The sequence below is a fragment of the Talpa occidentalis genome, unplaced genomic scaffold (assembly GCF_014898055.3).
Source record: "Talpa occidentalis isolate TD23 unplaced genomic scaffold, MPIMG_talOcc4v2.1, whole genome shotgun sequence".
NCBI classification, from domain to species: Eukaryota; Metazoa; Chordata; class Mammalia; order Eulipotyphla; family Talpidae; genus Talpa; species Talpa occidentalis.
Genome location: NW_026555331.1, coordinates 104,466,238 through 104,536,917, shown reverse-complemented (window position 1 = coordinate 104,536,917; position 70,680 = coordinate 104,466,238). Strand labels below are relative to the sequence as shown.

The following is a 70,680-nucleotide window of genomic DNA, read 5'->3' as shown; positions in this document are numbered from 1 at the left end:
CCTTTTGAAAAAGAAACATTAGATCCTCTCTCTGGTAGCTGAGAAATTCAGCACTAGCTATAAAATTGTGTGAGTCACTTGCACAAAAGGAGCACTTCGCTACAGCTCTCCACAGTACAAGTGAGAGGCAGGTGAAAAGCACATAAAAATATTATCTGTGAATACTTCATCTTTGTTTCCCAGGGATTTGGCATGTCGACTTCTGGGCAGCATTTTACTTGTCCACAACCCCAGTGCACTGGAATTGGGAGAGTAGACCTGGCTCACTGCAGGCTTCCGCGCTGGACAGAATCAGACCTCGGGCAGAGAGTAGCAGTGAGGGCTGAACTCGGAAGCATAAGGAGTCATTCATTGTGGCTTCTGAGGTGATAGCAAGCTCAGTTTTTTGACTAGTAGAGGGGTAAAAAGTAAATGAACCAAACTGGTCCAACCACTATGGAGAGCTGTGTGGAGATTTCTTGACCTACTAAACATAGAGCTTCCATATGATCCAGCAATTCCACTCCTAGGTATTTACCCAAAGGACACAGAAACATCAATTCCAAAGAGCACCTGCACGCCTATGTTTATAGCAGCTCTATTTACAATAGCTAAGCTTTGGAAACATCCCAAATGCCCAAAAATAGATGACTGGATCAAGAAGATGTGGTACATATACACCATGGAATATTACTCAGCATTCAAAAAAGATAAACACATGCAATTTGCAGCAACATGGGTGGAGCTGGAAGGGATCATGCTCAGCGAAATAAGCCAGAAAGAAAAAGAAAAATACCGGATGGTCTCACTCATAGCCGGAATCTAGAAAACTTAAATAAGGGACCAGGAAAAAGAATAACTATAAGAAAGAAAATATCAAAATCAACAAATAACTATGAACCAGAGACACTCTATGGGGGTTCGGGGGCGGGGAAAGGAGGGATTGGGGCAAAATAAGGGGGTTGTAATTGTACGGGGAATATAAAAATAAAATTTAAATAAATAAATAAATAAATTGCAAATCAATAAATAAAATAGGGGAAAAAAAAAGAACAAAGAATGACCAATGCAATAATTATGATAAGAAACAGACAGTGGCCAATCATTCCTAAACAGGAGTAAGTCAGTTCTTTACAAATTGAATCTCGTCATAGGTGACAGACTTCTGCTTTTAGTAGGGGCAGCTTAGGGAGTCTAAACTAGCCATCATCCTACAGGATCAAATTAATCCCTGAGGACAATTAGCAAAGCTGTACAAAATAATATTTAAAAATCAGCTTGAGGCATTAGAGAGCTAATAGGGTGGAGGTGGGGTGGGGTGGGGGGGCATCATCAGGTTAAGATTTGGGAGAAGATAGAAGCCAGAGCAATGGAAACCTATGATATCGTATTAGGATCACTTCTGTCAACAACAGAAGAAGTAGTTAAGTGATTGGGGGCTAAGCCGGGCTCTGAAAGTCTTACAGAATATGGGGAGACAAAAATTGGAGTCTAAGGCTTCCTAGGTAAGGAAGCCTGGTAAAGACTTTATAATTGGAATGATAACCCTTGCTATCTATATTCTGGAAGTAAACGTGATCAGAAATAAACCAACTCTTAAAGCGTCTGAAACTTAGTTTCAAATATTCTCATCCCTAAGCTTAAAGAGGAGCCTAGATCACTAATCCCCTATGACCCTGAAGCAAAGATAAATCCCTCCTGAAAGAATATTAGCACCATTCTTAACTTGAAATATTTTCTACTATTTTTGGTAGCAAATATCAGATACTCCATCAAAAATAACTAGGCACATAGGGGAAAAAAACACACCAATAAAATTAAGAGAAACAACAAACCCACAGGGATCCCAGGCAATAGAGATCATAATAAAGACTTAAAGTTTTAAAAATAAAACTGTGTGCTTGATATATTCAAAGATATAAAACAGATTTTTAACAAAAATAAAATGGAAACTAGAATAAAAGTTTCAGTAGCTCAAATTAAGAACTCATTGGGTGAATTTAGTAGACGATTATATAAAGCTGAAAAGAAAATTAATGAACTGAAAGATAGATCATGGAAAAATATTTGGAAAGATATTTTGAATGATAAAAAAGAAAAGAATAAGACATGGAGTTTCTATGAGAAGTTCTAACATATAATATGTAATTGGAATACCAAAAGTAAAGGAGAGAAATTGGAAGCAATATTTGAAGAGATAGTGGCTGGGAATGTTCAAAAATTGATGAAAGACATCAAGCCACAGGTTCAAGAATTAATACAAACTCCAAGAAAGGCTGATATAAGAAAAATCAGGCCTCGCTAAGCATATCAGATTAAAACTATTCAAAACACCTTTAAAGAACTGGCAGAAAATCATCCCCAACTTAGAACCTTATGCTTTGTGAAAATACCTTTCAAGAACGGAGGAGAAATAAATTTGTGTCAGCTAAAAATGGGTGAGTTGTCACCTGAAGATATGTACTAAAGTAAATATTAGAGGGTTCTTTGCACAGAAGGAAAATGGAAATAAGAGACAGAGGAAAGAATAAAGATCAATGAAAAGTATAAATGTGTAGGGAACATAAATATTGATTTTGACAACTCTGGAATTTAAAATTGTATAGAATTAAAATGCATGGCATAATATCATAGGGTCAGAATGGGAAGAGAAGGGGTAAATTAGTGTCCTAATGTTTACCCAGAAAAGGGTAAAAATACCAAATAACATTAGACTTTTAGAAATCCAAGATGCATATTGTAGTCTCTAGGGTAGTGACCATTAGAACAGTAAGTGTATGCACACTCGATGCACACAGGCAGCCCCATGCACAGATGCACACACACACAGAACAAAGAAGGATCCATCCAAATGGCAATTGTGGTTATATGTGGGTGAAGCAATCTGGTTAATTTTTCCTTTCCTTTGCTTATCTATATTTAAATTTTTTTTTTCATCTAACATGTGGAACCAGGACCATTGCCCACCAAGGGAGCTCTGCCTTCTAATTTTATGACTTTTCTATTTCCTCTTTCAGTTCTTCTGAGCTAGAGCTAGATGATTAAAAGTAAAATTTGCCATTAATTTGAAGCCTGTTTTTTTTAACTTAACAATATAACCTGAATTACTTTCCCTGTCATTAAATATTATATATAATATTTTAATGGCTGTAAAATAGTCCATCATTTTGCTGCTTTATAATTTATCCACTTTTCTATTGTTGGACATTGGATTATTTCCAATTTTGGAATTAATAAATACTGCTAATGAGCATTCCTTCATACATATTTTTTTCTCTGAGGGTATATTCCTAGACATATAATTGGTGGGTCAGAGGGCCTATAAAATATTAAGTTTTCTGATTCATGTTAGTGAATTGCTTCCATTAAGACTGTATCTAGTTGCTTTTTAATTGACCAGTATAATAGTTAATTAAATGGGCTCAGTTGTGGAGATATAATAGTTTTTATGGTGTGCACATAGTCTGTGGATGAAAGGCTGAAGTTTACTGTCCATGCCACTGTGGTCCTACCTGGAGAATTATGCCCAGCAGTGCAGAACTATGGAATTCACAGAAATGCACATCCTGTGGGTTTGTGTTAGTCTGGGGAAGCTCCAAGGAAGAGGTGGGGCTAGAGGAAGGCCCTGAAAACAGGTAAATGGTCCAGAGGTCAAGAAAATAGTTGCTGTGCAGCAGAGGCCCTACTGGCTCCAGCAATGAGGGGAAGTGGGTAGAGAGAAGAAAGTGCTACTTTCCTCTTGCCACCAAGAGAAGCAGGAGCAGGCTGGCTGGGGATGAGTCAGGCACCCCTGCTGCCTAAAATGGGTGCCAACATCCAAGATCTGGAGCGAAGCAAAGTCTTGATGAAAGGGACATGTCTGTGTCCTCATTTACCCTCACACTTGATGATTCTTCAAAAATGAAAAGAAATTGGGGCTTTTCTGCTTTTCATTATATTAGAAGGGGGAAAAAAGAACAGCCTTGCCAATTTGCTAGATATTCTGGATGGATAATAAAAATAAAACTTTCTACCTCTCTCAGCAGAATGGAATTAGACTCACCTTGTTACAGATTGTGCAGCTACCAATTAAAAAGAAAGGAAAAACTCTGCTGAAACATTCCCCACTTCCCAGCTGCTGTTATTTAATCCACGTAATTTACATTCCCCAAGGACTTTAAAGTAAATCGACCACCAAATATTGAAAAATAAAAACAAACTGTTAATTAGAGGGATTGCAAAGAATGCCTCTCCTTCTGTTTAGGAAACGGGGAGTGGAGAAGATGTAGGATGAACCGCCTTTAAAGGTGAGGAAGAAAGAAGTTTAGGGCACCTTCCCGTCTCTCCAGGGATTCAAAGCAAAGATTTGTAAAGACTACAGGAAGACGGGGGACAGCACTGGCTCTTGTCAAGCAGGTATGGGCCTCATTAGAGACGGATGGAAGCAGGCGATCTCCCTGCTGGGAGAGGTGAAATGAAGTCTGAGCTTAGCGCACGCCGAGACAGCTCTTGCTCTCGAGGGCAGTCTGGGGCGCACGAACTGGCCGGCTGGAGACGCCCCCCGCGCTGCGCAGCGGGGGTCTGGGAGGTGCCAGGGTCCCCAAGCCACAGCCATCGCCAGGTGACCGCCCCGGGGCAACCCCCTCCTGGAGCAGGCCCAGCTAGCCCCGCGGTTATCCTAACACACACAGTCGCGGGGCTGCCCAGAAGAAGCCACTTCTCACGGGAGAGATCGCTGAGAAGGCGCCTCCTACCCGGAGGAGGAACGAGGAATCGTCCATTGCAATGGACAGCGCGGCCCGCTCCCGCGTGGCTGGCGGATTTTGACCCCCTAATCGCCTCCTCCTTGCTCTGCATGGGCCGCGGGTCTTTGTGTGTCACTGAATTAAAAAATGAGGCATTGGGCGTCAAGACATGGAACTTCGATTTGTAACTTGTGGTTTTTGTTTTTGAACACTAAAAGAGCATGAGGTGCGTCGGGTGGTAGAGGCACACTGCCCAGGTGACTTTAGGTGACTTGAATTCCCTCTCCAAGCCTGTCTCCTCCCTGTAAAAAAAAGGGAAAAATGATAATGCACATCTCAGCAGATGTTTGAGGATTAGGTAAAATGATGGCCTTGAGGTCTAAGCAGACACCTGGTTACACAGAGGTGCAGACAAGTTAGGTCTCTTGCCCACTCCCAGTCCTGGGAAAATGCCAGTTGGATCAGGACCTCTGCTTTAGTCCCAGGGTCAAGTGAAAATGAAAGGTTTCACTTTGAAAGAAAAAGTCTTCCTTAAAAATTTTTTTTAAATAATTAAAAATAATAATATTAAAAGTAGTCACAAAAAAAAAAATCTTCATACAGGACTGATAAGTTCCTTCTGGGCAAATATGTCCTATTGGAATCCAAGTATGAAGTGCAACTCTGAGGTCGAAGAGGCCCAGTCATTTTAGGACCGCCAGGCCAGGTGAGTAGTAGCCAGATGAAACCAGGGAAGTCAGAGGAGCCGGATTTTATCATCTACTTAGTGCCCTGCTGCTTTGGTCAGGTTTTTGTGTTGCTAATTTTCTCTGGCTCAATTGTGTGTGTGTTTGTGGTAATCCTGGCCCATCGCTGTGTTGTCGGTTTTTTTTTGTTGTTGTTGTTGTTGTTTTTTTTTGGAGTCTGTGAGTTTAGAGTGCAGGGTCCTTGGTTTCACTCTGGGAAAGGTTTCACCAGAGCTCCTCTTTCAGTGGCACGCGGTGAGTTTCCCAGGCGCGTTTCTCCATGAGACAGAGACGTTAGTTATATTTAAAGAGAAGGTTTATTAACAAAAGGGATGGAAGAGTAAAAGACCCTTGCATAGACATAAGCCGGCAGGAAGAGCTGCCCTGAGAGGGACAGGTTTGCTGAGAGAGGCCTGCATGGTTGCAGGTGGGTGGCCTTAAGGAGGGATGCTTCCGCTGAGGGAGGTCAGTGAAGAGAAGTCCGGGCAGGTACAGGTCATAGGCAGGCAGGAAGCTGCTGCCCTGCAGAGGGAGAGAGTTGGTGAGAAGAACCACCTGCATAGTCACAGGTGGGCAGATGCAGTGCTGCCCCCAGCCAGTGCACAGCCTGCACTGATAATAGTCTTCTTTTGTTTGGGAGGGCCTCACTCCTTGTGAGCCTTCAGGTTAGTTGCTGATTTTGGATAACTATGCAGAATTTGAAAGGGACCAGAGATTCCACAATGGGCTCAATCTCCATATCTTTACATTTGGATGCACCCTCAGATATCTGCTTGGATGTTATGCTTTGTAATCTAGGCCTCCACACCTAAAGGATCTTAGTTACCACAACAGTATAGTCTGTGCCTAAGGATCCTAGTTTCCATAATTGTGTAGATGGTTATGCTAATCTCTTCTACCCTCACCTCCTTGTGTGAGCCAGGTTTCTGGTCTTGTGGCCTCCTTTCCAGTTTTTTCTATTCCTGTCCCCCATCAGCTGGAACCTGCCAACAATTATGTAGGCACTGAGAGGGAATACAGTTGAGCCCTTGAGCAACACAGGTTTGAATGCATGTGGATTTCCCCCCCACTAAATGTACTGGAAAATTTTTTTTTTTTTTGCGATTTGAGACAATTTGAGAAACTGGCAGATGAACTGTGTAACCTAGAAATACCAAAAAAAAAAAAAAAAATTAAGAAAAAGTTACGTGTCATGAATGCATAAAAATAGTCTATTTTATTATTTACTACCACAAAATAAACACTACTCTGTTATAAAAGATTAAAATGTATTAAAACATACACACAAACACAGATTAAACATGATGTCATTCACAGTGGAGAGAAAAAGAAACAATGTCTCTGTAAGTTTTCCAGTCGACAGCAGGCTATTAGGAGTGAAGTTGATGTTAGAATCAAAAGTTATTCTCGGATTTTCATCTGCTGCACACCTAACCCCAGCATTGTTCAAGGGTCAGCTATCCATTTGTCCACAGGATTTAAGTCCAGTCTCCACAGTGGGCTTAGAGACCTGTGCTTTAACTGCCTGATTCTGGGTCTAATCAGGACCCCCTGCCTGACCAGCCTCCAGCACAGGCTTTTCCATAGGGATGCTGACTCAGTCCATCGGAGTGGGTAGAAGTAAAAGCGGGTCACCAGAGCTCTGATCACTTGCAGGTGGGCTGTCACTAAGGATGCAGTGTGGGTTTGGCAGCCATGGAGACTCACAGGTAGGCTGGAGGTGGCCATCTTTGGCTGACCAAGCTTAAACTGCACTGGGCAGCAAGGGGGTGGTAGTGTAACAGGGTGGTCCCCAGGAAAGGGGGAGGTTCCCTGCCCCACCCAAGGGAGGGTGGAGCTGAGCAGGAAGAAGAGAAGCTGCAGAAGAGACTGAGGAAGGAAGCAGGATGGAGCCAGGAGACCTGGAGGAGGCGCATGGAGCCTAGAGACACGTGAAGAAACTGTGCTTGTCTTTTGGTCGTGGACTGGGTGACACAGATGTGGGTGAGACCTGTGGGGAGGTGACAATGGCGGCTTTTATCTTGATGTTGATTTTGCTTTTTTCCTTCCGGGCTTGTCTGGTTGTTTCTGGCCCTTTTCTGTGGGTCCCCACTGGAAGATGCTTTAGACTTGTGGCAGGCTTTGGGGCCTTGCTCTGGGCCAGTCCCATTTGGATGGACTTTTACCCACGAGGGGATGGGTAACTTTGGGGTCTTGATTTAGAAACTAGACTCTTTGCCTTACCTGTATTGTTTCCTAGTTTTATTAAAGTTCCTTCTCATTAAAGTCTCCTATGTTTTGTGTTGATGCGGCGGATGGCAGAACCCATTTAGAATAGGCAGGTTTGTGGGGTTTTGGGCTGCCCCTCTCCCTGTCCTATAACAGTAGGATGCAAAACCCCCCTGCAGTGCAGGGTTTGCCTCCCCACGGACAGCCTTTCCCTTTAGAGACAGAGAGTGTTGTTTATTGTTTTTAGGTTGGGGGGCGGGTTATGCACTTACGGGTCATTCACTTCCAAGCATTTGCCAGGCTTCCGCATTCTCCTTGTGTCCTTAAGATAGTCCTATTCTAAAAATATGATGCGAGGATGTGGAGAAAAGGGCACTCTCCTTCACTGCTGGTGGGAATGAAAGCTGCCCAACTAGGATGGAAAGCTGTGTGGAGAGTCCTCAAAATGCTATAAATGAATCTGTTATAGGGCAGCCCCGATATTGAACGGGTTGCCTGGCTGTGGGTCCTCACCCGCGTGCTTAAAAGGGACTTATTAATACTCCACTACAGGCACACACAAAAGGTTAATAAAAGGTTTATTTACAAGGGAAAAGGAAATAAGGAAAATGTACAACTCAGGGAGAAAATAGGGAAATAAAGTCTTTAATGCGTCCTACCCGATCCGCTGACCTGGAACCCCAAAATCACTCTCAGAGCTGGCCGGACGCTGCTAGCTGGCGGAGAGTCAAAATGGGGGACCCCTCCAAAGCCCTTGTGTCTGGCTTTATACCAACCTGGCTGCTTAACCCCACCCTCAGGTCCCAGCCACCTCCCCTTTGGTGGTGATGGGATTTGGAGTTCCCAATGTCTTTGGCTTTGGCCTGGGGTGGGGGTGGAGTCCACAAAGCCTGTATGGAATTAGCTGTATGGAATTTAGGACATCCTTTTCCCCCTAACAAATCTACCATATGATCCAGCGATTCGACTGCTAGGAATCTACCCAAAGAACACAAAAACACTAAATTGAAAGGAAACCAGCACTCTTATGTTTATTGCAACACTATTTACAATAGCCAAGATATAGAAACAAACTGAATGTTCCAGAACAGATGACTAGATCAAGAAGATGTGGTACATATACACCATGGAATACTACTCAGTGATTAAAAAAAAAAAGATAAACTCATGCCATTTGGGGCAACATGGATGGAGCTGGAAGGGATTATGCTAAATGAAAAAAAAAAGTCAGAAGGAAAAAGAAACATTGGATGGTTTCACATATATTGGAATATAAAGAAACTGAACAAAAGGTCAAAATAAAAAAGTGGGGTATAGAGAAACACAGCAAAGGCTCAGTCAAAATCAAACTAGAAATAAACTCTTAACATCTGACTGCAAAACTGAGGCAACCAGAGGGGGAGGATGGTGTGGTGGGAGTGGGGGGGAAGGGGTCTAGGGGAATATAATGGAGGATTGCTTGCTGGGGTGCTGGGGACAGGCAGGGTGTGATAGCACCCATTTGTAGAGGTTTGAACCTATAATACCCAAAGCAAATATAGTGTGGTAAACCTGCTTTCCCTCAATAAACATAATGTGGAAAAGGAGTAAAAAAGAGAAAATAAACCACATGGATAACTGACATAACCGACATTCCAGAAGATGAAAAATAGGACAAGTCATAGTTTGAGGCATGCGTTTTAAAATTCATAGGCAGTGTGTCCCATGACAGGAGAATGACCTTTGATGTGGGTGGTTGGCCCAAGTCCCCAGAGAGAGGCCCCCCCCCATCCTCGAAGACCTCACTGTGGAGCCACCCTTAGCCACTTCCAGGTGGATCTTCCCACCCTGTTTCTTCCACATTCCCAGACATCTTAGCTATACACTCATTAGAAACATGATTTGTAAATTTAAAATTTTGATAATGTGCTCACATCATTCCTGCAGTCCCCAAATGTGTCCTTAGATAATATATAATCCATATCCTTTGATGTGTATTTATTTGATGTGTATTGGGAGTTTTATTAATTCTAAATTAAAAACTAAAAATGTCCATAAGGACACGTATTATTTCTAGACTTCTGAAATCATAAACAAACTGCAGAGGATATCCTTGTGCACCCTTGTTTGGGTACAACACATATTACTGGGGTGAGAATCCTGGTATCAGGTTGCTGGTCAGAGAACGTATGCATTTTAAATTGTGATTGGTAATGTTCTATGTTTTTGTCCATCTGCAGTGTATCAGGAGGTGAAATGTATCAGACTAAGAAATATATTATTAAAATAACACTTAAAAGACCTTTAAACAACTTTACACTGCACTGAAGAAGTATAAAACTTACTGCATATAAACTACCCTCAGAAAGCTGCTGTTGCAAAAAACTATAATAACCTTCATCAATTCCTTCATGCCAGGTATTGTGCTTTACGACATGATCTTATTTTGTCCTTAGAAACTCATGAGGTGGGATCCTCATCCCTAATTTCTGAACAAGAGAACTAAAGCAGAGAAGTTAAGTAACTTACCTAAGGCTACACAGCTAATATGTGACAAAATCAGGATTTGAACTCAGACTTTGTGATTCCTGAGTCTCGATCTTAACCACCATGTTACCCTGTCCTGTAATAACTAACATGGGGCACATTTTTCAGAAAGTTACTGCAGTGCTATCATGAACAGCAATGAGCCTCAGTAATAAGAGAGGCACACTGCTCACCTCAGTTTGGCACATCCTGGCTGACAGAATCTTGAACGTAATAGGTTGGGCCTACCTGGTCCAGGTGTCTGTAGACTCAGGATTACAGACTCTGAACATGGTCTTTAACTTGGGGCATATGCTCCAGATTCACCACCTCCCTTCCCAGGCTGTTCTGTGCCCCTAGGGGACACATGGGCCAGGCTTCCTGTCTGCTGGCCTCTGGTTTGATGTGGCCAAATGGGAGTCCCTGGCAGGAGATGGAAGGGCAAGAGTTGAGAAAGGTCAGAGTATTCCACTGGTTCCTTCCTTCTAGACTGTAGATGTCTTAAGTTTTGACATCTGCTTCTGCTTCCGGTCCCTAAATCTCAAATATTGTTTGTGCCATTTGCTCTAGAGAACAGTCTTTCAAACTGAGCCTCTGGTTTCTTTGGAAGACTGATTCCCCCTAAACTTTGCAAAATTCTGACTCTGCCGACAGAAGGCCTCTGTCTCCCTAAACTGAGTGTGACGTCTCCATCTTCTCAGGAAGAACCAGTACTGCAGCAAGAGAAGGTTGTTTCTGGAAAACTCCTTCTGGGGCAATAGGCAGATACCTCTGCCTTCACTTGGTACAGACACTACCATGCTGTGCTAAGCTGTTACCTCACTCCTGAAAGTTTGTCTGGATGTTCCTTTCTAATCACCTCACAGTGGATTTTACTGTCAAAGCTGAAGTGCAATAAAACCTTCCTTCCCCACACTCTTCTGCCATGTGAAGACCTGGGCTCTTCTGAGTGAGAGGTAGGGTTTTTGTCCTCCCCTCTCCCTGCTTTGACCTGGGTGAGCTCCTGTTGCTTCAACCAATACAGGTGGCAGAAAGGATGCATCGGGACTTTGAAACAGCATCGGAAAATGCCCTACAGTTTTGGCACAGTTTTCTTGGAATGAATTCTCGCTTTCCAAAGGCCCCCTCTTGGGACCCTTCCTCTGAGAACCTAGCACCAGGCTGTGAGAAGCCCAAACCATGTGGGGCAGTACAGTTTCTGTCCCAGAGGAGCTGGCCTTCCACTGATGCCAGCCTTGGCTCCAGACAAGTGAGTGGAGAACCCCCCCCCACCTCGGCCCCCCTCCTCTGCCTGGAAGAGGATCCTGCAATCCCAGCTATTCTTGCCCCTAGCAGCCAAATCTCAGCCAAGACCTCAGACATTTCAGAGCAGAGAACCCTCCCCATGTGCCCTTTGCAGTACTTAATCCCTGGAGCCACGAGCAGAGTAGACGGTGGTTGTTTTAACAACTAAATTCCAGGTGGCTTGTTTTGCAGTCACAGTAACTGGAACATGAACAGGCGTCATCACAGCATCATGTGGTTACGTGGTGAGGGGACTGGCTGAGTCACCAAAAAATGCACAATCCCCAAACCCAAACATTTTTAAGCAACAACTGTGCTCCCCACCTCTATTTTATAAGGGGGGGGGTAATGGAAGTTTGGATTTTTCTCCAAACATTGATTGAGCTATGTGAGAACAAGCATGGTCTTTAAAAATCAAAAGGATATTATAAACATTAAATATACTGTTCAAATTCCAATGCTGCTTTTATAACAGGGGAGTGCAAACTTTGTCCCTTTGCAGCAGTTGCCTGTAATCTGGCAGCCACCTGTCCCTGCTCTGGTGAAAACTGAGCACCTCATGCCTGCTTTCCCAGGTCCCTGCTCAGACTCCATGCGTTTGGTTGAACCATATGAAATTGCCATTTTATAGATCATAAATGGTTAAATATCAGCAATTTCATGTGGTTCAAACTAATGCAAGCCTCCAACTCCTCAAATATATGTGTGTGTGTGTGTGTGTGTGTGTGTGTGTATATATATATATATATATATATATATATATATACACACGATTGAATTGTATTCTTAGGTCTCAGCCTAAGCGACACTTGCTCTCTGCTTTCCTTTCCTGCCCCAATCCACCTAAACTGGATGGTTCTGCATCATAGTATCTGTCTTTTCCTCCATAGCACTTATCACCATTTGTAATTACATATGTGTTTATTATTTAATGTCTAATACCCTAACTAGACTTATATAAATCCCATGAGAGCTGCACATCACTGTATCTCAGCCCAGTGCGGGTCCAAGCCCATCGTAGACACCCAATAAATGTCAGCTGAATTAGTGTATATACAATGTGGCTCTCTTCATGCGCAGACAGTGTTTTTATTCTGTTGCCAGAGTGTCTTGTACATACTGAGGTTCTCGTCATTATATCTGGATCCGAATCTAAGCTTCTAGAGCAATGAATGGTTCCCAATCGTGACTGTCCATTGGACACACACAAGAAGAATTTAGAAAACACTTGGGGGCAGGGGGTGTCCTGTCCTTAAATGAATCAAATACTCTCTCCAAGAAATGGAGCTCAGGAATGGCTGAGAAACACTGGTCTGGAAAGCAGAGACCCCCTTCTACAGAGGTTCTATGTCCAGTGCTATGAAATCATAATGCCTTTCTGCTGTCACCTGGTGGCACCCAGTGACTCCAATTAGGTCATTTTGTTTTCAGGTCCAGTTGCCTTCTGTGAGCACATCTGACATGGCCACCAGCCAGTAAGCTTTAGAGATGCAGTCAGACTTATTTTTCAAGTAACTTTTCCAGTGGCTATATTAAGGAGTGGTTTTAACCTTTCTGTAACCTTGAATGGTCTCCTAAATCTACTCCCAAAAAACATTAAGTTTAAATTAAAGGTGTGTGTGCTTCAAAGCAGACTCTCCAAACTGTCTTTCCAATAGTAGTACTTCTATGTCTAGACTCTCACAAAGAGATCTCAAGCTAACACTTACTCCTTTCCTACCTTTCCCCACTTAAGTCACAATTTGAGGGGAATCCTCACATGCACCCATTTAGCCTTCTTTCTATTCATCCACTTACCCATTGGAACACTGAGCACCCACTATGCAGCCTTTCCAGGTGCCCAGGACCATGTCTAACCCATTAGAGTGCACATAAATGGACCAAGGCTTGGCCCCATACCCAGTGAGCTCATGTAACCAGAAAATGAAACAAGGTGGTAAGTAGTATTTTAACATCTTGTAAGAAGCATCATTGGGGGGCCTCCCTGGTGGCACTAAGGGTTAAGTCTCAGCACTATGAAGCAATCTGTAGCCACTGCAGCATGAGTTCGATCCCCCACCAGGGAGCTGACCCATTTGGCTCAGCAGACCTCTCCTGTCTCGCCTGCTGCTCCCCTCAACAGTGTATTTCAGTAGATCTGTTCTGCTCCCCACCCTGTCTCTGGTGAATCCTCTCCCCCTCCTGCACCTCAATCCTCCACCCCAGTTCTTGTATGCATAAATAAAATAAGTCTTAAAAAACAAGGAAGTATCATTGGAACATGGGGGGGGGAATGATTATTTATTTGTAGGAGAAATAAAGGAAGGCTTCATAGAAGTGGTGTTAACTGGACCTTGATAAGTAGGAGTGCACTGGGTTAGAGACAAATGGGCAAATGACAAATGAATAGACAAAAACAGAGCCAGAAAAAACTAGAATAAATGCAACAGTCTGGATGTAACCAAAACAAATCAGGCAGTAGGTAGGTATTTGTTAATTCTGAATGTGGTCTCAGACCACAGAAGGCCCTTTCCTTTTTTCCTAAATACAGAACTTGTTGTATATTTGTTACCCACATTCATGGACAACAAATTCCATGTTCATAAACTTTATTGACTCCACTGTGCTCTTTACAGCCACTGATTTTACATACTCTTCTCATCAAACTGCAAGTTGATTATTTTGCTTTGTACACCCTGTAGTGATTAGATTGCTTATATTAATGGCACAATAGTTTTTATACACTTTGTCAGTGACACTGCTGACATAGCACAGTTTATCTCACTTTATTGCATTGTCTTATTAATTCCTCTACAGCCAACTAAACTATTTCTCTTGAGAATTGCCTGGGAGGCAGAAAGTCTTATATCTGTCCCACTTTGTTATTCCTAGGGATGAACAAAGTTTGGAATTAGTCTCCCTTTCCAGTAAACACAACCTGTTTTGATCGAATCAGGGCTTGTTTTGGTTATTTATTTCTGCATAACAAACCACTCAAAACTTAGTGGCTTAAAATAACAGCAACCTTTTATTGTATTTCACAATTCTGTGGGCTGATGGGCTCAGTTGGATGGTTCTTCTGCTCCATGTGGTGTTGGATGGGGCTGAATCATGTGGGACTTCACTGGCGTGGAACTGCTAAGCTGGCTCACTGACATGCTGGCAGTTGTTGACTGGAAGCTCAGGGGGATCTATTGACCAAAGTGCCTTAGTTCCTCATGTAGCCTTTCCACCTGGCTTGAGCTTCTCAAAGCATGGCATCTGGGTGCCAACAGATAATATTTCTAACACCCGGAGGCAGAAACTGCAGATCTCTCAAGACTCAGTTTTAGAAATTACTGTCTAATATCTGTTGCATCCTGTGAACCAAGAAAGATATAGGGTTAACCCAGTCTTCATGTGAAAGACTATAGATCCCATCTGTTGATGAGAGGAAACCAAAGAATTTGTAGCCATCTTTCATTCACTACAGGCATTTCCCCCTATTCAAACCAATTTACTTGCTGAGGACATAGGGTGCCATAATATAATATTTGATATTGCCTAGTTGTTTAACAAATGCACCAATCTATAAAATCAACTCAAAGGCTAGCACCACCTCCTTTTGTCTTCAAATAAATCTTATTACTATGGTGGATAATTAGGTTTAGGAACTATGCTTCTGTTCGCACTGCTATTGCTGACCATTGATGAATAAAAACTGCTTTCCTTTTTCAAATTTATGTTGTCATTATTGCATTTTTCGTTAAACAATTCATCAACTGATGAATGGATAAATAAAACATGGTATAATCATACAGTACAATGTTATTTGATCATAAAAAGGAAGTACAGATACATGCTACAATATGGCTAAATCTTGAAAGCAGTGTGCTATATGAGAGAAGTTAGACACAAAGGACCACATATTATATGATTTTGTTTATTTGACATACTCAGAAAAGGCAAATGCAGAGAAACAACATAGAATAGAGGTTGCCTAATTGTGTGGTGGGACAGAGAGAGGCATTATGGGGAAGGAGAGGGTGACCACTAAGGGGTTTGTTTTTTGGGGTGTGGGGTGGTGAAAGTGTTTTAAAATTGATTGATGGTTATAAAACTCTGTAAATAAACTGAAAACCATTGAATTGTACACTTTAAGTGGAAGGTATGTGAATTATGTCTCAATAAAACTGTTTTTAAAACAAGAAACTGGCAGAGAGATCTCTAAGTATTCAACTCTTGTTAGTGTTCATCTGTCTCCTAGTACTGATCATCCCTTCATGATGAGTTCCTCAGCTCCAAGAGCCCAAGTTGTGACAAATGTGATTTGCATTGGACTCTTCACTTTCCCTTTTTTCCCCACAGTCCTTTGAGGGCCATTTCCTGCAGCATTAGCCCCGCCCCCAGACTCTGCAAATCACATGCTGTATTCTGCTCTCTCTCTCTCTTTATTCTCAAATACTTTGTATAAAGGATGAGGCAGGACAGAAAAATAACTAGTATTGTACCGATTTGACTCATCTTGTGGTTGGGGGGATACATATTTGTAAAGTTCTAGCAAATGTGAGAAGTCACAGAAAATTGCCTCTCACCCAAATGGGGAAGCTAGATTTTTTATTTTGTTTTATTGATCAGTGAGGTAGGTACAATGATATTTTACTTTGTAGTTTTCCTGCAGGAGCCACATCCAGCCAGCCTGTAGCAATTGCTGGGCCAACTAAATGAGCCAGCAGTTCAAGAGTGTGTGGGAGGCAGCCTTAGAAAAGGCAGGGTATCTGGATTCATGGGGCCAGTCAGCTACAATTCCCCAAACTGCAAATGCAACTTGAAGTATATAACTTGCTAAGGGCCACTTTATTACTGGCAAGTTGGAAGAGTCTGTTTGACAGTTGAAGTCAGACGGGTTTGATTTTTACATAAAGATAGTTAAACATTGTCTTGACAGGTTTATTCTAATTTGGTAAAGGCAATAATTTTATGGGATGGTAACTGTTTCCTTTCAGTCATGATTCCTGCTGTTACTCTTGCATTTTCTTCTAATTGGCATATTGATGGGCTCCCAAGAATTTGTTCAAAAACCATTTGCAGAAGAAGAAAGACACATCAGAGAAGCTTGCTTTCTCTCCTAAAAGACTATTTCTAATAGCGTGGGTGAGGAGGCTAGTTTTATACACAATTTACAAATTATTTCTGACATATTAATGGACTTTTTGCCTATTTAATTTGTATGAAAGCACTAATGTGCTTAGTTTAAAAGTCAAATACTAGTATGAGTCTTATAAAGAAAAGTAACCATCCTTTTCTTAACCATTCCCTCCCCCAATTCCTGCTTCCATGAAATTCCAGGAAATCCTTTCATCTTTTCAGCTTTTCCTTCTGTTTTTTTTACCCTCATACAGCTAAATAACAACCTTATACTATTATCTTTTTATTTTTAAGTTATAGATTCCTGTAATGGAAAATTAGGATTTAGTTTTCTCATACCCCTTCATACCATATTATCCTTAGAATTTCTTTTCCTTCTTTCCTATGTAGGATGCTTTGGTTCTTGTTTATTGTTATTGCTGTTATTAATTTCATGTCTTATTCTTAACTGCCTTGTCTTGGTGGAGCAGATTTTCTAGTAATTTTTTGAAAAGTGACACATGGAAGATATATTGTGAGTTCTTGTGTTTCTTTCCCATTATATTTCACTGAAAGCTTAACTAGGCATAAGATTTTAGTTTGGAAATTGTTTTTCCTTAAGAAAATGGAATCTCAAATCTCCATTTGAAAAACAAATCTCCATTGTCTTCTAACTTATAATATTGCTATTGAGAAGTCTGATACTAATCTGATGCAGCACGTGGCCTGTTTTCTCTTTCTCTCCTTCGCTCTCTTTCTCATTCAGCTACTATTCTTTATGTCCAGAACTCTACTCTGTCATGATGATATGTTTTGTTGTGGGTCATTTTCATTCATCGTGTTGGGTCTTTGTTGAGTCTATCTGATCTGAAAATATATCCTTCAGGAAAATCTTTTTGTATAACTTCTTTCCTAATCCCTTAGTCCATTTTATTTTTCATATCCCAAATTAGACCTCCTGAACCAGTTCTCCAGTGTTCTTTACTCCAACCTGGTGCCTATCAGAATTCCCCTTAGTGTCTGCAGAGACCACCTCACATTTCAATTTCTCCCTCTGTTGAGTCCTGTTGTCTTCTCCTGTTTTCCTCGGCTGTTGACCCCGACAGCACCCCTGCCCCAATAAACTTTCTGCATGTAAATTTGCACCTCAGAGTCTGCTTTCTAAAGAACTAGTTCTGTATATGAGACATTTTGGAAATCTAGATTGAGGCACTGTAGATTCACACAGAGGTGATAGATGAAGCTGAGAATAAGAAAAACCTTAGAGATTGGTTTTCTTTTTAAGTTTACATAAAGAAGATCCATCAAATGATGGTTCCTTTACTAAAGAAGAGAGAAGAGGAGGCACTGAAGGGAGAGTGAAGAGGTCAAATGTATTAGGAAGAAACTCAGTATGATGCAGTGTCTCCAGAAACAAAAAGAACAAACTTTCAACAGTGACTTCCTTCTATTAATGTGACTCAAGCCACTCTCGAGCTGTGCACGGGATTACATTGTCAGATGATACACACATTTGCAGGGGTTTAAACCTATAAGTCCTAGAGCAGATACAAAGATGTAAACCTGGGGCCTCCCTGGTGGCACAGTGGTTTAAGACGCAACCTATGAAGCTGTCCTCAGCTTCTGCAGCACAAGTTCGATTTCCCGGCAAGCCAGGGAGCAACCCACATGGCGCAGCAGACCTCTCCTGGCTTGCCGGCTGCTCCCCTTGGCAGTGTGTTTCAGTCAAATTGCCTGTTCTGTTCCCCACTCTGTCTCTGGTGAATCCTCTCACCCCCCCCACAACTCTGGCCTGTACTCCAGCTCTTGGATGCATAAATAAATAAATCTTTTTTTAAAAAAAGATGTAAACCTACTTTACCTCAATAAACATTATTTGGAAAAAAAGCCAAATTAAAAAAAGACAATATAAATGAGTATTAAAGAGTAAACAGATTTGTTGAAGCACTTATTTTGCAGCATATATCTCTGTTCAGGTACTGCCCAAAAGTCTCTGCAATCTGATTTTTAAATTATCCAAAACTATTAAAATTACTAGTCACGGGCTTCCCCGGTGGCGCAGCGGTTGAGCGCTGGGTTGCGAAGCTGCCCGCAGCCTCTGCAGCGCCTGTTCCATCCCCGGCTGCTCCCCGGCCACCAGAGGAGGGTCCCACATGGCGCGCAGACCTCTCCTGCCGCCCGCTGCTCCCCTCAGCAGTGTACTTCGGTCCTTCTGCCTGCTCTGCTCCCCGCTCTGGCTCTGGTGAATTCTCTCACCCTCCCGCGCTTCTGACTGTACCCAGTGATTGTGTAAATAAATAAATAAATCTAAAAAAATAAAATAAAATATTAAAATAATAATAAAAAAATTACTAGTCACACGGGGGGTAGGGGAGGAGGGTTGGGGAGAGGAAGGACCAGGGTCAAAATGAGGGGGGTGGTGCAAATGTATGGGGAATATAACCAGAATGAAAATGCATACATTGTGCAAAAATGAAAAATGATGTAAGAATTATATAAAATAAAATATTAAAAAAAATTCTAGTCACCTAGAAAACACTACACGCAGTGAATTGTTTTCAGTTAATATTCTCTTGGTCTTTTTTGCAGCGTGTGTTTTTTTTCCTTTTCTGAGTTTATAAAAATGTGAAAATATAGGCATAGAAAAAATACTGGAAGGAAGTTCATCAAAATGGCAACATAAATCTAAGAGGTGTGAACCTATTCCCCTAGGTGGTACACAGTGTTATAGACCAATGTTACTTCAATAAAAATGTTAACAATGCTTATAATCCCTAAGTTTTGGGTTTATGTGTAATTCATTCTTCTTGAAAGTTTTCCCATATTGTCCAAATTTCTACATTAAGTCTGAGTGACTCAGGAGGGAAAAGTACTTTTAAAACACAGTGCGAAGGTCTTGCGACAGAGCTTTGAATAAAGAAAACTTGGAGTAGTGGGTGAGGAAGCATTTTCTGGAAGAATATCCCTTATGCCAAGCATTAAAGGTGAGTCCAAACTGGGTAAAGAAGGGAGAGGTGTGCACAGAGTAGGCACTTGAAGGGCATTTCAAGCAGAAAGAATGAAAGGTGCCAAGGCCCCAGGGGGGAAAGAATTAAGGTGAGAGAACAAGTTCAGAAAGGGATAGGGAGACAGGGAGAGAGAAAAGGAGACTTGAGTCCTAAGTGACGAGGCTAGAGGAACAAAAAGGGGCAAACCACGAGGGCCAGATGGATGTGGACTTCATCTGCAAACCTAAAAAGGATCCTTGGTAGAATAGGATGTTGATTAATGGGTGCTGTTTTGTGAAACTCACATAGAAGCCAACACTGATTTAGAATGGAAAGGAAAGTTTCATGTTGACAGGGAATTTCCTGGCCTTTCCTAGGTGAGCTGGCTCAGGCAGGAAAGTAGTCTGAAGGCAATTTGGACTTGACTATACACATGTACACACACACACATACACGCACACTCCAGAATCTATATTTTAAAGAGATGAAACAAAGAGCCAGTCCAGACTCACTTTGCATACTTTACAAGTCATAACCAAGATTTGCAGGCATCTCCGCAGGTCATCAACAGTGTTAACTGTTAGCAGCCTGGGAATCCATTACAAACACATGTTCTGGCCTTCGCTCTCTAATGCTGCAGAAGTGCATTTTTGCTGAGCACTTAACTCACCTCTGCAGAGCTCAGCACCTCTCCACCAGTGTGTCACCTGGGGGAGTCTGTAAATTTGCAGGGCCCCCTGTGCATCTCCAGCAGCACTGCCTCTTGGACTTACCCCTCGCTCAGATGATTGCCCCTCGCTCAGATGATTGCACGTTGCAATTTGTTTCTAGCCACCGTCCTGCTCCTGCACATATTCTCCTACCTCCATCTGACAATCTCTGAAACAAATTCAAGGGAGTTACTTACCTGGTCAAAACGTATAAGACTCCCTATGATCTCTGGCAGAATCCAAACTTCCCCATCTTTTAAAAAAACATCCCACACTCGAGGCTTCCACAATGTGTCATCAGTTGACCTCTGGGGACTTTTCTCCCACCACCTTCTAGCCTCAGCAGCACCCTGGGAAACTTGTCATCAGAGACACAGATAATGCAGGTTCACCCCTTAGCCCTGGTAATACTGTGACATTTTTGCCTTCTGTGACCCTTTGTTTCGTATCTCTATATTCCACATATAAGTGACACCACCTGGTATTTATCTTTCTACTTCTGGTTTATTTCACTGAGCATAATCCTTTCCAACACCATCCATGTTTCTGCAAATGGCGTGAGTTTTCATTTTTGATGGGTGTGGGTGTGTGTGTGAGGGGGGTCGTGTGTGTATATACCACATCTTCTTGATCTACTCATCTGTATTTGGGACTTAGGTGTCTCTATAGCTTGGCTTTTATAAATAATGTTGCAATAAACATGGGAGTGCAGTTTCCTTTTGAATTAGTGTTTTTATTGTAGGAGTGAAATTGCTGGGTCATATGGCAGATCATTTTTGACCTTTTGAGACACATCCACACTACTTTCCAAAGAAAATGGACCAGCCTAGATTCTTACCAACAGTATAAAAGAGTTCCTTTTCTCCACATTCTTACCAGCACTTGTTCTCTCTTGACCTGGGTTTTAATCCTGTAGTAAGCATACTGCATATGCAATCTTGCATAAGATATTTTAACTCCCTAAAGGTCCCTATCTGTAATGCAGGGAGATCACTATATGCCTCCAAGGACTGTTGTGGGGATAATGTGTGTGCCCCTAAATGTGGGAGGGAACTTATCCTCTTGTCTCAGATTTCAACTGACCCTCCAAAGTGGAGTGATTAGGTGATAGGAAGCCCACACTCTAAAGAGTGGAACAAGACACATTCCTCAGGTCTTACAAAGAGAGCCCTCAGGGATCCAGCCATCTTGGCCGTAATACACTGTGTAGGAGGAGGCAAGAGTTTCACTAGCCTTTTCTAGGTCTTGCATGTTAAGTGGGCCGGGAAGCCCTGCCTCACTGGCGGTGAGAGGGCAAACCCTCTTTCATTCAAGAGGATGAGTTTTCCCTCCAGAAAATGCCCTCCTTGAAAAATCAACTTTCTCCCTCTCTTGGTGAGTAGTGGAAACTTCGGCTTTAACTTCCTTTTACATAAAAAGATGTGAGTTTTAAAACATCCCAACCCCACAGTGCATGAGAAGAAGAAGGCAGAGCAGGCGCTCAATTACTGCTGGAGCAGCAGGTAGCAGCCAGCACGGAGAGTGACGTAGCCAAAGTGTCTTGCTTCTGAAAAGCTCTACTGAGAATTTATTGTCCATCTTCTTCTAGACAGGGAAAACTTCTAGACAGGGAAAACTTCTTCTAGACAGGGAAAGTTGGTTGTAAGGTTGGCAGCCTGCTCAAATGAAAAGAGGATGCTAGTGAATAATCACAGCAGCAGCTCCTGAAATCAACTGGTCTTCATGGAGATGTAGTTGGGAGCCAGAAGCCATGAAGGATCAGGACTGATATAAACCTGATATGAGTCTGAAGTTTTGTCTTAGTCTGGACTGGATTTAGTCATACCTGAAATTGGGACTGTTTCGATAACTGAAAGTAACCAGGAGAGATGAATATCTGATATTATCCAACTTCTGACAGACTGTATCTGAAGACAATAAAGATGTTTCTAGAAGAAAGCCTACTTCATAGGACCCAATCAGTCAACAATTATGTTCAGTATATAAAAAGATGCAGCACTGTAATAGCATATAATAGCTCATTAAATATCAACTATCTTAATAATGGTTATTATGAGTGTAGCATTATTACCTAGTGCTATTATGAGTTATTCATATGCATTGTTCTCCCCCAGCTAGGCCAACACTCTATTTGTTGAATTGTGGTCGGTGTGGAAAGGGCAAAGGTGTGATCATGGATTCCTTGAACTTAACAACTGAGCAACATGAGGCATGCGGAAATAGTGGAGGCTGGGAAAGCTGGAGGTTCAATGGTAGGGCATGAAATTCACTGGCTCTGCCCTACTGTAGATATGTTGGAGTTAGGGATTCTCTTCAGATATGACTTCTGACAGGAAGCAGGAGCCACAAAATATAAGTGAACAAGGACATTTCTAGGTGACCTACTATGTTCCAGGTATCGCGCTGTGTCTTTCACATTTATTATGTCACTTAATGAGATGAAATAATGAACAAATGTAAAATCGTGGTGTGCATTATTCCAATAACACATGGTACATTTTCAAATTTGAAATGCTTGTATAGGGAGTTGTGGGTCTTTTTTCTTCCGTTGTAATTTTTATGTAAACATGAAGAGACAAGAGTTTAAAGATGGAGCCTCCCTGGACATAGCATAAGAGTTCCTAATATAATCAAAATTCTTCTATTTATTTTCTTGCCTAAATGACTACTCCTAGGAGGACAGCAGTTGAATTTACTTTATTCTGTGCAGCCATGGTTGCAAATTAATGTTCTCTGCCATCAAAACAACTACACACACCTCTGCCAAATGTAGTTATCTCATCCAATAGCAGGTACAGCCTATAGACAATGGAGTTTAAGCCCCAGATCTCAAAAATTCTGGGCAATTAGCCACTCACAGAAAAGAGTGAGCAAGGACAAGGCTGCAGCTAAACAAAACCTCATTGTGACAGTTGTGCTCCAAATCACATCTCTTTCATATTTCTGAATACTTTTCTCAATCTATAGGTTAGAGTTAGTGAGCTGAGATGATCGGAGAAGCAAAGGTGAAGAATAGGAAGGTGATGGATAATTAGCAAGTTCTTTGCTTGGAGTTGGTGTAGGGTATTGCAGGAGAATGTCTTTACTTTCTAATTTGAATCCAAGAACATAATGTCTAGGAAAAAGTTGTAGAAATGTAGCTTTAGAGAGAATTTTAGAATCAAGATAAATTTGAAGCACATTAAATGAATGATGGCCTACAAGATGACAGCCCTATTTACATACAAATCTGTGGAATTAAGCTACACCAATTTGAAAATTTGTTGAATCTTAAAAAATAGAGGTTTTCTATATGATGTTTATTAGTCACTATCATATCTTTCAATTTAGAATTGCTTGTCTGAGAAACTACTGGATCTAGAATAACCATCTAGATTTAAATGGTTCTTTCTTGTATCTAGAAAGAATTTGCTTCCAGAAACCTAACTTTATTTTATTTTATTTATTTTCATTTTTTATTTTTTAAAGATTTATTTATTTATTTATACAAGCACTGGGTACAGTCAGAAACACGGGAGGGTGAGAGAATTCACCAGAGCCAGAGCGGAGAGCAGAGCAGGCAGAAGGACCGAAGTACACTGCTGAGGGGAGCAGCGGGGGGCAGGAGAGGTCTGCATGCCATGTGGGACCCTCCTCCGGTGGCTGGGGAGCAGCTGGGGATCGAACCAGCGCTGCAGAGGCTGCGGGCAGCTTCGCAACCCAGCGCTCAACCGCTGTGCCACGGGGGAGGCCCCAGAAACCTAACTTTAAAAAGTCTTCTGGAGATAGGAGGTGAATTCAGTTATAAATGCATGCACATGATGGGGTTCAGTAAAAACTCCACATGTCCTGTTAAAAGAATATTACCTTATTTTTCATTACTTCTGTTAACAATTCTATAACATAGCATCCTATTGACTTAGTTTCAGGTTTACATGGAAAAGTGGGCATGAGTCCAGGGTAGCTCAAATCTCCTGGGACACAGGATTTGGGGCCCTCAGTTAGGGTCACAGTTTTGCCCCAATTGGCTCTGTAACATCTCCCCAGCAGATACAGTCAGTTGCCTGCCAGACATTCACTTTCTCCTTGACCCTCACTTAAAAAACACCTTTTCTCTCATAGCAGAAATGTGTCCAACTTAAAATACTCACTTCTCCAGACTCCCTTGCAGCCGGAGGCTGACATTTCATTTGTAACTTGTTAAATATATTCTCTTCTCCCACCCCTCCTAGTTTTACTGAGATTTGTAAGGTTGTGTAAGTTTAAGGCATACAGCATAATGGCTGGACTTACATATAGTGTGAATGATTACTGCAATAAGTTTAGCTAGCATCCATCATTTTATATATAGATACAATAAAAAGTAAAAAAAAGAAAATCAATGTCTTTCCTTGTGATGAAAACTCTTAAAGTCCACTCTCTTAATAGTTTCTTTGTGTGCCATACAGCAGTGTTAATTAGAACCATCATGTGTACATTATATCCCTAGCACTTATTTACCTTGTAACTAGAAGTCTATATGTTTTGGCCACCTCCTCCAGATCCCCTCCCTCCCACCCCTGCATTGGTAGCCACAGTCTCATGTCTTTTTCTTATTTGAATTTACATACTTTTTTTTAGATTTATTTTTATTTATACAAGAACTGGGGTACAGATCAGAGGCATGGGAGGGTGAGAGAATTCACCAGAGACAGGGTGGGGAGCAGAACAGGCAGATGGACCGAAGACACTGCTGAGGGGAGCAGCAGGCGTGACAGTGTTATAGGACAGGGAGAGGGGCAGCCCAAACCCTGCAAACCTGCCTATTCTAAATGGGTTCTGCCATCCACCGCATCAACACAAAACATATGAGACTTTAATGGGAAGGAAGTTTAATACAATTAGGAAACAATACAGGAAAGGCAAAGAATCTAGTTTCTAAATCAAGCACCCAAAGTTACCCGTCCCCTCGTGGGTAAAAGTCCATCCATATGGGATCGGCCCAGAACAAGGCCCCAAAGCCTGCCACAAGTCTAAAGCATCTTCCAGTGGGGACCCACAGAAAAGGGTCACAAACAACCAGACAAGCCCGGAAGGAAAAGAGCAAAATCAACATCAAGATAAAAGCTGCCGTTGTCACCTCCCCACGGGTCTCACCCACATCTGTGTCACCCAGTCCATGACCAAAAGACAAACGCAGTTTTTTTCACATGTCTCTAAGCTCCATGCGTCTCCTCCAGGTCTCCTTCTGGCTCCATCCTGCTTCCTTCCTCAGTCTCTTCTGCAGCTTCTCCTCTCCCTGCTCAGCTCCACCCTCCCTTGTGTGGGGAAGGGAACCTCCCCCTTTCCTGGGGACCACCCTGTTACAACAGGAGAGGTCTGCCATGCCATGTGGGATTCTCCCTGGCTGCCCGGGAATCGAACTGGCGCTGCAGAGGCTGCCAACAGCTTCACAGTGCAGCACTCAACCCACTGCGTCACCAGGGAGGCCCTACATACTTATTTTTTAAAGTGAATAGACTATTTAATATTCAGACTTCATTGAAGCATATGCAAGATGGCAATTTTACTGGGCATTTAACCTTACCTAGGATATGGTTACTGGGGTTTAGCAACAGGCGACAATTCACACTTACCACTAATTAAATACTTTATTGAATAAATACAACATCAAACAAACTACATTCAAATACTTTATTTAAAAAAATCAATTTTAGGGCCTCCCCGGTGGCGCAGCGGTTGAGCGCTGGGTTGCGAAGCTGTCCGCAGCCTCTGCAGCGCCGGTTCGATCCCCGGCTGCTCCCCAGCCACTGGAGGAGGGTCCCACATGGCGCGCAGACCTCTCCTGCCGCCCGCTGCTCCCCTCAGCAGTGTACTTCGGTCCTTCTGCCTGCTCTGCTCCCCGCTCTGGCTCTGGTGAATTCTCTCGCCCTCCCGCGCTTCTGACTGTACCCAGTGCATGTATAAACAAAACAAACAAACAAATAAAAAAATAAAATAAAATAAAAACATGCCTCTATTAAAAAAAAAAAAATCAATTTTAGGGCCTCCCTGGTGGTGCAGGCGGTTGAGCGCAGCGCTGTGATGATGTCCGCAGCCTCTGCAGTGCCAGTTTGACCCCCGCAGGCCGCAGAGATGCCCCCATGGTGAGCAGACCTCTCCTGTCTCGCCCGCTGCTCCCCTCAGCAGTGTATTTTTTCAGTCTGCCTGTTCTGTTCCCCACTCTGTCTCTGTTGAATCCTCTCACCCTTCTGCAATTCTGGCCTGTACCCCGGTTCTTGTATAAATAAATAAATCTTTAAAAAAAAAATCAATTTTAAAGGCCTTTCTAGTCAGGCTAATGACAAACACAATAAAGGCAGATATCCTAATTTAACATAATTGGCTGATGGTATACAGTACTTGCATCTTTTAGACCACAGTACATTGTTAAATGATAGAAAACATCTAATACAACCATTTCTACAAACAGGAAATAAATTCATAATACAAAAAGATTCTGCAGACCCCATCTTTTATACTCAACCTCAAAAGTCTGATTCTAAAGAGGATAAAACCAACGACTTTCTCCAATTGTTGCAGGATGGAAATGGCAAATGTAGCTGTCCTAGTGTAATAGGGTAGTAAGGGGGAGGTTTCAGGTTTCCTACCCTACCCAAAAAGAAGGGTGGAGCTGGGAGAGAGAAGCTGCAGAGGAGACTGAGGAAGGGAGGAAGCAGGATGGAGAGCCAGAAGGGGCCCTGGAGGAGGCACATGGAGCTGAGAGACTCGTGAAGAAACTGTGCTTGCCTTTTGGTAGTGGACTGGGTGACACAGATGTGGGTGAGAGACCCATGGGGAGGTGACAATGGATTTTGATTTTGCTCTTTTCCTTTCAGACTTGTCTGGTTGTTTCTGACCCTTTTCTGCAGGTCCCCACTGGAAGATGCATTAGACTTGTGACGGGCTTTGGGGCCTTGCTCTGGGCCAATCCTGCTTGGGTGGACTTTCACCCACGAGGGGACTGGTGACTTTAGGTGCTTGATTTAGAAACTATATTCTTTGCCTTTCCTGTATTGTTTCCTAATTGTGTTAAGGTTCCTTCCCATTAAAGTCTCTTATGTTATGTGTTGATTCTGTGGATGGCAGAACCTATTTAGAGCAGGCAGGTTTGCGGGGTCTGGGGTGCCCCTCTCCTTGCCCTGTGACATTAGCAGTACCCAACTGAGCTTGAGCAATCACATCGTATCCTTTAAAAAAAGGAATAATAGCTCTCTGTTGAATAGTTGAAGGTTTCTCAAAACTGTTAGCATCAATGTCCTGAAGAAAAGACTACTTTAAATTCATATTGGCAAAGTTATCAACAATCTCATCCCACTTGCTTGTGATGACACAATCGGCCCATTCCCTCTGGGCCGCCATGTTCTCTGCTGTTACAATCTGCAGTTATCAGAAAAGATCCAAAAAGCCACTCAGTGCCTGACTGAAACGGTGATCTCTTTTTCTATGAGTATGTGTTTTGTTTGTTGAGATTCTACATATAAATGAGAGATTTTATGTTTCTCTGACTCATTTCACTTAGCATAATGCCCTCAAGGTTCATCCATTTTGTTGCAAATGGCAGGATTTCCTCATTGTTTAATGATTAAATAAGTTCCTTTGTACTTATACACCACAACTTCTTTATCCATTCATCCACTGAGGGATACTTAGGTTGTTTCCATGTCCTTGTTAGTATAAATAATACTACTATGAGCATGGGTATGCAGATATTTTTTGAATGTTTTTATTTCCTTTGGATATATTCCCAGAAGCGGAATTGATGAATCATAGGGTGCTCTAATTTTAATTTTTTGAAGAATCTCCATACTACACCGATTTACAACCCCACTAACAGTGCACAACTGTTCTTTTTTTCTCCATGTCCTCACCAGCATTTGTTATCTCCTAGCATCTCTTTTTGGTGCTAGACATTCTAACAGGTATGAAGTGATTTCTCATTGTGGGCTTTGATTTGCATTGCCCTAATGATGAGTGATAGTGACCATCTTTTCATGGCCTTTTGGCTGTCTGTATATCGTCTCTGTAAAAATGTCTCTTCAGGTCTTTTTTAATGGATTATGATGATGATGATAATGATGATGATCATTTTACTATTGAATTGTGTGAGTTCTTTATATATTTTCGATATTAACCCCTTACATACCATATACATAATTTGCAAATATTTTTCCCCATTCCATAGGTTGTCTTTTCACTTTATTGTTTCTTTTGTTTTGCAAAAGCATTTTATAATAAACTGTAGTCCCAGTTTATTTTTTATTTTATTGCTTTTATTTTAGATGTCATATCAAAAACAAACAAGCAAGTATACATTGCCAAGATCCATCTCAAGGAGCTTTTCTGTTTTCTTCTAAAGTTTCAAGCTTTCAAGATTTAAATTTAAGTCTTTAATCCATTTCAAATTAATTTTTCAGTAAGGTAAGAATGTAAGGTAAGGGTCTAGTTTCATTCTTTCACAGGTGTATATCCACTTTACCATTTATTGAAGAGACTGTTCGTTTCATTGGGTTTTTGGCTCCCCTGTCAAATACTAGCTGTCTGCATATATTTAGATTTATTTCTGGTCTCTTAATCCTTTCCCATTGATCTATTTGTCTGTTTTTATGCTAATATCATATTTTGATTGCTATAATTTATAGTATATATAGTTTGAAATCAAGTGGTTTGATGCCTCCATCTTCTTTCTTAAGACTGTTTTGGCGGAATATATTCTCTTAGTAATTTTTAGTGTTCCTGTTGTTACAGGGCAGGGAGATGGGCAGCCCAAATCCCGCAAACCTAATTATTCTATATAGGGTTCTGCCATCCGCCTCATTAACACAAAACATGAGATTTTAATGGGAAGGAACTTCAATACAATTAGGAAACAATACAGGAAAGGCAAAGAATCTAGTTTCTAAATTGAGCACCCAAAGTTACCCGTCCCCTCATGGGTAAAACTCCATCCAAATGGGATTGGCCTAGAGCAAGGCCCCAAAGCCTGCCACAAGTCTAAAGCACCTTCCAGTGGGGACCCACAAAAAAAGGTCAGAAACAAGACAAGCCCAGAAGGAAAAGAGCAAAATCAAAATCAAGATACAAGCTGCCATTGTCTGGGCTTCCTCGGTGGTGCAGCGGTTGAGTGCTGGGTTGCAAAGCTGCCTGCAGCCTCTGCAGCGTGCCGGTTCGATCCCTGGCTGCTCCCCAGCCACCGGAGGAGGGTCCCACATGGCATGCAGACCTCTCCTGCCCCCCGCTGCTCCCCTCAGCAGTGTACTTCGGTCCTTCTGCCTGCTCTGCTCCCCGCTCTGGCTCTGGTGAATTCTCTCACCCTCCCGCGCTTCTGACTGTACCCAGTGCATGTATAAATAAATAAATAAATCTTTTAAAAAAAAAAAAGTTGCCATTGTCACCTCCCCACGGATCTCACCCACATCTGTGTCACCCAGTCCACGACCAAAAGGCAAGCACAGTTTCTTCACATGTCTCTCCACTCTATGTGCCTCCTCCAGGTCTCCTCCTGGCTCTCCATCCTGCTTCCTTCCTTCCTCAGTCTCCTCTGCAGCTTCTTCTCTCCCTGCTCAGCTCCACCCTCCCTTGGGTGGGGCAGGGAACCTGGAATCTCCCCCTTTCCTGGGGACCACCCTGTTACACTGTCAATTTTATGCATAATTCTAGTCTTGATTCTATTCACAGAATATTACATTAATAAGCAAAGAGTGGCTTAGCCAATACCCTCAGCGAGATGAACCAGGTTAAATACCTCTCGCCTATATCTTCCTGTCCACTTACCTGAACAGGAGTCATTCTAGAACTAAGCTTCACTGGAAGTGCAATGTCAGGGAATCTTGATGCAACAGCAAGATTCCTGTCAAAAGAATGAATCAGGGTTTTAATTGGAAAATGATTAATTCAGAAAAAAATTTAAGTTTCATAAGATTTCAAATAATGTTCATTGCTGAATGTCTTTCAAGAATAAAACCCCTAGAATTGAAAAATCACAAGTAATACTTTTAAATTTTCTTTTCTTTTTTTTTTTTTAAAGATTTATTTATTTATGCATACAAGAGCTGGGTTACAGGTCAGAGATGGGGTGGGGGAGGGTGGGAGGACCCACCAGAGACAGAGTGGGGAACAGAACAGGAAGACTGACTGAAACACACTGCTGAGGGGAGCAGCAGGCGAGACAGGAGAGGTCTGCTGCGCCATGTGTGTTGCTCCCTGGCCAGCCGGGGATCGAACTCGTGAGGATTGCTGAGGATTGCTTCATAGGCTGAGGATTGCTTCATAGTGCAGTGCTTAACCCCTTGCACCACCAGGGAGGCCCCACTTTTACATTTTCTTTATACTTTTCTGTTTTTTCCAAATTTTCTACAATGAATATCTACTGCTCTATTACCAGAAAAGAGAGATGTTTTTGGAGTATAACAAATGGTTTGGAGGAAAAAAGAATGACCTAATAAATGTAATTTCCTTAGGGGATATCAAACATAATGTAATGTTAATAAAAATAAATTACCAGCTTTAACATTTTCACCAAACATGCTTTTGAGTGTCAGCTGCAGTTTGCTTCTGTCGTGCATTCCAAGTAACTGAAATTTTTCACATCCAAGAATTTAATGATGAATTATGTAAAATTCCCACTGATCTCATAATTTTTCTCTATGGACAGACAAGATAAGCCTATGCTCCAAATGTGGAAATCCTTGCAGAATTGACCTAAATCACAGGACTGGAAGCAAGAAGAATTGAGTAAATCCAAGTAACTCCTGGCTAACACTAGTATGACATTTGGTTAGGGAAGATGTCCCAAGAGAAATGTAAACTATTTAAAAACATCCTGTTACTAAAACTTGGACAGAAAAAAATAACAAATGGACTGGACTCAACAACTTAGTTCTAAGTGTAAATGACTTTGGCTCTTGTGAATGCATTTTTAGCACATATTATTTTTCATGTCCTCTTATATGGCTATTGTCCCTACCATGTGAAGAAAGATCAATTAAGATTTATTACTTGCTGAAGAACAGGTTGGAAGCCATCAACACCCCTCATTCCTGGTGTAGGGTTCAGTGAGTGAGTCACAGAACCCTTGATCCTTGCTGAGTCTCTTGTCCAACTTCCCTCCAAGAGTCATCCCTGGGGACGGATTACAACCATCTGCTTAAGAGCTATTACTCTGACCCCAAAAATTAAAAACTACAAATTGTCAAACAGAAGGAAGACAAGAACAAAAGGGCAAAATGACCAGATCTTAAACCAGGCTTATAACTCATAATACCCAAACAGCTTCACCTGTATCCACTTTAGAGTTCAGGAAGTATGGGTCAAGTGTGGCGACTGTGACAGGCTAAGGTTTTTTTTCCACTGGACAAATCGATATATGGGTCAGGGAGCTCGGAGAGAATGTATAAATGTTATTGCTACATTTTCTGCCCTTAGGGTCAGCTCCATTTGGGAGAATTTGTGGAAAGATTTTTTTGGTCTGGGTAGTTTTGTTATTAGCAGATTTACTCATTCTGTTATAGGACAGGGAGAGGGGCAGCCCAAGCCCCGCAAACCTGCCTATTCTAAATGGGTTCTGCCATCCGCCGCATCAACACAAAACATAGGAGACTTTAATGGGAAGGAACTTTAATAAAACTAGGAAACAATACAGGTAAGGCAAAGAGTCTAGTTTCTAAATGAAGCACCCAAAGTTACCCATCCCCTCGTGGATAAAAGTCCATCCATATGGGATCGGCCCAGAGCAAGGCTTACAATTCAAGATACTTTTTTGAGGCAAAGGAAGTGTAGGAAGAAACCTGAGGCACATTCAGAGTTATCTATGCTCTTGGAAAAAGCAGAATGATTAAGTGAACACTTTGAAGCATGCAATGTGAGATCAATATGTGGAAAGGGAAGATCAAGACGAGGAAATCTTAACTAGGGACAAGAGAAGAGAATTTCAATGTTAACACCATTTAAAAGCCAAGCGTTCCTCTGATAATGAACTCAGCTACAAACCACAAGGGAAAACTGCCTATTGCTTTATTAAAAAATAAAAAGATAAGGATGTCTAGCAAGACAAAAATATTAGTGACCCTATTTTAAGTGTTCTTGTACTAAAAAATAGAAAGCCATAGATAGTTCTTTCTCACTTTCCTGCTTTTTCACAACCAAAATTGAAGGAGAAGAAATTGTCTGGGACTCAGGACCATTGTCACATAAAGAATGCTTCAACACAACCGAAAAGTTTCTTCTCATTTCCTTTATAAGATAGTGAGAGTGTTGAGGGTAAGGTCTGAATTTGATTCTTTTAACAGCCCCTGCCCTACCACAAAGAAGTTTCTCAATACATCTAGGTGAATTGCACTGGGATTTTCTTGATTATACTTTTTAAATCTGCAAGTTGCTATTTAGGTTTGAGTCTTAATACGCTACTTGGTGGGAACCAGAATACCTCTTGGACTTCAGAGACCAGGCCTACTGTACCAGAAGGGACACAGATGAGATTCATGCTTCATTAAGCAAGAGGTGGTGGAGAGAAACCCCTAGAGGCTATGGATTGGATTGGGGAGGCTGTCATAGAAATTATGGCACTATTGCTCAGCCAGTGGCCCAGAGGAGGGGAGGGTTGAACAGTGTGGAAGCACACAGTCCTAACACAGGGGAACCCATGCAGAGGAGCTGACGAATACAACAGGTTGTATCCCCAGTGAAACAAGCATAGTGTGTAGCCCTTACTCCCCTCTCCTACTCTTTGGGACTGGTACTGACTTTGTGAAGTGCACTGCTACCATGGAGACTGCAGATCCTGGGTCTGGAACCCCAGAGAGGAGAGAGATTGGTGATGACCCAGACAGGAGTTAGTTCCTCGTCCCAGCACATTCATAGTTAGCAGCTGTGCCCTTCCAGATCCCTTCCCACCCTCTGACACAGCAACTGCAAATCAGGTCTCTGGAAGCCCACAGAAGCCAGCAAAACCACGTCATTAAAAATCATATAAACTGTGGATCCACCTGGCAGAAAAGTAAAAGTAGTTCAGATCACTAAGTTATTGCTACAGGTACTTAAAAAAGTAGGGAAATCTAAATTAGCAAGATAGGCAGACAAAAATATACACCACATAGCACCTTGACACATTAAAGGAATATGATATCACAAGGTAAGAACGACTCTCCAGAATCCAACCACAAAGACATGGAAAGGAAAATCAAAGAGATGAAAGAAAATGTAGAAAAGCAAATGAAAGTGATACAAGAGAACTCTGAAAAGCTGATCAAAGAGATGTGGCAATATTCAGAAAAACCAATAACCTAAGATATAAAATTAGTGGGCAGAAAATAGAAATTAAATTAAAGTAACTGAGCAATACTGCACATTTTCTAGGGCCAGAAGTTATTGTTTGAAATATCATGGACTCTTTTAAGAGCAACAAGTCAATCTTGTGTGTGAGGGAGAGTGGCTTCCTTTGTCCCCACCCCTTAGCTTGTTGGATCTTTTGTTAGTACCAACCCAGAGAAGACTGATTCATTCCAAGTAGGTATCTCATGTGAATTTGCATTTAGGCTTGGGTTAGGTGGCAGAGACAAGCCAAATAACTAAGTCAATGGGTGCCCAGAGATTTGAAAGAATGTGGCATTATTATTATTATTTTAATTAAATATAATTGCCTTATTAATCCACATTTGCATAATACTTGGTAAAGCACTTAGCTAATACATGGTTATATTTGCAATTTTATTCATCCAGAATATTTCTACTCAGCATTTATATAGCACCTATTGGTTTATGATGCTAATATAGTAGATTCATGTTTCTGTTAAAGCTTAAATGAAAGAAGTTGAAAGCCAAGTCCATTATGTTACCTTCTTTATATAGAACCCTTCATCATGAAGGATTCCAAATTGCTTTACAAAGTACAGTGAAACCATTTTGCAATGAATTCCTAAGGGGGTAGCTACAGCAGTGTTACCTACAGCATTCCATTGCATGAGCATTATATTCAGCATTATGGGATTGATAGGGAAGGGTAGATCTTAAAGCTTTTGGGAACTCAGATTATGTTATTTGCTAAGGTGTCTACAGCCCAATGCAAAGGAAAAATTAAACTCTGCTATTGACCTACCGATAGATCAAAATTTTAGTTTTACAATATAAAAAAAGTATGCACAAGAAAAATATTTAATGTCAAAGCAGAAAAGCAATGCAATAAAGGAGAAATACATCATATGCAGAGTACCTACTAATAATTATCAAGCATTTGATAACTAACTCATCTTCACAAGAAGACAATTTAATAATAGTTTATTCAAGAATAACATTCAGAAAAGTACACAAACTGCAAAGTGATGACTCAATAGACTGTCACAGAGGGGGCTCACCCATGCAAGCCATTTCCTGAGGAGAAATAGAGTGTTACCAGTGCTTCAGAGGTCACCATACGCCTCCTCCCAGTTATGACTCAATATCCTGAAGAGAACCGTTCTCCTGACTTAAAATAGTAGGTTAGTCTTGCCTGGTTTTGAACTCCATGCAAATGGATCACACAGTTTATATCTCTTAAGATGGCTTCATTTGTTTATTATTACACCTGAGTTTATCCACATAATTGTATGTGGCCATAGTTCATTCACTTGATTGCTGTACAGTGATCCATTGTACAAACACACCATAAGGTGGGCCTCCTTGGTGGCGCAAGGGTTTAAGACACAACCTATGAAGCTATCTGCAGCCACTGCAGCACGAGTTCAATCCCCAGCCAGGGAGCTACCCACATGGCACAGAAGACCTCTCCTGTCTTGCCTGGTGCTCCCCCTCAGCAGTTTATTTCAGTCAGTCTGCCTGTTCTGTTCCCCGCTCTGTCTCTGGTGAATCTTCTTACCCCCCACACCTCTGGCCTGTACCCCAGTTCTTGTATGCATAAATAAATAAATCTTAAAAAAAAAGAAACACACCATAACGGGAAAATATATCTTCTTCATCTATCCTTTTATGTTCTTGATAAGGACCCCATAACAAAACAAAAAAATTAACATGAGAAAAGCCTGTCATGGGAACCTTCACTGGGTAATGAAAACATCAAAGAAACAGCAACGTCTAAGTGGTTTATGTTAGGTTTTATGCAGAGTGAAAACTTGTACAAAGACATGATAGGACAAAGAGTATGAAGCAAGTGTAATAGACTGGGGGAAATTTACCAAGGTCTGTTCATTTAGATTCCTCTCTATGTCCCTCCATCTTCAGAGATAAGAATGCCCTTCTCACATGAGAGTTGCATGACCCGCTTCAGGGATGGTCAGAAAGTCCTTCCTTCACAGGTCGTTTTTCAAATTCCTTCAGCTTGACATATTCAGTGTCACAAGAGGTCATATTTTGGGGGTAGCATCCTGATTCCCATCAATACTATAATTTATTTGACAAAGGACACATATATAGAACACATAAAGAACTCAAATCAACCGGGAAAAGACAGGCAATCTTACAGAAAAAGAGACAGTTGAACAGTGACCTTGGCAGAAGTAAAAAAAGTGGGCAACCTCATTAGTTATCAGGGAAATGCAAATTAAATCAGGAGATATATATATATATGTATATATATATATATACATATATATATACCCAGCAGAAGAGCTAAAAGGAAAGACTGACAATATCAAACATTGAGAAGATATGGTGATTCTCATAAATTTCTGGTTGGAGTGTGTGCAACATGGAACAACTACTTAGAAAAATGGTTTGACATTGTCTTATAAAGCTAAACATACACCTACCTTATTCCTATTCCATCTTGAGTTATTTCCCCAAGATACATGAAAATATATGTTCATATGAATATGAGTAAGAGTATTCTAACAGTTTTATACAAAGTAGCCTTAATTTGGAAACAATCCAAATGGCCATCACCATCAATAATAGATTGGATAAGTAAGTTTTTCTCTTTTCAAAACATAAAAAATAGCTTTGTTAGCAACATAAGGGAGGCGGTAATGGGATTAGAGAAGAAACTAACGAGACAGAGTAGAAAATAACAGAGAAGATAAATGAAGTCAAAAGCTGGTTTTTTGAGGGTCTCCCCAGTGGCGCAGCGGTTGAGCGCTGGGTTGCGAAGCTGCCCGCAGCCTCTGCAGCGCCGGTTCAATCCCCAGCTGCTCCCCGGCCACCGGAGGAGGGTCCCACATGGCGCGCAGACCTCTCCTGCCGCCCGCTGCTCCCCTCAGCAGTGTACTTTGGTCCTTCTGCCTGCTCTGCTCCCCGCTCTGGCTCTGGTGAATTCTCTCGCCCTCCCTCACTTCTGACTGTACCCAGTGCTTGTATAAATAAATAAATAAATCTTTAAAAAAAAAAAAAAAAGCTGGTTTTTTGAAAACATCAACAAAACTGATGAATCTTTAGCTAGACTGAACAAGGGAAAAAAAAGAGAGAAAGATCCACACTGCTAAAATCAGACATGAAAGAGGGACATTATTACTGACCTTACATAAAAAAAGAATGCTAAGGCATTACTATAAACAGTTGTATGCTAACAAGTTAGATAACTTGAATGAAACAAACAGGTTCCTGAAAAGAAGCAAACTACCAGATTTACTCAAGAAATAGAAAATCTGAATACAACTAAAATAAGTTACAAAATTGAATTAGTAATCCAAAAGTCTTCCACAAAGAAAAGCCTAGTTCCTGACAGCTTTACTGATGAATGCTGTCAAACAGTTAAGAAATTTCTGGATACAAAAAAAGCATTTGATAAAATTCAATACCCTTTCCTGATAAAAGCACTCAACAAATAGGAATAAAATGGAACTTCCTCAATCAGATAAAAGACATCTATGAAAAACCCACACGCAACCTCAGGCTTCATGATGTAAGAATGAATGTTTTTTTCTTAAGATCAAGAACAAGGGGAGGATGTCCATTCTCACCACCTCCATTCAACATTATACAACTAACCAGGTTAATTAAACAAGAAAATGAAATAAAAAATGTCCAGTTTGGGACACCCAGGATAACTTGGCATGGGAGGTAAAGAAATAGAAGTTTGTCGCCTGGGCGTTTAGGGGGAATTATGAAATTAATAATCTTTGGGAGAGAAAGGCTTAAAAAAAAGAAGTCTAAAGAAGAAGGTGGGGACAGAGACACATCTTTGTATATCTACAATAGTATGCCTAACTATTTCACTGGCTTGGCAAAAGGATAACAGAAGCCACCAATAATCATGTCAAATAGATCTTCCTAGCTTTGCTGCTACTCCTCACAATAACCTTACCATGTTGGATAGTGCAGTAGATTGTATTTTCCAGAGATGGACACATCTATGAGTTTTTCCCATTCTATATGCCGTGTATATAATGTGCCTCGCACTCCTCCACTGAGAGATGGAGGTCTGGATTTCCTCCCCTAGAATCTAGGTGACATCCCCATGGAGTCTGGTGAAAGTGATGCCCTCTGACTTCTGAAACTAGGTCATAATAAGGATAGAGTTTCCACCTAGTTCTTTCTCTCATGACTCTTGCCTTTGGAACCCACCTACCTGGGCTTCTGAGGAAACCCTGGCCACCTGGTGTTGGTGTTCTGACCTTCTGCCCCAGCTAGACCTCAGCTAACAGCATCTACTGCCAGAGCCTATCTAAACTTCAGAGCCTATTAGTGATTCCCACTCTCAGGCTTCAGTTTTAGAAGCCACTGACGCTGAACAACAGAGAAAAGACATCCTTGTTATGTCTAGCTGGATTCCTGATCCATAGAAACTGTGAGATACTAAATAAATATTGCTGGTGTGAAATCACTACCTTTGTGGGTAATTTTGTCACAAACAATAGACAACTAATAAGATAGGGTTTGGTTAAACATTCTTTGTTTCTTTTTACAATCCACCCATTCAAGTAAACCCCATGAAGTAAGTTATTTCAATCTTATGGAAAAATAAATTAAAATGCAGAGAGATGATCTTGGTGGTTTTTGATTATATATGCACATATATTAAGGGTTTCAAACTCTGTTATTTAGTTTTCTTTTCATTACTTTTAACTTGAGATTACTTATCATAAAATTATATATTATTAGAAAGGGAAACTTGGTTTCCCTCAAAAGGACTTAAAAAATAAAAAGCAAGGCAAACGTTGAGGAAATTAGATTATTTTATTTTATTTATTTTTGCATAGAAGAACTGGGGTGTTGACCAGAGGTGAGGAGGTGGGGGAGGGTGAGAGGATTCACCAGAGACAGAGCAGGGGCCAGAACAGACCGATTGAAATACACTGTTGAAGGGAGAGGTAGACGAAACAGGAGAGGTTTGCTGCACCATATGTGGGTCAGCTCTCTGGCTGGGTATCCAACTCAGGCCTTAGCTGTGATAACGCTGAGACTCAACCCCTAGGCCACCAGGGAGGCCCTATTTTTGTTTTCCTTCCTGAATTTGGTGCCATTCATACTTCAGCTTCCAACGCTCAATAATCTAATATTGAATCACTTTTAGAAATATATAACTACTTGAAGCATTTCACCATCTTAAGAAATCTGAATCTAACAGATAGATGATCTGATGTAAAGACATCTCAAGTTGTATCTTAAAACATATAAATTTCTATAGCTCATGAACATAAAAGCTTTTGAATTTCAAAGGATTCCCTAATGAACCTTGCATTTGCTAACTATTCAAAAAACATTTTATTTTTCTTTTGGGGTATTTGCCTTTTGGCATATTAGCTTACCCCTGCCAGGTAATCTATGTTAGGTAAGAAAGGATTTTGGTTATGAAATTATAATATGCATGATTTAAGAATCAATTTAAACCATGGCTTTTATACTCAGCCAGTATCTTGCATTTATTTTTGACAGATACGTTATGTGTTAAATTAGCTTCTAAATCTTTGACAGACAACTTTGATGAAAGACATGACTCACTAGAAAGATATGCAAGAATATCTTCCTTTGGGGAATAATTCTAGGGGGAAAAGAAGTATTATTTTTTACCCTTTTTGTTTGATTTTTATGGTATGCCTGTATTATTTTTTTTGAACGATTTATTTATTTATTTACACAAGAACCGGGGTACAGGCCAGATTTGCTGGAGGGTGAGAGGATTCACCAGGGACAGAGCGGAGAACAGAACAGACTGACGAAATACACTGCTGAGAGGAGCAGTGGGCGAGACAGGAGAAGTCTGCCGCACCATGTGGGACCCTGGCCGGCCGGCTGGGATCGAACCAGCACTGCAGAGGCTGCGGACAGCTTCACAGCGCTGCGCTCAACCGCCTGCGCCACCAGGGGAGGCCCGCGTGTATTATTTTTTTATAACTAACAAAAATAAAAGCAAAATTAAAACAAAAAAATAATTTTTTAAGAAGGACCCTTGCTTCTGCAAGATGTTCATTTATCTTCTCCTGGATGTAATTTCTTCATGTTCTTCACAAAGAAAAGTTCACAGCCTTTGGCATTTGCCATGGAAAAGAAAGAAAGTTCTCTTCCTAAATTCATACCCATATTCCCCAGACAGTTGCAGGTCCCATAAGTGCTAGGAGAAAACCTATTAGTTTGCAAAGACAGTCATACCTTGATCCAAGGCCTTAAAAATTCCTTGTGTAGTTCAAGGTAGAGACTTGAGTTCACTCTGGGGAGTTAAGGTTCTTACTTTGGACAAAACACTTCAAAAGACATTGGCTATTTAAAGATAATACCCAAATCAAGTTCTGAATTAGAGTCTTCATGATAAGTAAGTCTGGACAGTAATATAAGGAATCTATAAATTAAGAGCTGACATGTTCAGTTTGTTGAAAGAGGAAGGAAATATAGTTTTGGATTTCCTTCTGAGAGAATTAAGAAGACCTACAATGTAGGGTTTCGGTGGAGGAAAGGGGAGACATAAGGAAAAAAGTCCAGGGGGTGGCCTCCAGAAAGGGCCATGGCCAATGGACCATTAGAGTTATTCTATGTACTTAACTTTAATAATTACTGGATCAAATAGCTATCATATCTCTCTTTCAATTTTAGCCTTGGTCTTATTTCTCTTATCTAGATGTTTTGTCACATTAGTTTTTTAAATCTATATATACTTTTCAATTATACTGCTCATTCTTTTGTTTTTTTCTTTTTTTTTAAAGATTTATTTTTATACAAGAATTGAGGTACAGGTCAGAGGCATGGGAGGGTGAGAGGATTCACCAGAGACAGAGTAGGGAGCAGAACAGGCAGATGGACCGAAATACACAGCTGAGGGGAGCAGCGGGTGCAACAGGAGAGGTCTGCCACACCATGTGGGAATCTCCCTGGCTTGCTGGGAATCGAACCTGTGCTGCAAAGGCTGCGGACAGTTTGCTGTGCTCAACCCACTGCGCCACCTGGGAGCCTATACTGCTCATTCTTAAAAGTTGCTTCAACTCCTTTGGTAAAAACAGCCCAAATATATGTAAATAAAATAATGAAACAGCTTAATGTAACTAGTTTTATCTGGAGCTAAATGGAATTTAAGAGATGATTTAATGGGTCTCCCTAGTGGTACAAGGGGTAAGACGCAACTTATGAAGCAATCCGCAGCTACTGCAGCATGAGTTTGATTCCTGGCCAGCCAGGGAGCAACCCACAAGGTGCAGCAGACCTCTCCTGTCTCGCCCGCTGCTCCCCTCCCTCAGCAGTGTACTTCAGTCAATCTGCCTGTTCTGTTCCCCACTCTGTTTCTGGTGAATCCTTTCACCCCCCACACCTCTGGCCTGTGCCCCAGCTCTTGTGTGCATCAATAAATAAATCTTTAAAAAGAGAGATGATTTAATACAACTACCTTATTATACAAATCAGTAAAGGGAGATTTAGCAAGGTTAAGGAGAGTCAACAACCATTCAGAGTGGGCAGGGATTGAAGAGTTTCTAGGTATACCCCAGTTCTAGAACTTTGAGTGCTAAAATCAGTATTAATCGGTCATCTTGCTGGGTTGAATGATTTTGCTAAAATTACACAGAAGTCAAAGCAGAATAGCCCCAGTAGTTGAAACCATGGAAAGTGCAACACAGCATTGGTACATTTTACTAGTTTACTAGTTTAATGTTTTCCCTAAGAAAACCTTTGGATCTCATAGCGGTGCAGTAGAAATGGTGGGGGCAAGGCAAGAGGTCCATAATGTAGAAGACAGAGACTGGAAAACACACTTCTGTCATGGAACATGGATGCTCTATCACTGCCTTCCCTACTTTACAGAGTGGAGGGAGAGAGAGAGAGAGAACGAGAGAGAGAGAGAGTGTGTGTGTGTGTGTGTGTGGTATAGAACAGATGACATTGGCAGAACCCTTTGTGGGTGTGCAGTTCTCAACACAGCCTTGCAAACACAGAGTAAAATCTTCAAAGGACTCAAGATTGGCTAAGAACACAGCCTCTACTTTTTGCCGATGCTAGTCACCAAATGCTCTATTGGTGGGCTACCCAGCATGCATTTTTCTGGGCACCCCACAGTGCCCAGTTTATCTGGTAGCCACCTCTTTCTCATGAAGCCCTTGTGCTTCAGAGGATTTTCCTTTCTCACCCAACTTGGAGGATGGACTTGTGGACATAAGCAAATTATACATGGCCCATTCCCCTAACCAGTCACTGGCTTACTGGCCCACTGGATGGGCATGTGATCTGAGCTGGTCCTGTCAGGGAGAATTTCTAGAGCTTGACTTGACTATCTCACACTTACTGATATGAAAAGATACCGGATTCTTGAATATGAAGTTGGGCCTCTGGATAAGGAATCCTGAAGTTGTCCCTCAGTCATCTTGTCAGGGACATGGTCTTTTAATACCACAATGAGTGTGGAACCAGCATCATCTGCATCATCTGAGAGCTCGCTAGAAACGCAGAATCTCAAGACACACCATAGACTTATTGAGTCAGAATCTGCATTTTAATAAGAATCCCAAGTAATTCGAGTATACTTTAAAGTTTAAGAAGTACTTCCCCCCTTCCATTATTCCCTGTCTCCCTCCCAAATCTGAAAGTAGAACATCCTTATTTGGTATGATTTATAGATGAATTTTTGGGTCTTGGAATGCTCATGTATTTTCCATTTAAATTGACGGCAATAGTGTTCTCAGAACACTATTACCTATCGTACCAAATAAGAGCGGTCTACTTTTGGAAATCAGGAGAAACCTACATAGTTTAACCCTGTTGACTTCGGTTTGCAGCTACACTCAGTTGAACAGATCTGAATTATCACAAGCTCCCTCACCTGGTGACTGGAGGTTTCTCTGAGTCTGGGGTCTTAATAGACCCTTTCAGTTTCACTACAACTAACTCCCCTTCCTCCCTCCCCCCTCAACTCCCCTCTCTTTTTTCCTTACCATTGTCCATTTAGACAACCATCTGGTGATGTCTCTTTTTCCCTGCTGACCTCTTAATCTATTTCTTAAACATCCAAAAGATATGTAAGCTGGACCAATTCCAAATGGTTTTTAGAGCAGCGAGAGGGAGTTTTGTACTGACTAGCAGAAGACAACTTTACTATTTGTTTATTACAAGGGTCACAGGGTTAGCTCTTAGCACACCAAACCAACTCTTTGCAAGAGGTTTCTTGCTCAGGCCACCAGAGGTGTAGAGTTTCTGAAATACTTGGGAGAAAAAGATTCATTGGTGAGTTCCATTGTTGTGTCTGAGCTTTAGAGGAAACTTTTCAGGCATAAGGGTATGAAGGGTTTCACTCTCCTCATTTATTTGGGGGGATGGGAACCCCATCAGAAAGCTTACTGATCAGGGCAGCACTTGACAGATGGCACATGCTTAATAAATGTCGGATCATTGGTGTCCTCTTTAATATAGACAAGGCAGTGATGCCCAAATGGCCTGGCCATTTTGACCTGGTCTTTTTGACCATCAGTTAATGCTGTTTCAGAGAAAGAGGCAGTAAATATCATGCAACCTACTGTGTGTCAAATTCAAGGAGTAAGTTGTGATTTTTACATTGGATTTGCATGTAAGACTTTCCTGGGAAGGCTATGGCTGGAGACTCAGTGACTTGCTTCTCTCTTGCTCTCCGATAAACTGACCCTGAGGCTGGGCAGTCACTGCACCTCCTCTGCCTTAGTCCCTTCCACTGTCAAAAAGGGGTCTGCACAGCAAGGCAGCTCAAGTCCTTCCCAACATTCCAGGAACTGATGATTCTGCTCTGCTCTATCAATATTTCTATAGCATTTTTTCTTAATTCCTTCTGTAAAAATAATTCCTTTCCAGAAAACTCCATTAAGTGGAAAGTGGACATGGAAATATAAATAGACTCACCCTCAGTTCTGAGCATGAGAAGTTAGTGTTGAGATCTCCAGGATTTTTGCTGTCCCCAACATCAACTCGGGACTTGGAGCTTGTCCTGTGATTGTATTTGTTTCCAGTGATTCTCTGAGACCAAAAAGAAGTTGTAGAAGAGATCAGTTCATGGCAATCTGTCTGTCCTATTTCACGAAATCTAATTTTTAAATAAAAAGTCTGTAATAGAATGTGGTTTTCTTGGTTTCAGATGATTTTGTTAACTTTAAAGCTAATTCATCTAATTCACCCAAAGGTTTGAGTGAGGAAAGCTGGCTACCTCCCTCCGTCTTAGCCGCTGCCACAATTTTTTTTTTTCAATGCTGTATTTGCGTAATGAAGTCAGTTAGCAGACCAGCCAGTGCGTTTGCTCTGGGGGGCTATTCATCAAGTTTATAGTGGAAGAAAGAGCACCTGGTAGCATCGCAAAAGCAGACTTCATTTCCCTTTGTAATTACAACTGTAAAATAACTTCCAAAAACCCAAATTGCTATTGAGAACCAGATAAGGCAATTCTCATGTCTCCACCTCAGTGAGTGACAGTCTCATTTCTGCCTAATTGAGCAGCAGTCAATTGCTTTTTGTAGCTGAGATGGTAGCGCCGGCCTGTTTGTCAGTAGGGCAAACTGGTTACGAGGTGGGAGCGGCAGTGGCCTCTCCGGCCTGCTGGTACTCATCTGGCAGTTCCACAGTCAGCACGAACAGACTGGGTTGGCAAAGAGTGCTCCTAGTGAGCGTGGCTGCAACTTGTCATTTTTCTAAGGAAAGCAGAAAATAATCACAGAGAGTAACTGCATTACACGGTGTCCGCTCCAACAGCAGCCAATTACAAACAGCAAGAATTCCATAAATGGTCCCTCTTAGGCTGATACAAATAGATTGAATTCTTTTTTCATTTGCTGAAAAACTCAGTGTTAGATTTAATCAATATTAGCATATGACATGGCTAGATTAGACGCTGTTGGCCATCATACAGACTATAAAATGCTGTCAATTACCCTCCCACATTCTCTCTTACATGAAAAACAAAGGCTATTACTACAGAAATAAGTGATTGTAGGCTAAGGGACAGCAGCTGTTTAATTTTTGTCTTAATTTAAAAATTCTGGTCAGACTGCCATTTACAAAATCAAACTCAGAGTCAACCATATGTAGAGGATGATTTAAGTTAGAACAAAACATGCATGTATATGTTTCTCAAATAAAAAACAATGACCTGTTTACTGAATGTTTATTATTAATCTCCTTGAATCCCAGCTGCACCACATTCCAGCTCTACGTCCTTGGCAGGGTCCTTTGCCTAGCACATCTGCACCTTTGCTGGTGAAGTGGCAATAATGGTTCCTACCTCATAGGGTGAACGTGAGAATTAAATGATAGGTAAGTGCTAGCGACAGTCATAGTCACTTAACCATGGGATCTGTCCTGAGGAACGTGTTGTCAGGTGATTTCATTGTGTGGTTATACCAGCCCAGGTTCCTGCACCCCTGGGCTGTGTGGTGCAGCCTCCTGGCACCGCTGTTGTACACGTGGTCCACCGCTGACTGAAATGTTGTCAAGCAGCACATGGCTGGACATAGAGAAAGCACCCAGAATTGTGCCTGGCATTACTGTAGCAGGTGCTCCGTTACAGGTTTGCTATTTTTATTATTGCACATTTTTGTCTCATTAAAAACTCTGAATTACAATAATTAAGTCATGTGATACATGGGATGATAAATATATTTTTCAGTCATCCTGATTTTGATCAGAACATAATGGAAACTTTCAGCTAAAAACTGCTCCCTGGAGGACCTTGGTTGAAGGAACAGGAAGGAAGAGAGGACAGGTAACTAAGATAATTGGGATTGACACCCTTTGCCAGTGGGGGTCTTTTTTTTTTTTCTTTTTTGTGGGACCCTCGCTGGTGGCCGGGAACAAACCGGCGCTACAGAGGCTGCAGGCAGCCTCGCAGCCCAACGCTCAACCGCTGAGCCACCAGGGGAGGCCCTGCCTGTGGAGGTCTTGACCTTGGCAAAGGGCAGGTACCTGTCATCCTCTAAGCTTGGGAGGAGGGAGAAAAGTATTAGAGAAAATAAAAACTGCTCGGGTAAGCAGAAATCTGCTGAAGGAGTTAGTACAGAGGCGTGTTGGTCTGGTAGGAGTGTTCTGAACTCTGGGTACACACTGGAATAACCCAGGCTACCTGATAGCCCATCACATCAAAATTGCTGGGGATGGGGCCTAGGCATTACTATTTTTTAAATTAATTTATTCTTTTAATTGAGGTAACAATAGGATCCTCCGTGTCAGAGTGCACCAGTTGCTGGGACGCAACATGGTGTTAAGAAAGTGGACATGGGGCCTCGGCAGTGGTGCAGTGGGTTGAGCACTGTGAAGCTGTCCACAGCCTCTGCAGGGTGGGTTTGATTCCTGGCTGGCCAGGGAGATTCCCACATGACGAGGCAGACCTCTCCTGTCGTGCCCACTGCTCCCTCAGCAGTGTATTTTGGTCCTTCTGCCTGTTCTTCTCTCCACTCTGTCTCTGGTGAATCCTCTCACCTGCCCGTGCCTCTGACCTGTATCCCAGCTCTTGCATAAAAATAAATAAATCTTCTTTAAAAAAAAAAAAAAAAGAAAGTAGACATGAAAAGTTTTATTATTTTTGAACAAAAATAAGTTTATTTTTAATCTTATTTAAATTTTCAGTCCAGTATTTTGAACATCTTCCACACATACATTTCTCCTCATACACATCTGTCCTCACAGATTTTTCTCCTCTTAGACTTTTCTTCTCACAGAATTTTCTTCAGATACTTCTCCTCACAGACTTTACTAAGGAAAATTTCATTTAAAATTATTCCATTAAGTGACCTTTATCAAAACCAGCCTGTAATTATCACATCTGAACTGGATGGTGCTCCTGACACACCACAGGTGAACTCTGCTGTGGATCTTTTGTTAATCATAAGATTATAGGCTCCTTGAGGGCAAGGATCATCTCAGCTGGTTCTCTATAAGTGTTCTTTTGGTGGTTTTAAATGGAGAGTTTATTTTTCCTCCACCTCCACTCACTGCTCAAGACCCCTTGGCCTGATGTAACAGAAATCCACTAACCAGGAAATTCTTCCCCTCCACTCTCAATGTTCTATTAGTGCTGTTTAACTGTTTCTGCAATGATTTGCTGCCATTGAGACCATGATTTAATTATGCAAAGTGTGACAGATCATTTGAAAGTTGTTAGTTGCTGAGGAAGCACATTTGTGATAGGAAGGAAAAAAACCTTTGCATTTTGCCAAGTTTCATATCATCCAAGAACACTTTTTAGTGGGAAAAGACTTGAATTCTAAATGATTACCCTGCAGATTTATGAAATATGTTGGCTAGATGTGACAATGAGGATGTGCTCAACTGTCTCCAGTGGTGGGAAGGAAAATTATGTTCTCCGAGACCCTGACTCCATTACCGTGCAAGGTATGTAAATTACCTACATAACTTGTGTCCACCACCACATCTCTTCCACACCTTGGCTAAACTGTAAAGTTCTGAGTGCCTTCAAGTCACTTGTCCTGGGAGGTGTGCCCTCTGGAACTCAAACAGCTCTGTGGAGAATAAGACCAGGACTAAGCCTACACATGGTTAGGGAATCAGGCTGTAGTTCATTTTGTTTACAGAGCTATCTTCCCAGGTGCCATGATACAATTAGACGTGCCAGAATGTTTTGTTCCTCAAACTGTGGACCTATAGTCTCAGCACGACCTGAGAGAGTGTTAGAAATGCGGAATGTCGGTCCCTGCTTTAGATTGACTGAAGCCAAATCTGCATTTTAACAAGATACCTAGGGATTCATGTGCACATTACAGTCTGAGATGCACTGGCATAATATACTGATCAATCAAGCGTTCTGTAAGGGCAGATTCTGTGCCATTTGTCTCCCACGCCCATTACCCATTGATGGGCGTTCAGATGTAATTTATTGTATTGAATTGAGTGACCTATATGCAAAGGTACACATTTCTGACATTTATGAAGGTATGAGGCTTCTGAAGAAAGCAGAGTGGCTGGAATATAAAAGAAAAACAAGAAAGTCTCTGTGTTCATTCTTCAACTGGTATTTACTGAGCACCTAACATGTGCTGAGTATTACCCTGGGTGCTCAGGTACATCATGGAGCTTACCTTCCCAGGTACACTATAAACAAGCAGTCAGAATTCTCTTTGAAACAAAACTAAATCAGATTTTTGATATTGGATGCTGCTCTTTGCTAAAATTAAGATAGCCACATTATTTTTCACTTGTTTTTTCTCTCTCTCCACCTATAAGAATGGACAAAGACATGCTTTTTACTATCTTTAATGGAAGTAATGCCGCATTTCAGTTGTTTTAAAAATCTAAAACAGGAGTTTATAATGACTTTTTCACACTTTTAGTGTTTCTCAACTATATGACTCCATTTAAGATTCACAGCCTGCCCCAGTTTTGTGTCTTGTAGAATATAAGCAGATGCCCACTATCAATTGTACCACCTAGGAAATTCCTTCTGTAACAGTTTCATGTCTGACAATCACAAGAAAATTTATTTTAAAATATCCTTTCCTTTCTTCACTTTACTTTCCAAATATTGGAAACTTGAAATATGACACCTGAGTTGAACCAACGTATTTTAAGTGCTGAAAGTATGTCATATTTTTATCATCACTTATCAAATACTTTTGGATTCTCTACTATGCACTAGGTACTATGGATATAATACGCAAGGGATCCATTTTATAAAAACAGGAGTTAATAAAAACTGACTTTGATCCCTTCAGTTTTAGGGGTCTGGCAATGTATCATCATACTATGCAGTGAGGAGGATAATATTATTCTTTTTACTTAAGCAAGTCACTTTGATGGCTGTATGAATAGAATTATCAATTTTTATATCTTCTGTATTTTTCTCTTGCAATATGTTGTGTTAGTTGAAGTAAATATAGAAAATTGGTCTGGTAAGATTTCATCCTACACAGATATTAATAGCCTTTCATGGAACTGTAGGCATTCTTCTTTGATACTACATCCAAACCAGACAAGTTGCACTTCCAATGTAGAACCAGAAACCAATTTTACTCGCAATGTGGAACCAGAAACCAATCCCCTGAGCACCTTGATCTTGGATTTCTAATTTATAGAACTGTGAGAAAATACATTTTGTTTGTTTAGGCCACTTAAACTGTGACATGGTGTTAGGGTCGTCTGAGTTGAAGAAGACAGTTAAATGTGAGACTTTCTGGTCCATCCACACAGTCCCACACTGATGTCCTTTAGCTGAGGTCTCTTCACTAATTGGCTGGTTTGGTGAGATTATGTCATTTAGGATCCTTGTAGTCACAAGTAACAGAAAAGTGTCTTAAACTGAAAGAACAAGAAGTCCAAAACTCCTAGGCTGGTAACTCAGAGACTCAGACATTCAAAAAGTTTTCATCTTTCCACTATACTGTCCTCATTATGTCAGTGATTACCCCACATAGTGGCAAAGTGGGTGTCGAAGTCCCAGGTGTCGTTAAGTCCTAGGGAGACTCTAAGATGTCTATCGATATAAAAAAAGAGGAAAGTTACTAATAAGATGTCTCTTTAATGAGCAAGAAAAAACTCTTCCGGCTTCTTGGCTCACCCAATCCCAACTGCCCTTCAGATTTCATTGGTGGTTTCTAAGCCAATCCTTGGCAAGAGGACCAAAATCACCAAATACCAAATACAAGTTCCCACCCAGGGTCTAGGGTGGACCCAGACTGCCCTATAGATGATGCAAAGGAAAAATAAAGGGACTTTTGTACCATTCTCTGGACTCTTATGAATGCTTGCGACTGTGCTAAAATAAGCTTGTAATTGTGTCGTGATTTGTCTGCATTTCCGGACCTTATCAGATGCTGGCCTGGAGGCTCAATGCCAACTGCAAGTCCAAGTAACCTTACCCTCTTTACAGCTGCTAGAGGGAGGAGGCAGTCTCCTGGCCAGAGGCCACTACACTGCCCCTGAATCTTCTCCCAACTTGCACTTTTGGACAAGAAAGTACAAACATTATGGTACAAACTGTAGCAGAATCTCTGCCTGTCCCGTCGGCTTCCCTTCCATCCCACTGTTTCAGTGTATTCCCATGAACAAGGATGACTTCCTACTGCCCGTGCCTGCATCTTGAAACCCCCAGGGCTCTTTCTGGAACCTTGGAAAGCTCTCTGCCAGGACTCCCTGCCCCAGCAGCCTTCAACCAACTGACTGGAGTCAGTGTCTAAATACCCTAGTTCACCTGCTGTCTGCTAGACTAGGACTAATGTGTGTGTCCTACATCGTTTCCCAGATTCAGCTCCAATTACCCATTTGGCTTAATAACTCACCGTTATTGGCTGCTTTCCCTGTCTTCCCACTGACCTAACAGCATTCCCTGCCCTTCCCAAATAAATGACTTGCATTTGAATTCTTGTCTCTGGGGTTACTTATAGGGTAACCCAAACCAAGACACAATCTATCCAATATTATATAATCAAACAGGACTTGAGAGCCTAAGGGATGTCTGGGGTACATGTTAACTCCATCCTGAACCGTGAGAGAGGTGAAGAGTTTGAACCAAATGGGGACTATGATGTGAACACATCTTATAGATACTGGAGTCAGAATCTGTTTTGAACCTGTTGTTCTTTTTTTTAAAGATTTATTTTTATTTATTTATACAAGAACCGGGGTACAGGCCAGATGTGCAGGAGGGTGAGAGGATTCACCAGAGACAGAGCGGGAACAGAACAGGCAGACTGATGAAATACACTGCTGAGGGGAGCAGCGGGAGAGACAGGAGAGGTCTGCCGTGCCATGTGGGACGCTCACCGGCCGGCCAGGACCAAACCACTGCTGCAGAGGCTGCGGACAGCTTCTCAGCCTGGTGCTCAACAGCCTGCACCACCAGAGGAGGCCCCTTTTGTTCTAATTTTTATATAAGCTTTTTAAAGAGAGTTTATCTTCCCAAGGCATCTTCATTAAGCAAGTCCCCCAGGAAGTCAGGATTCCATACTGTATTTTGGGGTGAAGGGACAAGGATCCCAGAGACAAACAAAATGATCTCATACTTACATAGGCAAATAAATATAGTATAAGCTGAACAGTATGAAAACTGAGAAACAGAAAAGTAATCCAAAATGGGAGTAGCCAACAACTCTGTCCTTAGGAACATGAACTCGGGCTGAAAACTGACCTGTGAAAGAATTTTCGCCTGGCTTTTGACTAGTTAAGTGCAAGAAAAAAAAAAAAATCTAAAGTCAATAGTAAGAGCATTGCAAATGTAAAAGAAGAAAATCTTTAAAACCTCTTTGTATGATTTTGGTCCAATTTTCCATTTCTATTCATTGTTTCTTGTGTCTCAGTGAACTAAGCATACTCATTGTTAGGCATTTTTTTTTTAATAACAGTTCCTCACTCTGAAGTGTGTTGCCATACTTTTTTATCAGTTTTTCCTCAGTGGTAGGTTAGGTCAATATCATTTTGCCTGTTTGAGGAAGAGAATAACAAGGCAAGCGAGGGGGAAGTGTTACTGATTCAGGTCAAACTGGAAGCTACCAAGAAATGCTTCCTGACACCTCTAGGCCCTGGGCAGACAAGTTCAAACACTGCCAGTTACTTCCTTCAGGCAATTAAAAACTACTAAGCTGGAAAACAGAAAGCCTTTAAAAAAGAACAAACTATCACTATACTAATAATGTGGCTATTACTCAGATATATAGGTACCAAAAAGTGTGATGCCAAGTTCAAGGGATCTCCTTGAAGATCCCTACTACCTTAATTTCTTTGTCTAATTTCTCCCCAGAGCAAACTCCACCTCCTTCAGAAAGTTCTCCTAGATTATGACACTTTTTCTCTTCTATGCATTTAATAGCACTTTGTCACCCAAGGACCAGTGTTTTGTTAAGTGCTGTTTACTTACTCCCACACATGATCTTTGGCAATTCAATATGTTACTGAACAGATAAACAAAATTTTGCACAAACATGGTGTTGTGTGTGTGTTTGGAAGATGGGGGGAAACCTCAAGCCCAACCCTACACTTAACTAGCCAGCAAAGTCAATGCCTCAGGGATATCTAAAATATTCCTTGAAGAAAAACTAGACTGCCATGAGCACAAAGTAGCTTTGGGGGACCTCAAAACCACATCACTCCAGTGCATTTCTCATGAAGTTATTTCTATCCTTGAAACTGTGCGTCTTCATCAGTGCCCATAGCACTTGATAATATTGCAACTGAAGACTCATGAATAAGCCAGCCCACCTTGTTGACCACCCAACGGGAAGTTCCATGACACCAGGCAAAATGGGGGTCCAGGCCAGCCGAAGACTGTGCTGCAGAGGCCAGCTGGCTATGCACCCCGGCACATGGGTGTTTGCAGAGCTCAGTCACACAGAAAAGATTCGGGCTCCTTTATTTCCCTGGTTCTTAGGTTCCTGTCCATCCATTCATTCATTCATTCATTCATTCATTTATTCAGAGTGTTTATTGAGCAGCTAATATATACCAGGCACTAAACCGGGGACTGGAAATATAGGGAGCATTTACTTCCATATCACCAATGTTTGGGGCATTCTTCAAAGTTTCTGATGATGACTTATCTTTCGAGGGTTGTTACATACTCTTCATTGTTATTATATAGCAATTATTATCATAGATGGTTGTAGGGTAAAGAAAATGTCAGGCTTTTCTGCCCTTCCGCCATCAGGATAGATGATGGATCCTTGTCCTGAATGCATGCCTGATGGCGGGCACCTGGAATAGGGTGTGGGCATAGGTAGATGGGATTCAGCTGAGCTAAGACTGTGCTTTTAAGGGCGGCGTCACGGGGGGACGCTAGCAGCCCCAGCCAGCAGCAGCAGAACCTGAAGGAGAAGCCGAAGCAGAAGCAGAGAACGCCAGAGAGCCCAGATAGAGTGAAGACTTGCTGGGGGCTGGGAGGCCTGCCAGCCTCCCAGTCCCCCAGCCAGCACCCCTGCCTGCCATATGCCTGGTGAACCCCAAATAAAAGACCTGCAAAACTACTGAGGACTCTGACTGCTCCTTTACCCGGTCTGCATGGGATCAGAAAACCTGCACTGTGTCCAGTTCCTGCGCCCTTACAATTGGCGTATGTCGGCAAGATCCATGCAGACGGGTATTGGAGCCCTCCGAAGACCTGGAGGGACTAAGGAGAACAGACTTTGCCTGTGACGACGCTGGAGGCACCATGGCGGTATAGAAGATGGATACGTCCACGAGCTACAGGATGAGACCTGGCGTGAAGGAGACGCCCGAAAGGACCAGCCAATGACACCGGATAGGACCAGCCAACGACACCGGATAGGACCAGCCAACGACACCGGAAAGGACCAGCCAATGACCCCTGAGGCAGCAGGCCATTGCTGAAGCAGGGAGAGGCCAATGGACTGATAGACTGATGAACTGATGATTTTGGACTGACAATCCCACCAGAAGGCGGAGGACCTTAGCAGGTTATGTTTATTTTTTGAGAATCTGGGGGTGGCCAGTGGGCCTAGATGGCCAAAAGCAGCCTGTGTATGCCCAGCAGCCAGGTGGAGGAGAAAAGCCAACTAAGAAAGCAAAAGCTGGTACTGATGATAAGTTGAGAAGCCCTGAGCTGCTGTTAAACAGCCTGGGTATGCTGAAGCCCTGTGAGTCTCGTAAAATCACCTGTGGGTGATGCCCTGCTCATTCTTGAGCGAGGGTGAGGAGCTGAGGAACCTGTCCTTGGGGGACGGGTGGGGAATGTGGCTTGGGGTGGAGCCCAAGCCGAATGCAGAGTTTGGATCCCCGACCCATGTGATTGTGCAGTGGGTTGGCTTGAGTGCAGGGGTCTGTGAGTCGCATGGGTGGCCGTGAAGGCCAAGTGTTGGAGCGACCGCAGACAGAAACCCTGAGGGTTGGTGATTACCCCCAACAGAATAAAATTGCCAATCCCAGAGCTAGTGCATCCTGGGGGTGGATGCTGTGTGCCTTGTAGCCTAGACTACAGCCAGAGAAGGCCAGGAAGCCTGACGGCTCCTGGTATGTTATAGTAGATGCCGTGTGTGATTTCCCCTCCCTCGTATGAGCAGTGCCTTCGGCAGCAGATTTGGTGGCTCATCTGCTGGTACCAATAATTGTCTTTTGCACTTGGTTGGTGCCCTGCCTGGACTTATTTGTGTTCTGTTGTATTTTGTTATGTTGTATTTTGTTATTTGATGTATTTGCTTTTGTGGGCCATGGCTGCATTGTTTGTTTGCTTAGAAAATTGTGTATATATGTATAGACTATATGGCAGAAAACCCTGAGGGGGTGGACTGTAGGGTAAAGAAAATGTCAGGCTTTTCTGCCCTTCCGCCATCAGGATAGATGATGGATCCTTGTCCTGAATGCATGCCTGATGGCGGGCACCTGGAATAGGGTGTGGGCATAGGTAGATGGGATTCAGCTGAGCTAAGACTGTGCTTTTAAGGGCGGCGTCACGGGGGGACGCTAGCAGCCCCAGCCAGCAGCAGCAGAACCTGAAGGAGAAGCCGAAGCAGAAGCAGAGAACGCCAGAGAGCCCAGATAGAGTGAAGACTTGCTGGGGGCTGGGAGGCCTGCCAGCCTCCCAGTCCCCCAGCCAGCACCCCTGCCTGCCATATGCCTGGTGAACCCCAAATAAAAGACCTGCAAAACTACTGAGGACTCTGACTGCTCCTTTACCCGGTCTGCATGGGATCAGAAAACCTGCACTGTGTCCAGTTCCTGCCCCTTACAATGGTAATGAATAAGGATGGACACTCCATTTGTACTTGATCCTTCTGTTGCCTAATGGAGGAAAGGCAGCAGCGAAAGTCATATCCTGTTTCGGTCCTCAGTTTCCTTATCTGAGACATGACTTAATACAATGGTCCATCGGCAAAGCCAGCACTCACGCAGTAGCATGCTAAGCTCTTAGTCTTGATTCAACAGTTTTTTAGCTGGCCCTTCCTCCCCACTCCACCACTGGCGCTCCCCTCAGGGGGCCTCCTTCCAATCTACGAGCAAGCTCATATTGAGTAAGATAAAGAAATGAGCCGCTTGGCGCTTCCTCCTGCTGAACACTTCATCATAACCCACAGGAAAGAAGTTTAAACTAAACAAATGCTCACTTTCCTTTTCTTCCCCCACCCATCAGTCTCTGTCAGCTTGATGGAGAAAATATGGCAGTTAATAGCCTGCAGTGGAACAAACATTTGCATAACTGTTACCTCAGAGCCCATAACTCTGAGCTAATTGGCTGATGGTGATTAAAATGATTAAGTGATTGCAATTTATATGATTAACCAATTAAACCATTCTCCAGTGATTGGCTCAGGGTAGGCTTGGAGATGTGCGCTTGTCTCCCAGCGTGAAGGCCAAGGCTGACTGGTGTTAAATGTTCTTTCAAATGCCGAGTACATCCTCTGACCAGCGGGTAAGATGTTTTACTCTGGGTAGTTGACTTTTATCAGCTTAAATGAGTGGCTACCAAAATACTCAGTGCCTGGCATGGAAGAGGTATTAGGTAGGGCAATGATTAATTGCCCTTCACAAAATGTGTAGGGACAAAGTGGCTGTGCTGAACCTCAGGTCCATGAGGGTTATTTGAAACTACAGCAATCTCCCTTTATCAGCACAAAATTCACTCCAAGACCCCTAGTGGATGCCAGAGACCTCAGATAGTATCAAACCTTACATATGCTATGTTTTTTTCTATGCAAACATACCTATAATGAAGTTTAATTTATAAATTAGGCATAGTAAGAGATATACAACGGTAACTAAAAACAGAGCAATTACAACAATATACTGAAGAGAGTGTGGGATCTCTCTTCCTTTCAAAATGCCTTATTGGACATAATACTTTTGGACCATGGCTGATCTTGGATAACTGAGACCGTGGAAAGCAGAACCATGGCTAAGGGCAGGACTACGGTAGACCACATCCCACTAACGTGAAAGAAAAACACGGTTAAGACTTAGAACTTGCAGGGGGCCTCCCTGGTGGCGCAAGGGGTTAAGCACCGCACTATGAAGCTGTCTGCAGCCTTTGCAGCACGAGTTCGATCCCCGGCTGACCAGGGAGCTCCCCACAAGGTGCAGCAGACCTCTCCTGTCTCGCCCACTGCTCCCTTCAGCAGTGTATTTCAGTCAGTCCACCTGTTCTGGTCCCCATTCTGTCTCTGGTGGATCCTCTCACCCTCCTACCCCTGCATCTCTGGCCTGTACCCCAGCTCTTATATGCATAAATAAATAAATCTTTAAAAAAAAAAAGACTTAGAACTTGGGAGCAGGTGTCCTAGTTCTGGCTCTGTTGCTCACTGGGTACATTGTGTGATCGAGATACTTAACTCCCGAAACCTGTGGTCTCCTCTCCTATAAATAATGTTCCTATCTACCCCTTAGGGTTATGATGAAGATCAAATAAGACTCTGCATATTATACTACAAGTAAATATTAGCTGCCCTGTTATTATTGTTTTTCTTAAGATTTGATTGCTACTTGTAGAGTAAACAAAGATACTCAGGCTTTTACACCGCTGGCCTCTGTGGGTATCACCTGAGGCTTTGATTGTGCTGGTTCAGGGGCCACTTGGGAGTGTGGGCACGGAGCACACGTGCCTGATGGCGGACACCTGGAGTGTGGTGTGGGCATGCGCAAGTGGGCACACCTGGCCTGGAGGCTGGGGCTATAAGGGTAGCAAGGTGGAGCATTGGCTACAAGAGGATGAGTGATGCCTGGGATAAGAAGCCTAGAGGAAAGAGCATATAGAGGTCTGCACAGGGACCCAAGTTGCTGTCCCCTGCAGGCTTGTCTCCCCTGTGTACTGTTCAAAAACCTGTGGGGATGATGCCAAGAAACAATACTCCATTGGAATGGAAGCTCCAGAGACTATTCTATGCACTCACGTTTCTATTCCTGATGTTCAGGATGGCACCTGGCACTTGACAGGTACTAAAAATTGTTGATAATGGAAATACTAATAGTGAATACAGAGCACTAAGTGCTTCACTGAACCACCGTGGTCCTGAACATGAGCAGTCCTGGCAATTGCTCCTTGAGGTAGGTGCTATTCTTGTTTTCTGCATTTTGAGAGGTGAGCAAACTAAGGTAGAGAGAGGCAAAAAAAACTTGTCCAACGTCCATGGATGATGAGAAGTGGATTTGAGCATGAGGCCTACTTTATGACATCTCTATAACTAAGTAGGAGGATATTTAGATGTTTTCCCATCCGAGGTAAATGTCATTGCTAAATTTGAATAAGAAAATAATATGGCTCCTTCCAATTAGCAGAAAAAACAAACTGGGTTAATTTGCCCAGGGACGTATTTTAGGGAGTTGGCAAATTTGGCAAATGCAATAAGCAAGAAATACTTGAGTTCTCAGAACCAACAGCCAAGCAGGCAGAAAGCAGAAATGGAACATTTTTTGTTCATTTATTACATGAACTCAGGTTCAGTTTTGCTGTGATTCAGCATATAGGACTCGCCCTCCCATTTCCTGCCCTGCTTCCCCCCGATCCCTGTGTCTTCCCTTCCACCCCCATGCCTTCTACCAGCAACCACTTTACTTCCCAGTGCCCTCGGCTAAATACATCACCCTCATGCCAAGACTTCTTGCCCTTTCACCAGTGAGACTCAGCTGGTGGCCATGGGATGATTGTTGGCCTTTAGGCTTGTCAGAAAGTGTAAAGAGAAGTAGGAATTGGTGTCCCTGTTCCAGGAGCTGCAGCCCACATGCCAAAGGTGGCTCCTTATGGAGTCTTTCTCCCGGTCTTTCTCCCTTATGGAGTCTTTCTCTGGTCATAGGATGTGAGCATAATAAAGCTAGCAGGTGTTTGGATACCTCCAGGGGTGAGGGTATTGAACTGCTTGTGTATTCTAATATTATAACATTAAAGGAGGGTGAGAGGGCTGGGACTTCCTGCAATGAACTGAATCCTTTATGGGTTTCACAACCTTCTGATTCAAAGCAATTTCTTTTTCTGGCTTTTTATCTCCTCTTTTTAGTCCCTTCCTAGTCTAGGACTTTATCCTTTTCTCTTTCTCTCTCCTTAAAGCTTAATATACCTTTGTTCATAGTACAGTTCATTGTGATGCTTGAACCACAGTTCATTGTGATGAACAGGGCAGCTCAGTGTGACTGGAACATGTGTGTTTTCTGTCATTACACTCATGCGATGGAAGTTGGAGTTATTGTTAAACTGATATAGAAATTAATTACGCCCTCTTTCACCTTAAGTTCTTAGTGTTATGATGGTGTCATTCAACCTAAGGTCTTATTTAAAAAGAAACATGATTCGGGCCTCCCCGGTGGTGCAGTGGTTGAGCGCTGGGTTGAGAAGCTGCCCACAGCCTCTGCAGCGCTGGTTTGATCCCCGGCTGCCGGGTGAGGGTCCCACATGGCGCGCAGACCTCTCCTGCCGCCCGCTGCTCCCCTCAGCAGTGTACTTCGGTCCTTCTGCCTGTTCTGCTCCCCGCTCTGGCTCTGGTGAATTCTCTCACCCTCCCGCACTTCTGACCGTACCCAATGCTTGTATAAATAAATAAATAAATCTTAAAAAAAACAAAACAAAACATGATTCTTTTCTTATAAAGTATATTTTAATGTAAGAATTATATACAATACCGAAAGGCCAAAGAAGAAAATTAAAATCACTTTGGCATATCTTCTGATGTTTTTTATTCTTTTAAATCCTCCTCTACTACAAAGAGTGGAAAAGGTCTTTTTAAAACTGAAAGACTGCTGTGTGTGTGTAAGGTGAGGGATGCGTTTTGGAGAAAACCCTTTGTGATTCACTGGACTTGAAGAAATATATTTGAAATATATTTCAAGAAATTTATCAAGATATTTGACAAGCTCAAATTATGGCTGGGTCCCCACAGTACTAACCTCTGGATCCCTGATCTTCCCAGGGTTTAGGGAAGTCAGCCTCAGGCTATCGCGTGGGAAAGAGAGAAACCCAAGCTCTGAACATGGCAGGTCAAAGCTGCGCAATTCATCTCTAAGTCTTTACAAATCCAAGAATTTCCCTGAAGTCATCATTCACTCTGAACTTGTCCATTTCTCTTTGTAAAAAAGAGGAAAGCACCTCGCTTTGGTTAAACATCGGTTCCTATGAAACCAAGCGTTGAAAGAGGGCAGAGTCCATAATTGATTTTCTGACAGGTTATAAAATATTAAAAGATGGGAAAGTTTTAAAACTAATTTTTAGGTATCTGTCTGAAGCCATGTCCAGTTGGCCTGTAAGATCAATGAAACAGCATTATATAGAAATGCTGAACTCATACTCTCGTGGATAATCTATATTTCAAAGATGAGATTGAGCTCTTAAATGACCTACGTACAGAGTGAGCTGATCCCCAGTTTAAACCTCCCATTTGAAACCGTGGTTGCAAAGATTAACTATTTCAAGGAAATGAAAATCATCACCTCCCATAAGTGTTGGTAGGATGGGGAGAGGTAATTCAGACAAATCATGTACAACAGGGCAAGTAAAACACACAGGGTCTCTATGTCCATTTAATATTGTCTTCTTGGAATTAATTCTAGATTTTATGTATTTGGTATCTCGCTTTGGGGGGTTGTCTGGGGCAGCCTTTACTATGCATGAATATTCCCTCTAGAGCGGTATTATGGAAACTTGTCTGACCATGTGCAAGTGAGACCCTGCTTCAGAAGGACAAAGGTATTCCTCAGTTTCATCAGGCCCTTTGCTGCAGTCCCACCTGAGGAGCACAGAAATTTAGGAAGTCAGGGTTTTGGGAACAGGGATGCTGCCTTATGGCTTCCAGTTCTGTCTTAACTGTTTTTTTGGTGTTTTTTTGTTTTTGTTTTTTTTTTTTTCTGTCAAGTGACCTTGCAGCAAAGAGAAATACTCTGGCCTGAGGTAAATTTGGATGGAGAGTCCATAAAATCATTTCTAGAAATTGTCTCTTTTTCTGAGAATTGTCTCTTAAGCGACTAGACCTCCTTAAGATGTATTCTTCTGCAAGATTAGAGGTTGCAAAATTGTAACCTTCTCCAGGGCTTTGGTTGTGTCTCACTAACCTATCCGTGATTTTGGGGGGACTCCTAAATTTGAATATAGTATTTAAATGTTCTTTCCTCTCTCCCAGGCCCCCCTATTACTCTTACTTCTTATTCCCCTTATCTCCCACAACACCAATAAGCTCCTTAAAAGCAGCAGTTGGGCCTAGTTCAGTTCTATCCTAGAACCCGGTATACACCTGACACTGTGACTATCTGATGTCTATTTATTTTAGTTTCTAAGCTCCTATCAAGAATGCAAGCTCAGTTAATGTAAAGCTTTTTGCCAGATTTGTTCACATCTCTATTCCCAGAGTGCAGAAGAGTGCCTAGTGCATTTGACAAACATTTGTTGGATGGGTGGGTGATCACTGCCCTAAATATGTTTGACGTGGGTCAACTTACTTGTTGCAATTAGATGAGGGCCAGCAGCAGGCCTTACTAAATAAAAGAGAGAACACCGATAAGGTGGCCAACATCGTGCCTGTCACAGGGTGGTGGTCCATAAATGCCAGCACTCCGTCTGCTCAAGAGTCCCATTCTCATTGGTAGCTTCATGTTCTTTGGGGTCTTCCTTTGGCTGTCCTATCTAAAATTGAAGCCCAGGGGCCTCCCTGGTGGCTCAGTGGGTTAAGCGCAGCTCTGTGAAGCTGTCTGCAGCCTCTGCAGCGCGGGTTCAATTCCTGGCCGGCCAGGAAGATTCCCAATGGTGCAGCAGACCTCTCCTGTCTCGCCTGCTGCTCCCCTCAGCAGTGTGTTTCGGTCCTTCTGCCTGTTCTGCTCCCCGCTCTGTCTCTGGTGAATCCTCTCACCCCCCTGTGCCTCTGGTCTGTACCTCAGCTCTTGTATAAAAATAAATAAATCTTAAAAAAAATAAAATTGCAGCCCATAACTGCACTTTTTTTTGTTCCCCTGCCACCATCCTGCATACCTCCTTGTCGCCTTCCTTCTTCCTCCCCCATTCCCTCTTAATATCAGAGCCCTTGCTGTGTTTAGTGACGGCTAGATTCTATAAGAATTTTATTTTATTAAATCACACGTTATGTAAATGATAGTATGTTTTTATCATTCTGACTTACTACATATAATTCCCCTGAACTTCCTCCATTTTACTGTAAATGCTGCATTTAACTTTTCTTATGGCTAAGTAGTGTGGATACACCACGTCTTCTTGACCCAATTTTAATGCCCCCATGTCCGAGGTATTACAGAGCTGCAACAAATACTTTAGAGCATATAGTTTTTTGCATTGGTAGCTTCATGTTTTTTGGATAAATGGCTAAGAGTGGGGTTGCTGCATTGTATGATATTTCCATTTTTAGTTTTAAAATGACTCCAGATCACTTTCCGTAATGACTGTACTATTTTACATTGCCACCAAAAGTGTAGTGGGCTTGCTCTTTCTCTGCATCCTCTCCAGCACTTGTTGTTGGGGGGTCTTTTTACTATGTGCCATTCTCACAGGTGTAAGATGGTGTTTTCAAACACTTGTGGGCCTTTGGGATCCCCTCTTTGGGGAATTGTGTTCATACTTGCTGCATCTATTAACCAGGTTGTTTATCTCTTCTTAAATTGTGTAACTTTTTTATATATATCTTGGGTATAATCCTTTGTTGATTATGTATTGTGTGAATATTTTCTCCCATTTAGTAAGATGTCTTTTTAAACTTCTTACATATTTTTTCACTATGTAAAAGCTTTATAACTTGAGGTAATCCCAACTGTTTGTTTGCTTTTATTTCTGTGCATTTATGTCTTCTCCTTCTGTACTTAATGCTTCCCTGTCTGCCATACACATATTTGGTTATGTTTTTATGTGTGTGTCTCTACCAGAATGCAAGTTTTATCAGCGCAAGAATCTTTGTTTTGTTTATTTCTGTGTCCTTAGTACCCAGAACAGAGTCTGGCCCATAGCAAATGCTCAATAAATATTTGTCAAATAAATAAATGAATGAATGAAACAAATCCCAGTTCCCAGCAGCCACAGGAAATTTCTATGATATGGTATGAGAAAATTTGCATTTTATTATGATTGGTATGCAATGAATGTTTCATGAGCAAAAGCAGAAGGAAAAAAATTCCATGAACTAATAAGGCCAGTTTTTCTCTGGAAAGGAGGCAAATTATCGTGGCCTGTATGGCTCCATGTTCTTCTGCACAGGAAGGGAAGATGGTCAAGGCTGACTTTGCTTCCTCTCCCCACTCTCTCGCCAGCACCCTCTGCAGGCAGATGGGCCATCAGCCTGACCAGCACTGCTGGGCTTACAATCAGATTTTAATGTCTGTCTGCTTCCCTTCCTACTTGTTTATAGTCCTCTGCACTCTGATTAGGTTTTTGGTCCCACAAGATAGTTAAAAGCCCACAATTTGCACTGGGTATTTTATTTTTCTAAGTTAAGTGAGTGGGTAAATGTTCCTTTGATCTTCCTGCTGTGGATGAGAGCTGTTTGTGTTTTTAAGGGCCTCGCCAATTATGGCAAATGGACACAGGAATAGTTTTGAGACCGGCCTTCTGGGTGGTTCAGAAGTCCTACAAATGTTTTCATTCTTTCTTCTTCTCATTCCCCTCCTTCCAAGCACTGAAGGAACAGGGGGAAAAGTATGAAAGTCTGGGAAGAAAAATGAACTGATGCTACAGCTAGCCAAGGGTCAGCTTTCAGAGCCAGGGTTCTAGGAGGTCGGCATGCTTCTCTCTGTAGGGTTTTTCTCACCTTTGGTTGGTAGGTTGCCGGCAGTGGGAAAAGCACATAACTTAAATGGTTGTTCCTATGGAGCTTGGTAAGCCACTCCATGGGAAGGCTGACCAGGAAGACACAGTCCGGACCATCTGCTGGGCTGGATTTGCAGCTGAAATGAGCAACTAGCAGACCGCTTGTCATTGCATTTATTCCAGCAATTATGTCTGTAAGAGAGATGAGTAGCTGTGGGCCTAAGCGAGAAAGGAGGGGATGGAGGGAATCACACAATGCCTCTGCGGCTCCCCGGTTGTATCAAGATTGAAATATGAATGTCATACTGACTGGTGACTTCCTTGTGGCATGTATACATTATCTCACCCATGCCACAACTAAGTTACATGCAATAGCACTTCATTATTTCAATTAAGCTTATTGCAAGAGTAATCACCATTGCCGTCAGTATCAATCATCAGTAATTTTTTTGATGATGGCCGTAAGTGGTGACAGTTCATGTTGACAATAAATGATAATGCCTCTGGCTTGAATTGGTACTTCATTGGACTTTGCTTTTAATACTCTTGGGCTTGCTATGTAAAGAACGATTTATCTGTGACAAAAGCTGGGTCTATCCAATATTTGTTTTTACTTCCCAAATGGATAAGTTCATAATATTTGCAAAATTCATCCTTTAGTAGATGACAGCCACAGAGGCCAAAACACATTGAGAAAGAAGTTATATGCTCACAGCTCTGGGCTGCAGCATCCCAGCCATTCCCCAACCTGTCCTAAATGTGTATCCGTTGAGTTATGGCTCTTTCTTCCAAACAGACATGGGAAATGAAGTTATTTCGGTTGCAAAATGGCTCTTGGCTGTTTCCTATTTCTAAGTGGAAGCAGGAGGAAAGGAATTAAGGGAACCAGCTGCACTTCCCTTTATAACTGGCCCTTTTGGCACCCGACATGATTGAAATTCTTCAACATTTAAATAAGACTTCTCCTGAACAACAATAACCTAGTTGCTTATTATTCTTGTTACTGCATTTTCGTGGTTTAAAGCACTCCCTGGTCTCAACCATTTGTGCTACAAATAATTTTAATTGAGCCGAGAAACCCTTGACATTTTAGAAATTACTGTCTATTTATAAGACTTTAAGAAGGAGACTTCCTAGCAGTCCTGACCTCTGTGTGATTTGGCCTTTTTTTTTTCCTACTTTGAGTTTAGTTTTTTATTTTCACGGAATCAAATTACTTCCATTCTTAATTTAATTTTTGTGGTAGCAAATAAAAAAGCCCATTTGATATATCCATAAAATCCCACACCAACTATGAAATACCCAGCTTCCTTTGGGTCACACATATCAGGAAACTTCCCATCTGAAGTCCGTTCTGTTAAGATTGATGAAATGAGTTTAGCATTGCTAAACTAGCCTTTGGGAGGAGGGTCTAAAAACAGAGCCTCTTTTGGATTCTAAAATATCTTCTGAGTTGCATGGGAGTTTTCTGAAGAGTGAAAATTAATCTTGTTATTTGTTTTATCCAAGTGTCAGGTCCTTGGTGTGTCAGGGAAAATATCACTTTGATACAAATAATGAAATATCGTATATTTGTATTATTGTACTTTCACATTCATTGTCTCTACTCATCCTTACTCATTCATTCATTTGGTAAATATTTATAGACCACTGACTATGTTTCAGGCATTCCTCCAGACACTGGATAGAGCTGTGAATGAAAGAGCTCACAGACTTACATTTTAGGGGGAGACAAATAAAATCCAAATAAATAAGAATAGGTTTATTTGTTAAATGCTGAATGGTGCCGAGTGTATAGTAATGTAAAACAGAAATTAAGCAGAGATAGGGGATAGAGAGTGCCATGGTGGGGAGACCTCACGGGTGAGATGATATCTGAGCAGAGACCTGGAGGAGGTAAGGGCAGGAGCAACCTTCCAGATAGAAAGACAGTAAGTTCTAGACCAGGACTAGAAGGAGACCATAGAGTGGAGTTTGCAAGGGGGCTGGTGGTAAGAGATCAGATCAGAGTGGAAGCAGGAAGACTGTCATGTAGCACCATGAAGGCTGGTGTAAAGAATTGGTTTTTATCCTGACAGCCATGGAGAATTTTGACCAGAGGTGTGACATAGTCTGACTTATGTTTGAAAGGCCCAGTCTATGGCAGTGGAACAATGGGCTGGCAGAGGCCAAAGACAGAAGGAGGAAACCAATTAGGAGTACATCGCATTTATGAAGGGAAAGATGATAGTGGCTCAAATGGGGATGGTAGTAAAGCCAGTGCTGTAAAGCAATCGGTTTCTGGGCATTGAAATTAATTTATAAAAATCTTTTTTAGTCCCATTTTAAAGTGAGAAATCTTAGTCCCAGAATAATAGACTTTCTCAAGCACATGGAGCAAGTGTGTGACAAATTAGGACCTAAAATCAGACCTGTGGTGGGAGTACCTCCCAAGCACCCTGAGCAGACCCCTTGCCGCTGAACATTGCCCAGATATCCTTGGAGTTTCTGCCTTTAAGCCATGGTCATGCTCTCATGAACATAATAGATATGGAAGAGCAAGGTGACTGCAGGCCCCTGGGCACCTGTACTATGTGTGCTATCCATTAGTGGCAGGTTGGAGCAGGTTGTGTGGCCAGCAGAGGAGGAGCATTTGCTTCTGGGGAAGGTGAGCCACTCATTCATTAGTGGGCCAGTTGCTCAGCAGGCTCAGGTTCTTGCTTCAGGAACACCCCTGCACCACCTGTGAATTTCTGGAAACAGCACTGCTGTTGCTTTGGGGCCCCCTGGATTTTGTTTTTTAACTAAGGTGAAATTCATAAGCATCAAATTAATTTTAATTTTAAAGTGAACCATTAAGTAGCATTTAGTACCTTCAAAATGTTGTGCACCAAATTAGTGGTCATCAGAGGGAAGAGGTAAGGGGGGAGTAAATCGGGCAAAAGGGGTCATATATACTAACTTAATATAGTATATACAGATGTTGTCTATACTATAAAGATGCACACCTGAAACTTAAATGTTATAATGCAGTGCTGCTTCAATAAAAAATTGCGAACGGGTGCCATGGTGGTGGGAGAACTACAGAGACTTCACCTGAGGGGAGAAAACAATATATAAAAATTCACAATGATGTAAAAAATTAAATTTATTTATTAAAAAAATTGTGAACAAAAAAATGCACAAGAGAGCATTCCTTCTGCCCACCTGTGCTTATGCAGGTGCTTCCTTTCACCCACTCTCTCCCTCTGCAGGGCAGCAGCCTCCTGCCTGCCGGTGACCCGTACCAGGCTGGGACTTCTCTTCACTGACCTCCCTCAGCGGAGGCAGCTCTCTTCAAGGCCACCCGCCTGCAACAATGCAGGCCTGTCCCTTTCGGGTCAGCTCTTCCTGTCCGCTTGTGTCTATGCGTGTCTTTTACTCTTCAGTCCCCTTCCCTGTTCTTTTAAATATAAAAAAAATAAAAATAAAAAAGTGCAACTACTTCTACCTAGTTTCAAAACATCTTCATCACCCCAAAAAGAGATCCCATTAAATAGTTACTTTGCAGCCTTCTTTCCTCAGCCCCAGCAACCACCAACCTACTTCCTATCTCTATGAATTTAGTCATTCAGAATACTTCATATAAGTAGAATCATATGACATGTGACCAATTTATGCCTGATTTCTTTCATTTAGCATAATTTTGGAGGGCCATTATGTTATAGCATGTATCAGCACTTCATTCCTTTCTATGGCTGAATGATATTCTATTGTATGTTTATACCACAATCTGTTCATTCATCCATTGTTGGAATTTGAATTGTTTCCACCTTCTGGCTCTTGTGAATAGGGTATAAGTGTGAGGGTATAGGTATTTGTTTGAGAACCTGTTTTTCAGTTCTTTGGGTGCTAGATCTAGGAGTGCAATTGCCAGTTCATACAGTAATTCTGTGTTTCATATTTTTAGGAATCACCAAACTTTTTTCAATAGTCACTGAATCATTTTACATTCCTACCACCAGTGTACAAAGATTCCAATTTCTCCACATCTCAGCCAACACTTGTTATTTTCTTTTAAAAAAAAGTTATAGCCACTCAAGTGGGTGTGAACTGCATCTTGCTGCTATTTTGACTTGTGTGTCCCTAAAGAGGTTGAACATCTTTTCGTATGCTTTGGCCATTTGTTAATACTTCTTGAAGAAATTAAGTTTTTGTTGTTGTTGTTGGGTTTTAAGAATTCTTTATATTCTGGATACTAGACCCTTATCAGATATATGACTTACAAATATTTTCCCCCTTTCTGTAGATTGTCTTCTTACTTTCTTAAAAATGTTCTTTCATGCACAATTTTTTTTTTTAAATTTTGATGAGGTCCAATTTATTTTGTTGTTGTTGCTTATGGTCATATCCCCTGGCTTATTTAGAGCAATGTCAATGATAACAACTGTAATAGGCAGATCGGGCATGGGCAAGGTGGTTTGATAGAAGGTATAAAAAAAAAAGAAAAATAGGGAAAAAAGGAATTTTCACTAATCTGAATTGTTTTGAATGTCAACCAAATGCACTAGGTTATTAAATGCAGTTTTTTAAATATGAAAAAAATCTTCTCAAAAAAAAAAATCTTCTCTTAAATGTAACTTAAACTCTGGCTAAAAAAAACCTGTCATAGGGCCTCCCCGGTGGCGCAGCGGTTGAGCGCTAGGTTGTGAAGCTGCCCGCAACCTCTGCAGCACTGGTTCGATCCCTGGCCACTGGGCGATGGTCCCACATGGCGCGCAGACCTCTCCTGCCGCCCACTGCTCCCCTCAGCAGTGTCCTCCGTCTGTCTGCCTGTTCTGCTCCCCACTCTGGCTCTGGTGAATTCTCTCACTCTCCCATGCTTCTGACTATACCCAGTGCTTGTATAAATAAATAAATAAATAAATCTTTAAAAAAAAAAAAAAAACCCTGTCATATATAAAAAAATAACAGCTATAATAAAAATGATGAACCCTGACAAAGAATGAGGAAGTCATAGGAGAGAGTGTCTGTGAGCTTTTCCTATTTCAGACCAAGTTCTAGGGTGAACATAGAATGTCCCAAGCTCAAAAAAGTATAATAGACCTTAAAGTATTACTTCTGTAACCTCTGTTATGTTATCTGTCAGGCTGCATCACATAGAGACCAATAGATATAATGACTTAATCCAGAGAAATTCATTTCTTTGTCTGTGTAAAAGATGGGATGACTTAGCAAGGTGAGGGCCCCGGGCTGCTTCTAATGTCTTGTTTGCCATCCTTAACTCATGATGCCCATGTTGTGGTCTGAGATCACTGTCCCAACAACCATTATCACATCCACATTCTAACCAGTAGGACAAGGAAAAGGAAAGGGGAGGTTATGTTCCTTTCCTTTAAGAGTGTCCCAGAATTTGCAAACACCACCCTTGTTCACCTCCCCTTGGCCAGAACTGAGTCACATGGTCACACCTAAGGGAGGCTGGGAAATGCAGTTTTTAATTCAGCAGTCATGGGCCCAATTAAAAGCTCTATAATTGTACAAGAGAATATACGTATTGGGGCTAAAATCCAGTCTTTGCCCTAGAAGCCTACCTTATTAACTCTCAGATAGCAGTGCTGCTAAAGTTAGGGGGTGCACAGGGGATGCTCCGTTTTCACTGTGTAGTTCCTCTTCCATCCAGTAAATGGGTCTTTCTCAAGGTCTCAGATGACTTGGGAAGGAATATCAAGCTTGGTACTAGGATAAGTCATCAGAGAAAGGACTCCAGTGGAAGAGAAGTTTAAGGACAGTCGTCAGATCCAGGCTTCAGTCCAGCTTTGCTGACATACGTCTTCTAGGGGAGGAGGTGTGATGTCAGTCATGGGTGAAAATCACTAGGATGAGAGATAGTGACTGATAAGCTCACTTCCTTATATAACTACACACATAAATTTTCAAGTACTTTATTCAATTTGTCATGAAAATATTCTATTTTTTTGAGAGGTTTGCGTGTGTGTGTGTGTGTGTGTGTGTGTGTGTGTGTGTGTGTGTATTGACAGAGACATTTAATTCTCAGGCAAGCAGACTTGGGGATTCAAATTCAATATATGAAAAAATGTAAAGAAACAAAGAACTAGGGCATGGGAAAACCAGCTATTATACAAATCCGTTATTTAAAAAATAATTTTTCCCATCTAGGGATTTCTGTTATACAGTTGTCTTTCAAATTATTTTTAGTATGTGTTTTAAAACTATTTTCCCAGCATTTTTGGATCAAATCAAAGTCTAGGCCTATCCTTATTTTAAGCAGTTCTGAAAAGGAGACAGCCACGACTGTATTTGAAGAGGAGAGAATGTAGACCAAATTTAAGAGTAGCTACCTCTTGGGGGGTGCGGGGGTTGGAGCAGAATTGAAGCTGTGGGAATCTATTCCTTCTTAACTCTGATACAATGAATATGCAATGTACTAAAATTACAAATATATGCACATATATAAAAATACTAAAAACAGAAATCAAGTGTTTCAGAAAATAGATACCTTATTTATCTAGATCAGTCCTCATGTTATCTGGCAAAAAGTATCATTGACTTAGACTAATTCCATTTTAGTTCCCTAACCTCCTCCATGTTTCACCTGTCTTCCCCACCACACTGACTTGATGAATCACTGCCAGTTGTTGGAAGTTTTGAGGAAGAAAGCAAATCAATTTTGGTGTAAGTAGCTGTATTGACAAATCTGAAACCAAAGTCCACTGAACTATAAATTCCTGAAAAGCAGAGGTATTTGTGCTTAATTCTTTAAATCACTTATTCATTTACATCATTCATCCATTCAAATGTCTATTGAATGCCAGGTACTATTCTACTCATAGAAATATAATAGCTAAAAATATAGATATAAATCTTTGCCTAAAATTAACTTGTTTTCCAGAATTGATGCATTGTCTTACAAAAATTTGTTGAATAAAGTGAATTTGTCACTAAAAGATTATTAAGCATTTACTACGACGCAAAATTATATTAAGCATTGAAGATATAACAGTGAACCTGAAAGATCTTCTGCTCTAATGAGGGGAAAACAGTTATCAGCCAGGTAAATCACATCAATGTCAGATAAGTTGAGTAAACCTTGACCATTGGCACCCATGCCAGTGGGCACCAGCTATACTCCACTGTGTACACACTGTGAATTCATAAAATGAGAAAGCTTATAGACCTTACTTTGTTGCCTGCTGATTTAAGTCTTTGAAGTTCTCATGACAAACAGGACTAAAATTCCATTGACATCATGTGTGCCATTGGGTCAAACCTCCCATATTTTGACCACTCCTCCTGTTGCGGAGCAGCCCCGATATAAAAAACGGGTTGCCTGGCTGTGGGTCCTCACCCGCGCACTTAAAAGGGACTTATTAACACTCCACTACAGACACACAAAAAAGGTTAATAAAAGGTTTATTTACAAAGGAAAGGGAATTGAGGAAATGTACAACTCAGGGAGAAAATAGGGAAATCAAGTCTTTAATGCGTCCTACCCGATCTGCCGACCTGGAAACCCAAAGGCACTCTGAGAGCTGGCCGAGCGCTGCGAGCTGGCGGAGAGCCAAAAAGGAAATCCCCCAAAGCCCACATGTCTGGTTTTATACCAAACCTGGCTGCTTAACCCCACCCTCAGGTTCCAGCAACCTTCCCTTTGGTGGTGATGGGATTTGTCTCTCCCAATGTCTTTTGGCTTTGGTCTGGAGTGGGGGTGGAGTCCACAAAGCCTGTATGGAATTAGCTTTAGGACATCTTTTCCCCCTAACACTCCCACAAAGGTAACTTGCCTGTGAGGCCATCAGACAGCATATTGAATAGTTTTCCATTGTTGCCATAACACATTACCGCAAAGGTAGAGGCTTAAAGAATACAAATAAATTCTATCAAGGTTGGAAGTGTGAAATGGGATGCACTGGAACAAAATTAAGGAGATGGCAGGACTGTTCTTTTCCAAGAAAAGAATACATTTCTTTTCCTTTCCCAGCTTCTGGAAGCTGTTCTCATTCTTTGCCTCATGTCCTTTTCCTTCATCTCAAAATCAGCAACATTGAGTTGAGTATCTTACACTGTCATCTCTCTGCTGCTCCCTCTCCCACTTTTAACAACCCTGGGCCAAACTGGGTAATGTAGAATAATCCCCCATTCAAGGTCAGCTGTCAGTCACCATAATTCCATCTGCAAGTTTAAGTCCTTGTCATGCAGCCTAACATCCTCATAGATTCTGGGGGTTAGGATGTGGGTATCTTTGGGAGACTAGGATTCTGCCTCCACAGGCAGGCAAGAAAGGAAGGAGCTACTTTTTCCTTCAACAGTGCTGAGTGTTTAGGGAAGTACTGCCTGGTTGAGATATGACACTGACTGATAGCTAAAGGTAAGGAACTTTTCTAATTGTCAAGCAGTGGGTAGGAATAATTGGTGCCCTGGCTGACATCACTAAGTTCAGCTTCCAATCTTCAGAAACATTTAGCCTCCCATAGTGCTTTCACACACAGACCCCAGCTAAGAGTTTGTGTCCAAGGCTGAATTTCTATCATTTTTGTT

The 70,680-nt window shown here is 41.9% G+C and overlaps 1 long non-coding RNA gene across 1 annotated transcript; it reads right to left on the bottom strand.

The window, feature by feature from the left end:
• Nucleotides 1-14,417: 14,417 nt before the first annotated feature.
• Nucleotides 14,418-37,599, bottom strand: LOC119249400 (uncharacterized). The gene is made up of 4 exons (XR_005126137.2): nt 37,432-37,599; nt 29,979-30,054; nt 20,271-20,376; nt 14,418-14,763 (listed from the first exon to the last, which is right to left on the bottom strand). It is a non-coding gene; the product is annotated as an uncharacterized LOC119249400 (long non-coding RNA).
• Nucleotides 37,600-70,680: the final 33,081 nt, after the last annotated feature.